Here is a 72089-nt window from a genome sequence, read left to right as displayed (position 1 = left end):
TTAAACAATCCAGAGAGTCAGTTCCACTTCAGTTTTGTGCTTTTCATCCCCTTTCTCCTAACTCTATTGTCAACCTTGAATGATGTCTTGTGATCCTGAGTTAAGCAGATTTCCTAGCAATGTTATCAAAAGAAAGATTCACAGAATTTTTAAATGATATACTAGACTTAACAAAAAATTTTAAATTCTAGTCCTCAAAAGATACAAGAGAGGGGTTGGGGATTTAGGTCAGTGATAGAGCACTTACCTAGCAAGCACAAGGCCCTGGGTTTGGTCCTCAGCTCTGGGGAGCAGGGGGGAAGACACATAAGAGAATGAAAGTTGAGTCACAAACTGGAAAGAATTATTCATATTGTACAAAAAAATAATTGATTGATACTCTATTTAAAACACCACTTAAATGACAGCAAAATATTTTAACAGATACATCACCAAAGAATGGAAGAAAATGTGAAAAAAGTTTAGCATCATAATTTTCTTGTTAAATGCAAATTAAACATGGAATAATCATACAATGAAATATTAGTCAGTATTAAAAAGGAATGAAGTTCTGATTCAGCATAGAGGAATTTAGAAAATATGCTAAACAGAATGAAATAACTCACAAAAGATCAAATACTAAATAATTTTTTCTATGAAAAAATACTTAGTAGGCACTAGTAGAAATACAAAGTTTAGTGGTTACAAGACTTGGGATTTGGGAAGAATAGGAAGTGACAGCTAATAAGTCCATGGATTCTTTTGAGGATGATTACAGTGTTATTATTTTAAATTATAGGAACATAAGTCTTCACATATTCTAAAGACTAAATTATACATTCTAAGTCCTAAATTGTATATTACAGAAATTTCCTAAATATTTTTTAAATATCCCCAAGGGAAAAATTATAAGAATCATTCTTTACAAGTTCTTCTATACTAAGTACAACTCTCAACCCTACAAATAAGTGATAAATTGAATGACAGCATTGGAAGATGGCAAAGGATGTACCAAATTTGGACTCCCCCCATCATGACTAGAATAACAACACAGAAACAGAATATCTATGAGCTCCCATTCAACAGAAGTCTGTGTAATCCAAGCCTTCCATTTCTTAGCTAGAAGCTTAGCAATAGAAAGTGGCCCACCATAGCCTTATTACTCCTCTAGAATACGTGTGCCACATAGAGTGGATGGGACAGACAGTACTACAAATCCCTAGGAGCAAGATCAGAAAAATCATGAATGCTGAGAAAATACTTGCAAACTTAAGTAAGCACCTAAACAAGCCATGGGTCAGTGAAAATGTCTCAGAGGTAATAAAAAGGTATCAACAGAATAAAAATGAATGAACAACAAATCAAAAGCTAATAAAATGAAGCTAAGAAAAATTTTGTAAATTCTTCTACTTGGAAAAAAACTCATACTTTGCAAACCAACAAACTAAATAAAATGAAATGGATCATATGAATAGTTCTATCATCATTAACTTAATTAGATTCCTAATTTCAAGATGCCCCCCAAAGAAGACTATACTTTCAGGTGGTTTCACTGGAGAATTTTACAAAATGTATAAAGAATGAAAATTAACTCTGTAAAGGAGGAATTAAGAAAGCCAAACTTATTTTATGAGACCAACATTATCTTGATAACAAAATCAGATAGTAGCAAAATAAAGTGCACAACTCAGATTCATATCAACACATGCACAATATCTCTTAAAATTAGCATTGTAAATCTACCAATGTTAAAAGTAACCTTCAGTGCCATAATCAAGTATACTTTATTCCATAAAAAAGCCAGATAAAAATGTATAAATCAAGCAGTGTAATCTATAATATGACCATATCAACAATAACATTTAATGCACTTGAAAAAAATCGGTCTTTCATAATAAAAATATTCTGAGCATTAAGAAACAAGATAATGATTTCAGTATAATAAAATATGTATACAAACCCATCTAACATCACAATTAATTGAAAATACTAAATATTTTTTCTTCCAAGACTTAAAAAATGTAAGTGTGTTTTTTCTCAGGATTCATACTCAACATAATATGTAATTGGAATTTTCTTTGGTCACCAATCAGCTCCCAAATAAAGACACTGAGACTTATTATTAGTTGTGAATGATGGGCCTTTTCTTAAGCTTATCCCATTAGCTCTTTAACTTAATTTAACCTGTTTCTGTTCATCTACACTTAGCACTGGAGCTTTTAGCCTTTCTTTCATTCTGTATGTTCTACTTTCTTGCTTCCTCTGAGTCTAGCCAGCTGGCCTCTGGTGTCTCCATAGAGTCTCCCTAGTAACTCTTTTGCTTTCTTCCTCTGGGCTGAAATTCCTCCTCCTACTTACTCTCTCTGCCTGGAAGTCCCACCTATACCTCCTCCCTTGCTATTGGCTATTTAGCTTTTTATTAGACCAATCAGGTACATTACACAGGCAAGATAAACAGTAACACATCTTTACATAAACAAATGCAACACTTCTTTATATAGTTAAACAAATATTCTGCAACATAAACAAATGCTACACATCTTTACATAGTTAAATGCAGCACATCTTTGCATACTTAAATAAATATTCTGCAACATTTCCCCTTTATGTCTAAATAAAAAAATGTTTCAACTTTAGCATAGTAAGACTATATACAATAAGAGCAATTATCAAGTAAGAATTACATTTACAAAATCTAGTCCATTTTTATTTGACAAATTCAGAGAAAACATTCCATTATCTATCCTAATTTGATGAGTCCAAAATATTTTCTTGGATTAACAATTTAAGCTTTTGTTTCTCAACCTTATAAACTCTACATCTCTTATGTAAGTTTCTTTTCTGAATTTGGTGACAAGGAAAACTGTAATTATAACTATCTTGTTTTCAAATCCATCAGAGACCTGGGAAGAATATAACATTACTTGAATAAAAAGAAAGTGAGAGCAAGCAACTTCCAAAACTATGGAAATGACAAAGACATCCTGCTGCCTGGACAGTCACCCAAGGTTCCTCTGCAATGTTGGAGCATTCATCTTTGGCCTACAGGCCTAGGTTATCTGAGAGACTTTTCTATGAAACAGGAATTTTGAAGAACTTTTCTACCTTGTCTTGGCAAAGTTTGGCAGTCACTTTCTTTTGTGTCCTGCTTGGTCAGTTTGTACAGTATACTTTCAGCAGTCAAGGCAAGGACAGTTTCTTGATCAAATGGCTAGCTTTGCCAAAATGAAAGCAAACTCCACATGGAGGTTCTTTGATGCCCACCATCCAATTATATCTATTTATGACGTAGATTGGTGCTGTTAGGAGCAGACATGTCTCACTGTCATGAAAAACCTTAGGTTATTAAACATCTTAAATGACATATTCTGTAAGTCTCTAAAGCATTTGATGATCACCTATCAATCTGTTTAATTTTGAAAATTTACCTAACACAATTACAAGTTTGATTGATGATATAGATAATATAGATATCATATAGATGATAACTATTAAGCTACATTTTTTAATTATCCTAAACAGTTTGTAATAATAACTTTCAAGGACTAGAACTTCATATTAAATTTTTCAATGAGCTGCATGGGAGTAATACCTTAAACAAAAGAAGAAACATACATATGGTATAACAAAATAACCTTAAATTTGTATAAATATACAAAAATCTATATCAATATAAAATACTTGAGATGAATAGTTATCATTTTTTATATTCCTACTAAATGATGACAAATGTCCATAACCCACTGAACCACCAAAAACCACCCACTTCACCTTTTGGGAATGTGGGTGTTATATTCTCTAGACTGCTCCCTGTTGTCTGAGGACAACAGCACCCCCAGGGGACCCTGAGAGAATAGAGATAATGGTGAAGTCCTAAGAAAACTAGCTATAACATTTGTTGTCCAGTCTCTGTGTGATGGGAAAGTGCAAGGCTTATCTGAAGTCCTGGCTAGAAGAGTTTATGAGGCTGGACCATCTCAGGTAGCAGCCTTGAAGTTGTTCTAAATGCAGAACTCTGAAGAAACTGCAACAGAGGCACTCTGAAAGGCTGGATCAACTGGGCCACCTATTTTCATTGATGTTTGGTCCACTTGCTCCGAAAACACATAAACTTTCAAAGGTAACATATATATCTGCATTAACATAAGTATGGACTACATTGTACACAAGTCAAGCAACTATGATTTTTTTTTGTATTGTGTTTGAGCAGGTAAAAGACATTTGCCAACTTTATAAGTTTGTTTGTGCTATATAACCAAACCTCTATCCATGCCATATGAAAGGATAACATGCAATAATAAGTTGTGAGGACTGTGTAACCACCAAGATTTATCATGTCTCATCTAGTATCAGAGCTAAACAAAAGCATAATCTCTCCCCCAAAGCAATATATTTTTTGAATTCCATCTTAAGTTCAGGAGCTACACGTGGCCCAAATCTCCACCCCACCTGGGCCAGAATTCCTACCCCACCATCTAAGTTTTTGTTACAGGCTCTTTGCAGCAAACTCCATAGGTTATTGGGCTCCAAAAACCACAGGAGTTAGCCTCTTTTGCACATTTTTTCTGTTCAAGACAGGTGGAAACCCAAGATCAGCCTCAGGCACAAGTACAAGCCCAGGCCTAGGCTCAGGCTCCAAACATGCCAGAATTAGCTGCTTTTGTATGTTCCCCTGTGCAGACAGCTGGATCTTTCTTTTCTTTCCTCTCCCAGTGGATTTTGGCTTCTTCTGGGTCCCCTCCTCAAGTTGCTGCCACACCATCATCTGGATCATCATTATCAGCAGATTTGGTGAATCAATTAATATTTCTTAAAGGGAGAAATTAGTTAAATGTGAGTTTTTCCCCCCACATTAAAAAAATGGGAAACACTATTACAATTGAAGGAGTTTAGTCTCTGTTTGACTATATGCTACATGGTTTGAAAATGGAACAATTAAATGAGAGGACAATTAACTCAGATGGAATTAATGTTATATCAATTATCAGTTTGATCATTCTGATTTTATCCCTAAAAATGTTGTTTTATATGAGTGCCAAGTTGGTTAATATGAGTACCAAGATACCAAGTCTTGGAAAAACTTATTAAAATAGATCATAGAGATATTCAGACCCAAACAGAAGAATTTAAGGGAGAAACAAATTCATCATTGTGTTTTAAAGTTACAGAGAAACAGCCTAAGACTTTTATACAGCCAACCTTAATTTATCCAGTAACCTTACAGGAACTTCCAAATAATAGATATCCCTAAGACTGGTTTGTAGTTAGAGTGGGTGCCATTTGTAGTTAGAGTTTTCCTGCCTGGCCCAGTTAGGATAAATCTCTCTTACCCGCCAGTCCCACAGTTGCTCAGATCCAACCAAGTAAATATATAGAAACTTATATTGTTTACAAACTGTATGGTCATGGCAGGCTTTTTGTTATCTACTTTTTTATCTTAAATTAACCCATTTCTGTTAGTCTATACTTTGCCACATGGCTTGTGGCTTACCAGTGTCTTTACATGTTGTTTCTCATGGCAGCAGCTGGCAGTGTCTGGCCCAGTCTTTTTGTTCCCAGCCTTCTCATCTTCCTTGTCCCGCCTACCTTATCCTTCCTGCCTGACTACTGGACAATCAGCACTTTATTTATACAGCGTGATATCCACAGCACTGGTTAGAGCTGAATGGAATACTGTGCAAATGTTAGATTTGAGGAAATTCTAAGAAGCAGTAGTCTCATATGTCATGCACTCACCATTTGTGAAGCAGATGTTAAACTTGTGTTCAAATTGTGATAGAATTATCCCTCAAGACTGAAGAGATTTGTTTACCACAGTCTTAGAGGCTGGTCCCAAATTACAATGGAGGACCTGGTGGAAAGATAAGGCTAAGACCATTGAACAACGAAGTAGGCCTAGAGGTATTAAAATATCTCAAGATCAACTTCTTGGGAGGGGCGATTATGTTGATGTACAAAGACAATCTTTATATGATGACCATACTCTTGCTTTATGCATCACAGCAGCCTTGAATACACTAGACAGAATTGAAGAAGTAGGAAAGAAAATTGAGGCATTTACAATAGTTATGCGGTGCCCAAAAGAAAGCTTCATTGATTTCATACAAAGATTGGCTTCAGCAGTAAAAAGAATGATACCAAATTCAGAAGCTAGACAAATAATAATTGAATCTGTCTTTTGAAAATGCTAATGCACAATGCAAAAGGGTAACTAGGCCATTAAAAGCAAGATCAGCACCCTTGGAAGAATGGATCTGAGAAACAATCAATATTGAATCTCATGACCATGATGATGCTTGCACACAATAGGTGATTTCCAGAGGTTTGAAAAAATTGTAATGTCAACTGTTTCAATTGCAGTTAACAAGGACACTTAAAAAGGGGCTGTAAACACTGGGTGGTGGTGGTGCATGCCTTTAATCCCAGCTCTTATGAGGCAGAGGCAGGTGGATCTTTGTGAGTTCAAGGCCAGCCTGGTCAACAGAGCGACATCCAAGAAAGACGCAAAGCTACACAGAGAAACCCTGTCTCAAAAAACCAAAGGGGGGGGGGGGTACTGTAAACAGGGCATTCCTAGAAACAATGTTTTATCAAGGAATAATTCCAACAGAATGCCTCTCCCTTTTTGATTATGCAGGTGTGGCAAAGGCAGAGATTGGGCTAATGAATGCAGCTCAACAAGGGACAAAGTAATCTCTTGCCTTTGCCATCAGGAAACACCCTGAGGGACTTCTCCCAGGCCCTCACGTCAAACTTGGTTCAGTTGTTTCCTCTCATCTTGGAAGAAACTCCTTCTCAGAGCAATTAAAGAACCTAATGCCTGTTGTAAAAAGAAAAAATACAGCTCTGGATGATAAAACAGCTATTGAAAAGAGAACACATAATTAAGGAAAAAGTACAAATCAAAATTGATAAAGATTATATTTGGAACCTCCCAAAGTTAGGGCTGGGGAAGGGTTTTGTTTTTGTCTTTAAGAAGAATGAAGGCATACCGCTAAGGAATCTGAAGATCACTAGACAAATGAGACATCTGAAGAAAAAGGATGGATCATCTAGAAAACTTGTCCCAAGAAAAAGATTTTCTACAGCGAACCATGACCACGCCTAATAGTGACCTTTGAAGTCTTAAAAAAGATGATGGGACCCCACAACAATGATTTCACATGGATTATGATAATGTCCTTAAGCAGACAAACACTCCCAAAAGGTTAGCTTTGGACTACAAACTGCTCAGGACAATATCAAGATGGCTACCTGAGATGATCCAGCCTTACAGACTGCTCTAGCCAGGACTTCACTTTCCCATTATGCAGAGACTGGACAACAAATGATACAGCTACCTCTCCCAGGACTTGACAATTAACCCAAAATTTTTCTTTACATGATCCCCTAAAGATGCCTTTGCCCCTAGACAGCAGGAAGCAATTTATGAACATCATGCCCACATTCCCAAGAGGTGGGGTGGATGGTTTTTGGTCATTCAATGGCTTATGGATAATTGTTATTGTTTAAGGTATTTGATTACAAGTTGTTACTGGTAATAGTCAAGAAAAAAAGTGAAACAAAGGAGATTTGATTCAGGGTTCTTGTTTGAAAAAAAAAAGAGGATATAGATATGGTAAGATAAAAGGTAGATCATTGAATCTACTCTGAAAAAAGAGATAAAAAATGATAGGATTAAAAGGAAGATTATTGAATCTACTCTGAAAAGAAAAAAGGGAGAATATGGATATGATAAGACTAAAAGGGTAAATTATTGACTATTTTTAAAAAGCAACTACTAGTTTTAAATATTTTACATTAGATTGAATTTTTATATACTGTACACAAATTTTGTATATTGATACAAAGTTGAGATTATTTTTGTTGGAACATACTGTACATACACTTCTACTCTTGTTCAAAGTATTGCACCTATACAGCTCATTTAACAGTGTAATGCAAATTGCTAGTCCTTGAAAGTTCATATTACAAACTATTATAAAGAAATGAAAGTTAGTAACAGTCATTACAATTGAACTTGTAGTCAGATTAAGTATGTTTTCAAGGTCAAACAGAGATATATTTTAAATAGACAGGTCATCTTCAAACCCTTCAGATATCTATAGAATATGTCATTTAAGATGTTTTAATAACACAGATTCTTTTTTATGACAATAAGACATGTCTGCTCCTGGCAGCACCAATATACTTCAGAGAAGATGATGGGCATCAAAGAAACCCCTTTCTTTGTGGCAAAAGTTAGCCACTGGACAACAAAATGCCTTTGCCTTGACTGCTGACAATATGCTGTTCAAATGGAAAATCAGGACACAAAAGAAAGGACTATAAAACCTTGCAAAGACAAGGTAATACGGTCTTTTAGAAAATCCTGCTTCACAGATGAGTCTGTCAGATATGCTAAGCCTATAGGTCAAAGATGGATGCCCCAACATTCCAGAGGAACCTTGGGTGACTGTCCAGGGAGCCAGCTATTTCTGTCATTTCTCACATTTTTTAGAAGTCACTTGTTTACATTTCTTGCTTACTCAGTTATTATTTCCTGCTTATTTATAAGTGGCTGAAGGACCACAGGGCTGGGTGGAACCAGAGAAACACTGGACCATTTAACTTAGCAGGAATGCAGAAACATGAGACTGTGGGGCCAGGTGGAACCTGAGAAACTTTCAGCTATAATCAATGTAATTCTTGACTGTATATATTGTATGTAGTTATCATACTTATTAGAAACAGTTTTTCTTATATTAGCTATAACCTTTTATTACTTTAGACAAAAGGGGGGAATGTGTTGATAATTTGTTTTACTTTAATAAAGCTTGCCTAAAGATCAGAGGACAGAACTAGCCACAGAATTATCCATAGAGGTCAGGCAGTGGTGATACACACCTTTAATCCTAGCTCTCAGGAGGCAGAGATCCATCTGAATCTCTGTGAGTTCAAGGCTAACCTAGACTACATGAGATTAATCCAATTAAAAAAAACTACAACCAGGCAATGTTGTTTAAATCATAGGCAGTCTTTTAATAAAAAAAAAAATCCAGAGCCAGATATCAGGGTGAAAACTGAAAGATCAGAGAAGCAGAACAGACAGCCACTAGTTCTTACTTCTACCAAATCTTCAGCCTAAAGAGAATGAGTTCCTGTTTCCTAACACCTTATGTATCTTTCTCTGCCCTGCCATATTACTTCCTAGGATTAAAGGCATGTATGATTCCCAAGCAAAGGCATGAGATCTCAAGTGCTGGGATTAAAGGTGTGTGCCACCACTGCCTGACCTCTATGTCTAATCTAGTGGCTGGCTCTGTCCTTGGATCCTCAGGCAAGTTTATTAGAATACACAATATATTACCACAAGGCAGTGAGTGGTGACACACACCTTTAATCCCAGCACTTGAGATCTCATGCCTTTGCTACCAGTATTTTGGAAACACACACACCATTAATCCCAGCACTAGGAAGCATGAGACGGGAATTGATATGACTGGGTGGAGAAAGGCATACAAGACATGAGGAGTCAGGAACTCAAGGCCCTTTTGGCTGAGGACTCAGAGGCATTCAGTCAGAGGATTTGTGGAGTAGGTGAGGTGAGAAAGGGCTGTGGCTTGTTCTTTTGTCTCTCTGATCTTTCAGCATTTATCCCAATATTTGGCTCTGGGTTTTTATTATGAGACCAATTAAGATTCGTGCAATGTGGTTCAGTTCAACAGTTCCTTTTACAATCCCATGTGTCTTGGGTGTTTTTTTTCTTTTTTTTTTTTAGCTTCTTTCATTCTGTTTGTCCTAATTTCCTGCTTCATCCCTGTCTGTCTGTCTGGCACCTGACATCTCCCTGGCATCCCTTTTTCTTTCTTCCCCCAAGACTAAATTCCTCTTCCTACTTACTATCCCTGCCCAAAAGTCCCACCTTTACCCTTTCCCTTGCTTTTGGACATTAAGCTTTTTATTAGACCAATCAGGTACCTTAGACAGGCAAGGTAAAAAAGGCAATACATCTTTACATAATTAACTAATACATCATAAAGAAATGTAACACATCTTTACATAAAGTAATATTTTGCAACATAAACAAATGCAATACATCTTTTCATAGTTAAAGAATGCAACACATCCTTGCATAGTTAATCAAATATTCCACAATAATATTGGTAAATTTAGTAACTGTACCTAAGTAAGAATAATAAATAAAATGCACACAAAGTGAAAAGCTTATCTAAAACTGTAACTATTACAGATGACATGATTATCTACATGGAAAAATATAAGGTAATGCATAAAAATTACCTTCTTTGAAATAAGTTAAACAATGACATAGCAATATGGTTGCTGTCTTCATCAGTGTTCTATTGCTGTGAAGAGACACCATAGCCATGGTAACTCTTTTAAGGAAAATATTTAATTGGTACTGGCTGACAGTTTCAGAGGTTTAGAACATCATCATCATGGCGGGAAACATGGTGGCAGTCAGACAGACATGGTGCTAGAGAAGTAGCTGATAAATCTATATCTGGACCCACAGGCAGCAGGAAGAGAGCGCCACTGGGCCTGGCTGGTGCTTTTGAGACTTCAAATCCAATCCTCAGTGACACACTTCCTCCAACAAAGCTACACCTCCTAATCCTTCCCCAAATAATGCTTCTCTGTGATGACTAAGCACTCAAATATATAAGCACATGAGAACCACTCTTATTCAAATTCCACAATTGCACATACAAAATTACAGTATTTGTGACATCGTGCAAAAGAGCAAGTACAAACCAGATCAAATCTCAGCATGGATTTGAGTTAGGAATGAAATACTGTGTTTACCATGGGGTTATTTGCAATTTTTTATCTTTTGGGAGGGTAAAACGCAATTTTCTCTAAGATCACACATTCAAAAATATTTGGGCCACAAAACGTGGTCTTGATGGGTTAAAGGAAAAAAGACACAAAAAAAGTGGGTAGGGAATAGTGTGACTATGGGAAGAGTTGGGTGGAATGAATATCGTCAAAGTACACACAAACCTCTCAGAACTAATAAAAATAAAGTGAAATGGAAAGTAAGGATAGACAGATATGGTTTCACGGGGAATGGAGAAACGAGTAGAGGAGGAACAACAAAAAATACCATAATGAAGTCTTTTATTTTATATTCTCATTAGGAATTAAAAAAATGTTGGATAAAGGGAACAACTTTTCCTGGATTCATCAGCTATCCAATGTTCTAGTAGAAACTACTACAACTGGGGAAAGAGACACATCTAAAGCATATAGCAACTGCAATCTGCTTTACTAGTGGAGAAACCACTGGGGCCATAGGTTGTAGGAACATTGAAATGGTAATTTTGGAACATTTATGAGTGTGGATTAGAACAAGAATGAGGAACTAGGAGGAGCCACAGCTTAGGAAGTGGCCAGATTTTTATACACTTTCTTTCTTAATTACATTCCATTGTTATGAAGAGACACCTTGACCAAAGCAACTTATGAAAGAAAGCATTTAATTGGGGCCTTGCTTATAATTTCAGAGGGTGAGTTCAGAGGGCAACAGGCAGATGCTAAGAAGTTAGATCCTAATCCACAAATTGGAGGCACAGAAGATAAGATTGGGCCAAGTGTGGGATTTTGAAACCTGAAATCCTATCTCTAATGACTTATCTTCTCCCCACCTAACCCTTCCCCCAAACAATCTCACCAACTAGGAACTAAGAATTCAAATACATGAGCTTATGGAGGCCATTTTCATTTAAATAACACTTTCCCCCTAGGAATCTTACCAGGGTTTCACAAAGAGGTCCCAGAATCCAAAGAAAAATCTGATGACTTTGGAAAAAAGTCTAGAAAAGTCACCATTCTGAAATGTATTTAAAACATTCTGCACAATAAATCTACTTCTCCAGGTTTCTTAGAACCATTAACAGTAATTCTGAAACTTTATCCAGCACTCTGCAAATTTCCAGCACCCTCTAAACTTCCTGTCTTACATAAAGAAATAGTCCTCAAAAAAGACAAAGTTTTGTTTTTGTTATTTTAGAGATTTTACTGTTGTTGTTAAGACAGAATCTTAGTCTATAGCCCAGGCTGACCTCTTTTGTAACCTACAGTAAACCTGAATTCCCAGAAAACCTCCTACCTCCATCTTCAAAGTACCGGTCTTATAGCTATGATCCACCCATTACACCTGGCTGAAGAGTGAGAATTTTAAAGAAATTGATCAGAAACATTTTCAGCCAAGGAAAGGAATAGGGGACAGAATAGGAAAACCTCTCACTATAAAAACTTTTTGAAAAAAATCACATCTCAGAGGCACAGGCCCATTAAAAATAGATTTAATCAGAAGATTATAAATTGTCTCCTGTAAGGATGAGAGGGAGCAATAAGGGGTGAATAAGAATAAAGTATGTTATACACATGCACAAAAATGTCACGACGAAACTCAATCTTTTATGTGATTAAGATAGGCTAATTAAAATTTTGAGCCCCCCTTCACACCTTATTACCACACCAGGCTTCAATATAATAATATTAGTGGATTGCAACTGAAAGAGCTGCAAAATATAGACTATCTTTCACAGGACAACCTAGCAAAGCACAATGTCAACTGGGGAATACAAATAAGACCACTAGAAAAACTGGAAGGTCGAGGCACCTATAATTATGGAAGGGATTAAATACAACCCAATTCCTGGTGAGATGAACATGAATTATCAACTAGAGGCTTGGTTACCTTAATTCCTAATACCAAATATATACTGAGTTTTCAACAAAAATTACAAAATACACCAAAAGGCAAAAAAAAAAAAAAATCACAGTCTGAAGAAACAATATAAGCATCAGAACAAGACTCCTATGTACTATTGATTTGGGACTTTTCAGAGATGAATTTTAAATTAACTATATTACAGGATTTAATGTAGGTGTAGATGAGCAATATAATCAGAGTGACGGGAATTCAGAGTAAGAATGGTTTAAATGCTCTTTAAAATGAAAAACACTAAAGAGAAAATGAAGAATACTTTCAATGGGTTCATTAGTGGAACCAACGAAACTCAGGAACTGATAAAGTGATCTTAGTGGTAGGTCCATAGACATTCCCCAAACCTTAGTGCAAAGAGGGAAAAAAGAAAAACAAAGAACATCAAAAACTGTGAGAAAAAGCCACATGACGGAGTATATATAAATGATTACCAAAAAGATAAATAAGAAAGAATGAAGAAGAAATATTGAAAATACTCATTGCAGGTAACTTTTAAAAATCAATGTTAGACACTGAGCCATGAATCTAGAAATCTCAGAATAGAGTAAGCAAAATCAAATATTCAAAATATTATATAATACAAAGAAATGAAATTTGGCAGATGGATGTGTTTCATTTTGCAGAATTAGGAAGATTAAAGTATGTACACCATACCATTGACACCTATTCAGGATGTCAGTGGGCAACTCCTATGAGTTCTGTAAAAGCTAATTCTGTGATTACACACCTATTAGAAGTTATGACCATCATGGGAATACCTGTACAAATTAAGACAGACAATGCTCCAGCATATGTCTCCAATAAAATGAGACAGTTCTTTGCTTATTACAATATAAAGCATGTTACAGGTATGCCACACAATCCCACAGGCCAAGCAGTCATAGAAAGACCCAATCAAACTTTAAAGAATATGCTAATTAAACAGCACAGGTAACAATGACTCCTAGAAATAGATTGCATAGTGCTTTATTAACCTTGAATTTTCTCAATGCTGATGAGAAAGGAACAACAGCTGTGGGAGGACATTGGATGACAGACAAAACTCCTGAGCTAAACCAACCGGTTTATTTCAAAGATATATTATAGTCAAGTGCAGAAAAGCAAAGATAATGATAGAGTTTTTGAAGAAGCCAGGAGCACTTTGCCTGTAAAAGAACACAAACAGGAATCACAGTTGTGAAATGGAGGGGAGGCAAGACCTGCCAACATTGAACTCAATACTTAATAAAATAAAATTAGCTTTCCAAAGGAAAGGGATAAGAAGAGTTCCTAGGATGAAGATAAGAAGGATTTTGGTCCAGGAGTACCTTTCTACAAGAAATATTCAAAGATTTTCTAAGGTTGAAGAAAAATAATACAGTCAGAAATGCAACATCCTCCTATTTTAAAAGAATATTGGGCTAGTTTTATTATCCTGGGATTATCTAAAATTTAACTTATTTTTATCTGGGAATTTCATACTCAAATATCCTGTGTTTTGATCATACCTGCCATCAGGACACCTTCCCTCACAATGTCAAATCCTCTAACTTTTTAAAAGGATTTCTTTTTCTCTTATGTGTATGAGTATTTAGCCTGCATGCTTATATGTGTAAAACATGTAAGCCTAGTGCCCACACTAGTCAGAAAAGAACATAGGAACCTCTGGAGTTTCAGAAGGTTGTGAACCATCATGCAGGTGTTGGGAACTAAACCCAGGCTCTCTGCAAATACAGCAAGTGTGCTTTACCACTGAGCCATCACTTCAGTTCCTATGCCTTTTAAATTTTTTATTAAAGTATGAATAGTGCCCAGTTTCCAGCCATTTGGCGGGCCCTTCAGGAAGGCTCCCCTTTTCCAAGACCGCAGGCAGACCCTGCAATCCACACACTCTGCCCCCATACTCATCTGCCCAAGACACCAACCACTTCCTGAGACTAAGAAACCAGCCCCCATTTCCCATCCGCCCCAGAAATCCTATCTGGACCAGAGATACCCCAGCCACTTCTGGAGACTTAGAAACCAGCCACCAGCTTCCATCCTGCCCTGAAACTCCCATCTGGACCAGAGTATAGTGATATTTTATTTGTATTGAAATGTGATTTTATTTGTATGTCAATAAAGTTGCCTTGAGGTCAGAGCAAGCCAGAGCAGAAGCCGAGCAGTAGTGGGGCACGCCTTTAATCCCAGCACTTGGGAGGCAGAGCTAGGCGGATCTCTGTGTGTTCAAGGACACAGCCAGCATGGCAGACACACGCCTTTAATCTCAGTACCAACCATAGACGACCTGGAGGTCTGTACAAACAGGCAGTGACAAGGAGGTCATGTGGCTGGGTTTACAACCAATGAGAAAACAGAACATAAAGTCTTTAAATCGACAGGACTCACAGAAGTAGGTCTCTTGCAGAGAGGAAGAACCACAGAAGCAGTGAAGGGTAAGGTTTTCCACTTTTGCTCTGACCTCGTGGTTTTTAACTCTGCAATCAGTTCTGTGTTTCTTATTTAACAAGCCAGATACATCTACACCAGAGCTTCCATCCTGCCCCGGGACTCCCATGTGGACAAGAGGAGCTCCCATCTGGACAAGATAAGAAGATCCCAGGCAATTCCTGAGACTCAGAGTCCAGCCCCCAGCTCCCATCTGGCCAGCACTCTCATCTGGACCAGAGCTCCCATCTGGTTCAGAGCTACCTTCTGGATAAGAGAGAGGCTCCCTAAATCCACAAACTCTGCCTGGACCAAGTGTACTGATAAGACCAAGAACAAATCCACAAGGAGATGGGCAGACGTCAAGGCAGAAGTACATACAACAAAATAAAGAGCAATACAGCATCACCAGAACCTAGCCCTTCTCCAAAAGCTAGACGTGAACATCACAGAATGGAAGAAGCAGAAGAAAACAACCTTATAAGTAATATCATGAAGAGGCTAGAGCCTTATATAGAAGAATAAAAAATAAAGTGGAAGAACAGACAAACAAAAAATGGGAAGAACACTATAAAAAAAAAACTAGAGAAAAGGACAAATAAAGCAGAAGAAAACAATAAGTCCCTGAAAGGAAATCATGAAAAAGCAATGAAATAGATGAGGGAAACAGTCCAAGACCTGAAGAGAGAAATAGAAAAAAAATGAAGAAGACACTAGCAGAAGGAATGCTGGAAATAGAAAATCTGAGAAAAGGAACAGGAACTTCAGATGCAAGTATAACCAACAGAATGCAAGAGATGGAAGAGAGGATCTATGGTGTTGAAGATACAGTAGAAAAAATAGATTCATCAGTCAAAGAAAACACTAAAACCAACAAAGTCATGACCCAAAATGTCCAAGAAATTTGGGACACCATGAAAAGACCAAACCTACGAATAATAGGGATAGAAGAAGGAGAAGAATACCAACTCAAAGGCACAGAAAAGATATTTAACAAGATCATAGAATAAAACTTTCCCAACTTAAAGAAGGAAGTACCTATGAAGATACAAGAAGCCTATAGAACACCAAACAGAATAGACCCCCCAAAAAAGTCCCCTAGCCACATAATAATTAAACAACTAAATGTACAGAATAACAAAAGAATATTAAGGGCAGCAAAGGAAAAAGGCCAAGTGACTTATAAAGCCAAACCCATCAGAATAACACCCGATTTCTCAATGGAGACTTTGAAAGCCAGAAGGACCTGGACAGATATAATGCAGACTCTAAGAGACCATAGACTAATATACCCAGCAAAACTTTCAATCATCATAGATGGAGTGAACAAGACCTTTCAAGACAAAGCCAGATTTAAACAATACTTATACACAAACCCAGCCCTACAGAGAGCACTAGAAGGAAAATTCCAACCTAAGGAAGTCAGATACACCCTTGAAAACACAAGCAATAGATAACACCACAGCAGTAAACCCCAAAGAAGAGAAGTGCACACACACTACCACCAAAAAATAAAAATAATAACAGGAACGAACAATCACTGGTCATTAATATCAATGGACTTAATTCACCTATAAAAAGACACAGACTAACAGAATGGATACAAAAGCAGGACCCATCTTTCTGCTGCATACAAGAAACACACCTCAAATTCAAAGATAGACACCTCCTAAGAATAAAAGGCTTGGAAAAGACTTTCCAATCAAATGGTCTTAAGAAGCAAGCTGGTATAGTCATCCTAATATCCAGCAAAATAGACTTCAAACTAAAATTAATCAAAAGAGATGATGAAGGACATTACATACTCATCGCAGGAAAGATCCACCAAGATGAAGTTTCAATTCTTAACATTTATGCCCCAATTACAAGTGTAGTGGGTAGCCATTCCAGCCTTGGCCTGGAAGTTCCAACCCCCATTGAAGCTTCAGTAATGGTCACGCCTATAAGGCGGGACAGAGAGAGGATGCTGAAGACCCAGGATCAAGAGGAGAGGCTTCTCTTGGTTCCAGGACCCTGGACGCTGGAGGTAGACCAAGCAGAGTTCTCCAGAGAACACTGCCAGATAGCACCATACCTTTCCTGGACCCTGCAACCTATCCCTTCATTTTTAAGTTACCCCACAAAATAAATCTCACGTTTAACTACATGGAGTGGCCTTAATAATTTCACCAATATCTGGTACTCATGTGGGGCAAATTCCAAAGGCCTGGGCTGCTCCCACCTTCATCCTCCTCCCTGGCTGGCGGGTAACTAAACCTGCCTGCAAAGTTCCATTTAAGCAGGGAACGCCTACATGGTTCCATTCCCCAAAAAGGGAGCAGCTAGTCCAGTCTCAGTTCCCTAGCTTAGCCTCCAGACCAGCGAAAACCACTGTGAGCGAGGCATTCCCACTCCTCCCTGAGTGCCACTGGCTCCCCGCCATCTTGGCTCCTGCCTTCAGCTGAGGCCAGCCAAGGTCGCCAGCAGGCCTGCTTTGGAGCTATACCAATGCCTCCTGCTGGCTCAAAAGTGGTACTGCACCCCCCCAAAAACCTTGGAAAGTTAAGCTTATTTCGAGTAAAAGTACTTGATAATATTACACCTTAAAACTGACTAACAAATTTTGAGTAATTCTTGTAATATGGCTGACAACATTACCTCACAAGAATTTAAAAACCTTTTTGCCTGTATGATGAATGACATTTTCCTGGAAATATACGACCTTCCTAAGGCATATCTGGCCTGCACCATTTTGGCATTCCTTGTAATAATTCACACAGTGTTCAAATGCTGGTTTAATAATAAGAACAAAGATGAGTCATTATTGGGACTGATACATGCTTTAAAATATTGCAATGAAGGCTTACAGAAAAAGATTCTCTTTCTAGAATCTGCTAACCAGGATTTACAAAAGAGGCCTGTACCCAAAATTGATTTTATTGATAATAAATATGAATATTTAATGGATAGAACACTAACTCTCCAGAGTGAAGTTGTAGCTACTAAGACACTATGTAAGGAAGAAAAATTATCATTAATTGATAAGATAAAATCCATGGAATCATGTGTCTCAGAAGAACATAAAAACTTCCATGATTCCATGAGAAATCTGGAATCCCTTACAAGAGAGGAGGTTTACACCCTGGAACAGACCCTAGGTGTTGGTTTACAATCCCTGGAGGAAACTCTCAATAAACATGAAAAGGGACCTAATAAGCAGAAGGGCAAGACCATACAGGTTGTAACATCTCCAAATGGCTCTTATACAATGGCTTATCCTGTTATCATCCATGAGAAGCCAGCAGATGACACACACCCTGAGCCATATACGACATATACATTAAAACCAATTTCAACAAGGCACTTTAAAAATATAAAGGAAGCAGTAGTTACATATGGGATGCACTCCACATACATAAAACAGATGTTAAATTCGTGGTCTATCTCACATAGAATCATTCCAGATGACTGGCATCAGTTAATTTAAGCTGTTCTACAATATAGCCAGCAGTTACAATGGAAAAGCTGGTTGAGAGAAGAGGCAAGAAATTTAGAACAACAAGGTAAACTCAGAGGTTTTGTGATCTCCCAAGATCAAATACTTGAGGGATGTTTCGCTGACAGGAATGTACAAGCCACTTATGATGAGCATACAATATCCCTATGCCGTACAGCAGCTCTAAATACTTGGGAAAAATTTCCAGAACCTGGAAAAGCAACTGAGGTATACACAAAGATATTTCATTGATTTTTTACAAAGGCTGAACATAGCTATCACAAAAGCTGTGTCAGATAAAGGAATAAGAAAAGTATTAACTGAGTTGAGTCCTTGGCATTTGACAATGCTAATGCAGAATATAAAAAGAATACTTACACCATTAAAGATCAGATCAGCTCTGTTGGAAGAATGGATTCAGTATACTAATGGTGTTGAGTCTCTTAACTACAGTAATGAGGCTTGGATAGGACAGACAAATCCCAGAGGTGAAAGAAGGCCCTGTGGTACCAAATGTTTTAAATGTGGTATACCAGGTCATATAAGGAAAAACTGTACATGGGGTAATCCTAGAAGTAATACTCCTTCTAGGAATAGCCTAAACAGGAGACCCCCAACCATCCCCTGGATTATGTTGAAGATGTGGCAAAGGCTGACATTGGACCAGTGAGTGCAGATCAAAAATAGATATACAAGGCAACCCTTTACTGGTGGGAAATGCATCAGGGGGCCTCTTACAGGCCCCCAAATCAACTGTGGTAAGAACATTCCCAGCCACTGTGGAAGAAATTCCTCTCCAGGACAACTGAATAAACCAATTCCTAATGTAAAAACTGATACTGCAATGGATGACAAAAAAAGCTGTGATAGATGAATCACAGGTTACAAAGAACATAATAAAATAAATATTTTGGCAGACTTCCATAAATGAACAAAGACCAAAGCTTAGAATTCAAATTAATGGCTTGGTTCTGGAGGGCCTGGTAGACACAAGTGCAAATGTGACCATAATTACACCAAAATCATGGCATCCAAATTGGCGTCTTCAAGAAGTAGATGTCCAACTTTTAGGAATTGGCACTCTATCTCAGATAAAACAGAGTTTGAGATGGGTTGAATGCATAGGGCCAGAAGGACAGAGAGGAAGGCTGAAGCCATACATAGCAAGCGTAGCAGTAAATCTTTGGGGCCGAGATCTGTCACAACAGTGGAATACCCAGATTAAAATTCCTGCACTCTCAGAAAAGGAATACAGGCCAACACATGTTTCTAGGAATAATATCATAACATGCTATAAAAAACAGTCACCAACCATTCAGGCTGTACATGAAAAGAGCACAACTGCTGTTGAACTCTCAGAAGTAACAACTGCCTTACCTAAATGACTAACTAATAAATCTGTCTGTGTTGGACAGTGGCCTTTGACAAAAGAGAAGCTACAAGCTTTAGAACAGCTGGTTCAAGAGAAGTTAAATGCTCAATACATTAAAGAATCTACCAGCCCTTGGAATTCTCCTGTATTTGTTATTTGAAAAAGTCTGGTAATTGGAGAATGCTGACAGATATGAGAACTATTAATAAAGTAATTCAGCCGATGGGCTCCCTACAGACTGGGATGCCCTTGCCCTCTCTGCTACCCAAAGAATGGCCTATAATAGTTATTGACTTAAAAGACTGTTTCTTTACCATACCCTTACAAGAAAATGATAGAGAAAAATTTGCCTTCACAGTTCCTAATTACAACAACTCCCAGCCAGTCAAGAGATATCAATGGAAGGTCCTCCCACAGGTAATGTTAAACAGCCCTACCTTATGCCAATACTTTGTGCAAAAACAATTGGAGATAATTCTTGTAAAGTTTCCACAATCCATAACTATATGGATAATATCCTATTAGCTGATCCAAAGTTAGACACATTAGAAAGCATGTTTGAAGAAGTAAAAAAAGTTTTGCCTTGCTGGGGACTGCAAATTGCTCCTAAAAAAATACAAAGAGGAGATTCTATTAAGTACTTAGGATATAAGAGAGAGCTACAAAAAATTAAACCTCAAAAGATACAACTGAGGGGAGATCAATTGAAGACTCTTAATGATTTTCAAAAGTTGTTAGGAAGCATTTCCTACTTATTGAGTATCATGGGAATACCCAAAGATGGACTACAAAATTTGGCTAATACTCTAGAAGGGGACAAAGAATTAAATAGTCCAAGAGAATTATCAGCCGAAGCTGAGAAGGAATTGGCTCTAGTAGAAAAGACAATTCAAGAAGCACATGTGTATCATGTGGATCCAGAACTTAAATGTATTCTTATCATATTCCCCTCCAGACATTCCCCCACAGGTATTTTGATGTAGAGGGAAGATATTATATTGGAATGGATATTCCTACCATGTAAACCAAATAAGAAATTAAAGACTAATATAGAAAAGATCTCTGATTTGATTCAAAGGGGTAAATTAAGACTTCGCCAGTGGATAGGAATGGACCCAGCAGAAATTGTAGTACCTTTAACTAATGAGGAAATTTCATCACTATGGAAAGATAATGAATACTGGCAGAGAGCCTGCAGTAACTTTTTGGGAGAGATTAACAACCATTATCCCAAAAGCAAGAGAATAGAATTCATAAAGAAGACTGAATGGGTCCTTTCTCACATTGTATGACATAAGCCTATTTCTAGAGTCCTCACATTCTATACTGACGCAAATAAATCAGGGAAAGCAGGATACAAATCAGGAGACTTAAGTAAAGTGGTACAAAGTCCATACAGCTCTGTACAAAAGGCAGAACGGTATACTGTTCTTATGATACCGATGGACTTCACAGAACCCCTCAATATAGTCACTGACTCTCAATATGCAGAGAGAGTTGTTTTACATATTGATACTGCTGAATTTATTCCTGATAATACAGAATTAACTTCATTATTAATACACTTGCAGGAAATCATCAGAAAAAGTTAACATCCTATATATATAACACATATCAGATCCCATACAGGTTTGCTAGGACTGCTAGCACAAGGTAATGATGTGATTGATCAGTTACTAATAGATAATGTGCTAGAAGCCTCAGAACTTCATAAGAAACACCATGTAAATAGTAAAGGTTTGAAGAAGGATTTCTCCATTACTTGGCAACAAGCTAAGGATATTATAAAAAAATAATGTCCTACTTGTTCTTTCTATAACCAAACTCCATTACCTACAGGGAGCAATCCAAAAGGTATACAAAGAAATGAAATTTGGCAGATGGATGTGTTTCATTTTGCAGAATTAGGAAGATTAAAGTATGTACACCATACCATTGACACCTATTCAGGATGTCAGTGGGCAACTCCTATGAGTTCTGTAAAAGCTAATTCTGTGATTACACACCTATTAGAAGTTATGACCATCATGGGAATACCTGTACAAATTAAGACAGACAATGCTCCAGCATATGTCTCCAATAAAATGAGACAGTTCTTTGCTTATTACAATATAAAGCATGTTACAGGTATGCCACACAATCCCACAGGCCAAGCAGTCATAGAAAGACCCAATCAAACTTTAAAGAATATGCTAATTAAACAGCAACAGGTAACAATGACTCCTAGAAATAGATTGCATAGTGCTTTATTAACCTTGAATTTTCTCAATGCTGATGAGAAAGGAACAACAGCTGTGGAGAGACATTGGATGACAGACAAAACTCCTGAGCTAAACCAACCGGTTTATTTCAAAGATATGTTGACCTCAGAATGGAAACCTGGATATGTCCTACGTTGGGGAAGGGGTTTTGCTTTTGAATCTACAGGAGAAGAAAAGTTATGGATACCAACAAAATTAATAAAAATTCTATTCGAACAGAAGAAAACCCTTGATGAGGAGAAGTAAAAGATCATCCACCAATGTGACATCTCTTCAAGTTGTAAGAAAAATTTAACAATCAAAGGTTAGGGCAGGGTTCTGTTTTTGGCTTTCCAGGATAATGTAAATACCCATCTTCTGAAATCATAAGGCCTTGGATATCTGGATGTTTACAGCAGAAAGAAAGAATCTATTGGTACCAGTCTACACAGGGTAAAGTATCACTGTTTAACATCTATATCTCTATCAATCTAGAATAGTTGTGGATCCAATTCAATTATAAACCAAGCTGGCTTGGGAGATGGAATTGGCTTACTTCTTCTCTAAACCCAAGCATATTGATAAAAGAAAAGGTTGAGAGATTCTTCAGTCCCATATCAGAAGAGCTCTCTGATGTGAGACAGAAGGAAATCAATTATAAGGGACCATTGTCTTCATAATTCTAATTCTCTCCATGCTTACTCTTGATTTCTTGGAATCCTTTCTTACATGTCATGTTATCTTTAAATCCAAACCTTCCATTCTGATAAAAAATAAGTTTTTTCAATAGCAATCTCTGAAGTCTCCAGAAGGAAGATGGGGCCCCCAAAACAACAACTCTACCAAATCAGGAATGATGCCATGGTAATCATCATCATATCTGAGCTTCCTCACAATACCCAACAGAGATACCATCGCCCCCTAAACAACAGGAAGCAATTCTAAGAAAACGATGCCGCTTCTCCCTAAGGTTTCATATTTTTCAGGGTTATGGATGATGATTCTAGGGTTGGGGGGGAAGAAACTGTTAAACTCAGTACTCTGCTTAAGGAAAGAAAATATGTCTCAAAAAAAGGGAAAAGAAGAAATGGAATGGATAGGTATAAGATATTATGGTAGACTATCACATACATTAGTAAACAAATTTAGTAAAATAGCAGCCTTAGATAATTTGCACTGTAATTTGCACTGTTATGAATTCTTATATGTTGATACAAATATAAACTTTTTATATTCCTATTTAAGATCATTTGTATATAGATACAAATACAGAACTACATTTGGTATAATCTACACATATTTCTACTCTTATTTGAAATATTTGTATATTGATATAAATGTAAATTTATATCTGTCATACTGTATGTATGTTCTATTTCTGTTTAAGATATTCTGTATACTGATATATATTTAGGATTATTATCATATTGCACATTGCACTATACATTCCTACCTCTGTTAAAGATATTTTGTGTATTGTCACAATTTAAAGTCATTGTCCTTTTACTGTACATTTGCTTACAGACTGTTTGCCTTATTTATAAGAAGCTTAGTCCTTAGGTTGTTTAGGTAGATAAGACTTATAGATTTATTGTCACCTATGCTTGTCATCTCTATCATTATGTTAGTTAGGTTATCCAGATTTATAAATACATAAGTGAGATGGACAAGTAATCTTCAGACACTTCATGGACCTAGAGAATATGGCATTTAAATAACTTAGAATTCTGTTGACATGAGACACAATTGCTCATAGCAGCACAAAATTGATTCTTAGAGGACGTTGGGCTTCTAAGACATTTGATTTAGAAGTTTGTCTTCTTGGCACAAAATGGCCAACTGCTGACAGTACAAATGCTGTCATTTCTGGACAAGCAGGGCACAAGGAAAGCAACCACTGTACTTTGCCAAGACAGGGTAAGATGATCTTTCAGATTTCCTGCTTCTGAAAATGGTCTGTCAGATACTCTAGGCCTGTAGCCAATTTGAATGCACCAATGATGCTGAGAAACATTAGGTGACAGTCCAGGCTGCCAGCTGTCTCTGTCTACTCTTGCAAGACTCCCGAAAGTTGCTTGCATCCTTCTCCCACTTCTCAGGTATTACTATAATCCTTCTCAGGTCTTTGATGAGGTTGAAGACTAGCATTTACAATTACAACTTAGTATATATACATGTATAATATCTTAGATAGAATATATTAAGTATTAGACTCAGGTTCTTTAGATTAAGACAGATTTTGGAATGATATTTGTACCATACCACCTCCCCACACTCTAGACTTCCCTGGATTTTAGTATGTGTTTTTTGCAGGATATTGTTTGCATTGATTGTAATTCCAACTTATCTACATCACTATCCCTCATTACTCCTGAACAATATGTGATAACCATTTCTTTGTATATAGTCTTGCATTAGGTTAGAACCTTCTTATTTAGACAAAAGGGGGAGATGTCATGGGGAGCCATTCCAGCATTGGCCTGGAAGTTCCAACCCCCATTGAGGCATTGGTAATGGTCACACCTACAAGGTGGGGCAGAGAGAGGATGCTGAAGACCCAGGATCAAGAGGAGAGGCTTCTCTTGGTTCCAGGATCCTGGATGTTGGAGGTAGACTGAGCAGAGTTCTCCAGAGAACACTGCCAGAGAGCACCATACTTTTCCCAGACCCTGCAACCTATCCCTTCATTTTTAAGTTACCCCACAAAATAAACCTCACTTTTAACTATGTGGAGTGGCCTTAACAATTTCACCAATACACAAGGGCACACACATGTGTAAAAGAAACATTACTAAAGCGTAAATCCTATATAAAACCACACACACTAATAGTGGGAGATTTCAACACCCCACTTTCAACTCTGGACAGATCTGCCAAATTGAAAATTAACAGAGAAATAATGGACATAACTGATGTTATGATTCAAATGGAATTAATCAATATCTACAGAACATTCCACCCAAAGAAAAAAGAATATACCTTCTTCTCAGCACCCCATGAAACCTTCTCTAAAATGAATCACATACTTGGCCACACAGCAAATCTCAACAGATACAAAACAATTGGAAAAACCTCCTGTGTTCTATCAGACTACAATAGTTTAAAGTTAGATTTCAACAACAACAACAACAAAAAAAAGCGACAGAAAACCTACAAACTTATGGAAACCAAATAATGCTCAACTGAACCACCAATGGGTTAAGGAAGAAAAGAAAGAAAGAACTTAAAGACTTCCTACAGATCAATGAAAATGAATAAACCACATAATCAAACTTATGAGAAATTATTAAAGCAGTGTTAAGAGGGAAATTCATAGCACTAAATGCCCACATAAAGAAGTTGGAGAAATCTCACAGTAGTGACTTAACAGCACACCTGAAGGCTCTAGAACAAGAAGAAGCAAAGTCTCACAGGAGGAAAAGACACGACGAAATTATCAAACTGAGAGCTGAAATCAATGAAATAGAAATAAAGAGAATACAAAAATTAATGAAAAAAATTGGTTCTTTGAGAAAAACAACAAGATAGACAAGCCCTTATCCAAACTAACCAAACGACAGAGAGAGAGAGCATCCAAATTAGCAAAATCAGAAATGAAAAGGGGGACATAACAACAGACAATGAGGAAATCCAGAGAATCATCAGGTCATACTTCAAAAACCTCTACTCCACAAAACTGGAAAATCTAACAGAAATGGATAATTTTCTGGATAGGTACCACATACCTAAGTTAAATCAAGACCAGATAAACCATTTAAATAGTCCAATAACCCCTAAGGAAATAGAATCAGTCATTAAAAGTCTCCCAACCAAAAAAAGCCTAGGACCAAATGGTTTCAGTGCAGAATTCTACCAGATCTTCAAAGAAGACTTAATACCAATACTCTTTAAAATGTTCCACACAATAGAAGCAGAAGGAATATTTCCAAACCCCTTCTATGAAGCTTCAATTACCCTGATTCCTAAACCAAACAAAGATGCAACAAAGAAAGAGAACTACAGACCGATCTCCCTCATGAACATTGATGCAAAAATACTCAATAAAATACTGGGAAACAGATTCCAAGAACACATCAAAACAATTATCCACCATGATCAAGTAGGCTTCATCCCAGGGATGCAAGGGTGGTTCAACATACGAAAGTCTGTCAATGTAACAAACCATATAAAAAAACTCAAAGAAAAAACCCACATGATCATCTCACTAGATGCAGAAAAGGCATTTGACAAAATCCAACACCCCTTCATGATAAAGGTCTTGGAGTGATCAGGAATACAAGGAACATACCTAAACATAATAAAGGCAATCTACAGCAAGCCAACAGCCAACAGCAAATTAAAAGGAGAGAAACTCAAAGCAATACCACTAAAATCAGGAACAAGGCAAGGCTGTCCCCTCTCCCCATACTTATTCAATATAGTACTTGAAGTTCTAGCCAGAGCTATAAGACAACGTAAGGAGATTAAGGGGATACAAATTGGAAAGGAAGAAGTCAAGCTTTCCCTATCTGCAGATGACAGAATAGTATACATCAGTGACCACAAAAATTCAACCAAGGAACTGATACAGCCTATAAACACCTTCAGCAACATAGCAGAATACAAGATCAACTCAAAAAAATCAGTACCTCTCCTATATACAATAGACAAACAGGCTGAGAAGGAAATCAGAGATACATCACCCTTTACAATAGCCACAAATGATATAAAATACCTTGGGGTTACTCTAACTAAGCAAGTGAAGGACCTATATGACAAGAACTTTAAGTCCCTGAAAAAAGAAATTGAAGATGTCAGAAAATGGAAAGATCTCCCATGCTCATGGGTAGGCAGGATTAAATAGTAAAAATGGCGATCTTACCAAAGCAATCTACAGATTCAGTGCAATCCCCATCAAATTACCAACACAATTCTTCACAGACCTGGAAAGAATAATACTCAACTTCATATGGAAAAACAAAAATCCCAGGATAGCCAAAAGAATCCTGTACAATAAAACAACCTCTGGAGGCATCACAATCCCCAACCTCAAGTTCTACTATAGAGCTACAGTAATAAAAACAGCTTGGTACTGGCATAGAAACCGACATGTGGACCGATGGAATCGAATTGAAGGCCCTGACATTAACCCGCACACCTACGAACATATAATTTTTGATAAAGAAGCTGAAACTGTACAATGGAAAAAAAGAAAGCATCTTCAACAAATGGTGCTGGCATAACTGGATGTCAATGTGTAGAAGGCTGCAAATAGATCCATATCTGTCACCGTGCACAAAACTTAAGTCCAAGTGGATCAAAGACCTCAACATAAATCCAGTTACTATGAACCTGATAGAAGAGAAAGTAGGAAGTAGTCTTGGATGCATTGGCCCTGGAGATCACTTTCTAAATATAACACCAGTACACAGACAATGTGAGAAAGAGTCAATCAATGTGACCTGTTGAAACTGAGAAGCTTTTGGAGAGCAAAGGACAAGGTCAACAAGACAAAGCGACAGCCTACAGAATGGGAAAAGGTCTTCACCAACCCCACAACTGACAGAGGGCAGATATCCAGAATATATAAAGAACTCAAGAAATTAGACATCAAAATGCACAACAGTCAAATTAAGAAATGGGCTATAGAACTAAACAGAGAATTCTCAACAGAGGAAGCTCAAATTGCTGAAAGACATTTAAGGAATTGCTCAACATCCCTAATTATCCAGGAAATGCAAATCAAAATGACTCTGAGACACCACCTTACACCTGTCAGAATGGCTAAGATCAAAAGCACTGAAGAAAGTTTATGCTGGAGAGGATGTGGAGCAAGGGGAACTCTCCACTGCTGCTGGGAATGCCAGCTTTTACAGCCACTTTGGAAATCAATATGGCGCTTCCTTAGAAAATTGGGAATCCATCTCCCCCAAGACCTAGCTATAGCACTCTTGGGCATATACCCTAGGAATGCTCAATCATACCACAAGGGCATTTGCTCATCTGTGTTCATATCAGCATTGTTTGTAATAGCCAGAACCTGGAAACAACCTAGATGCCCTTCAACTGAAGAATGGATAAAGAAAATATGGTACTTACACACAATGGAGTACTACTCAGCAGAGAAAAACAATAACATCATGAGGTTAGCAGGCAAATGGATGGATCTAGAAAAAATCATCCTGAGTGAGGTAACCCAGACTCAGAAAGACAAACATCGTATGTATTCACTCATAGGAGGATTCTAGATGTAAAACAAAGATGACTAGACTGCTACACAACTCCAGGGAGGCTACCTAGACAACGGGACCCTAGGAAAGACACAGGGATCGCCCAATGACACAGAAATGGATGAGATCTACATGAACAACCTGGACAATAGTGGGAGTAATGAAGGGCAAGGTTCGAGGGAAAGAGAGCTTAGGGGTGCAGGAGATCCCAGGTGGATCAAGAACAGAAAGGGGGAATAAGGAATAATAGACCATGATAAATGAAGACCACATGAGAACAGAAAGAAGCAAAGTGCTCGAGAGGTCCCCAGAAATCCACAATGATACATCCTCTGTAGATTCCTGGCAATTGTTGAGAGAAAGCCTGATCTGACCTAGTCTGGTGATCAGATGGCCAAACACCCTAATGGTCGTGCTGGAACTCTCATCCAATAAGTGATGGAAGTGGATGCAGAGATCCTCCGCCAGGCCCCTGGTGGAGCTCCAGGAGTCCAATTGTCAAGGAAGTGGGGGGACTGTAAGAGTGTGAATTGTTGGAACCAAGATTGGAAAAGCACAGGGACAAATAGCCAAACTAATGGAAACACATGAATTATGAACCAAAAGTTGTGGAGCCCCCAACTGGATAAATGAGACAATTGAATAGCTTGAACTGTTTGGGAGGCACCCAGGCAGTGGGTCCCAGACTTATCCTTATTGCATCAGCTAGCTGTTTGGGACCTTGGGATTACACAGGGACACTTTGCTCAGCCTGGTAGGAGGGGACTGGACCTGCCTGTACTGAATCCACCTGGTTGAATTGAATCCCCAGGGGAGTCTTGGCCCTGGTGGAGATGGGAATGGAGGGGAGGGGTTTTTGTGAAGGTGGGTGCAGGGGCAGAAAGGAGGAGGACAGGGGAACCCATGGCTGATGTGTAAAATGAAAACACAAATATAATAAAGAAAAAAAAGAGAAAAAAAAGTAAAAAATAAAGAAATTCCAGTTTTTCCTTGATAAAAATATATAGGAGAGTGGTAAATTGCTATATGTTGACATTCTTTTTTGTATATTTCAAGTATTGGTTTATTCATTGATAAGCAAAATAGCGGGGATCTTGTTTGACTTGTTTGGGATAGCATTGAATGGGTAGAAAAATTTGGGAAGAATTGGTATCATTTACAATATTGAATTTATAAACACATTTATTTATATGTTCTTATATTCTTTGGTGTCTTTTATGAGTGTTTTCAATTTCTTCTGTACATACACACACACACATTTATAAATGTCTTTCATTTTTTACTGCTATTAGAAGTGGCATTGCTATTTAAAATTTCCAATTTTTCATTGAGATTATACAGGAAAGCAGTGGATTCCTGTATATTGACAGTCTATGATGTACATTTGAAATATTAGTTTGTTCAAGGAGTCTTTTCTTTCATTTCTTCTCTCTCTTTCATTTTTGAATTCTTCTCTTTTTGTTAGATTTCTTGGACTTTTCTATATGACAATGATTATTTTAGGGGTAAATCATGTAGTTTAACACTTTTAAATATGATACTGGATGGAGTTTTTCTTCATGATTGTTTTTATTTTGAATGACTTTCTTCTCTACTCCTAGTCTCTGGATTTGACCATGAGTAGGTGTAGCTGGAGTTTTCTCCAGTCCTGCCTGGCTTACAGTCAGGACAAATCTCTCTCATCTGCCAGTCTTGCAGCTGCTCAGACCTAACCAAGTAAACACACAGAGCCTTATATTCCATACAAACTGTATGGCCATGGCAGGCTTCTTGCTAACTGTTCTTATATCTTAACCCATTTATATTAATCTGTATTTTGCCACGTAGCTCGTGGCTTACTGATATCTTAATATCTGCTTCTCATCATGGAAGCTGGCAGTGTCTCTCTGCTTCAGCCTTCCTATTCCCAGAATTCTCTTCTCTTCTTGTTCCTCCTATACTTCCTGCCTGGCTACTGGCCAATCGGTGTTTTATTTATTAACCAATCAGAACAACACATTTAACACACAGAACATCCCACAGCAAGTAGAAGTTTAGTTTTCTCAAGAGACTTTTTGTTTATGTAACTATATAATTTTTCTGCTTTAGCTTTTAATGTGAAGGATTATAATAGCCAATTTTCAAGTATTGAACCATCCTTGCTAATGTGAGGTTAATCCCATTTGTTATTGGTGTCTGATTATTTTTATACATTCCTATATTTTGATTTTGTTGCCAAATTCAAAGTTCATTTTCATTAAATTTTTTTCTGCAGTTTCATTTCTTATAAAATTCTACTCTAATTTTGGTGTGAAGGTAATTCTAGCCTGAAAGAATAGTGTTCTCTCTGCTGCTGTTTTCTGGGAAATGATTATGGCAAGTTGATATTTATCATTCTTTAAATATTTGAAAGAACTCATAGGTGAAACTAAGAGAGACCAATATATCCTTTGTAGAAGATTTTAAAAGATCTATTTAACACATATAAGAATATTTGGGCTATCTGCTTCTATTCAAGAATATTCTTTTCCCTTATGTTTTAGTAATTGACCTCTTTCATTTTAACCAAAGTTGTAAAATGTTCAAGTATACGTTTTATTTATTATTTTTATTTTGTTTTATTCTTTTCTACATGTGTGAATCAGCAACGATAACTTTTATTTCATTTCTGACATTGGAAATTTGTGCATATAATATAATCTTACTGTTGGTGAGCTTAGTTATGGAGTTTTTAATATTACTTGTCTTCAAAGATTTGGAGGAGGATGGAATGAATGGGGAAAATGGGGAAGACTTTACCTGGAAATGGGAGAGGAAGGGTAATACAGAGGGAAAGAGAGAAAGGACTGTAAATAACACTAAGGATGTTTGAGAAAGCCAGAGGAAAGCATATTATTTTATAAGCTTATTTTTATAATGGAATTATGTGTTATGCCACATGGGGTGATCATCTCTCCCTAAGAGACGGACTATCTAAAACACCCCAGTGCCAGACATGGGAAATATCCTTTTTTTGTTTTGTTTTGTTTTTCTTTTTTTGTTATTTATTATATTTGTGTTTTAATTTTACACATCAGCCATGGGTTCCCCTGTCCTCCCCCCTCCTGCCCCTGCCCCCAGCTTTCCCCCAGGCTCTCCCCTCCATTCCCATTTAAACTCTGGCTGCCTTGTTTCTTTCAGTTTCACAGGAAACAAAAGCATGCTCTGGTAGTAGACCCTGACCACATGAGAACAGGAATAGGCAGAGTGCTGGAGAGGTCCACAGAAATCCACCATGATACATCCTCTGTAGTCTGCTGGCAATGGTAGAGAGAAAGCCTGATCTGACCTAGTCTGGTGATCAGATGGCCAAACACCCTAATGGTCGTGCTGGAACTCTCATCCAATAACTGATGGAAGTGGATGCAGAGATCCTCAGCCAGGCCCCAGGTGGAGCTCCAGGAGTCCAATTGTCGAGAAAGAGGAGGGAAATATTCTTTTAAGTTGTTGTTTGTTGGCTGCAAGAGGCTCCCTAAACAGTATAAGCTATTAATGTTGCCTTTAGTGCATCCTAGCACTTGAAGGAATGACTCTGCTGCTGACAATACCACAAACCTCACATGGACACAGGACTTGTAAGAATAGGGATGATACTGACCTGGAAGGCTCTTCTCAGAGGACTAGCTCTTATACTATGCAAGCTGCCAAGAGAGAAAAGCAGTCAAAAGCCCCATCAAGCTGTAAATCCTACAAACCACAGCAATGAGCAGCCTGGTAAGATATGTCTAATTACTCATTACTGACATTTTTATCTTGGGAGTAAGCAACAGCTATCTAATTGGACTTATGGTCTTCTAAATAGGAGGGAATTCATGCTTGGTACTGTAAACCTAACCAAGTACTCATGACCAGAGTGATGATATACTCTAGAGGAGACCCTACTGTTCCTGTTTTCCAGATGATTATAATTTCTTACTGCATTATAAATACTTAAATTTATACTCACCAACATGTGTAGCTCTCACTCTTCATCAAGAAGCTTCTTTCTGCAGCAGAGACCATTACAGAAATCCACAGCTGCTCAAACTGCAGAGAACAATTGACCATGGATGAAGGCAAGCAGCCCCAACTGATACATATACAATGTAACCCCTAAACCTAAGGTTCAGAAAAAATAATGGAAGAGGCATGAGAAAGTTTGTAAGAGCCAGAAGGCCAAGATGTCTCCTACTAGATAGTGTCTTCTAGACATTTTTGCAGAGATGCAGCAACCATGAAATCTCAGCAATATGGTTGCAGAAACAAGACCAGGATAATGACAACATCAGTTGACAAGCCAGTGTAGATAGAAGAAATTTCACAAGGCCTCACCCCTAGATAAAGAGCTATAATAATCAGTGGCTTCTAAATGAGGAAGAATAATATTTTCTGGGGACAGAAACCCTGATAGGCAATCAACCTTAAACAATCAGCCCTAAATACAAGTATGCAAAGCTATGTTGTTTGTAGGAAATGATCGTAAGTGAATTAGGCCAACCTCTGAAAGGTAAGTATGAATTTTCTCTCATTTGTGGTTCCTAGATTTTGTATCTACATTAAATCATGTATGCATATATGACATAAAAGTAGAAGCAAACTTTCTAGGGAAACAAAGGGGACTAATGAGAGAGAGAATTGAAAAGAGTATGATCAATGTACAATACATACTTGAATGAAAATGTGCTTATGTAACACAGAACCATTCACATTGAATGTACACAATGAAAAAAGAAAGTAATTGGAGATCGGAGAGGAGCGCTATGAAACACTGTGTTCCAGGCATCACATTGCTGTTCCAACCACAAACACACAGCAACTTTGGCTACCTGCACCAAACTTCTATAACAGCAGCAATAATGGAAAGAGGCATGGGAATAGGAGTAGGGCTAGTCAGGAAGAAGAAAGGAGTAATGAACAACTAAAGCAGATGAGGGAGAATAGTGGGAGATACATATGATCACAATACGCTCCATATTCTAATAAAACTTGCAAAATAAAAATAAAGATAATGAAAAAGAATTGTCTTTGTTTTAATTAATTGTTCTCTAAACTGTCAGTTTGGGATGAATTATTAAAATTAATTTAAGTTAGAATGCAAAGTAATGGGTTTCATTCTGACATTTTGAAATACCTATATCTCTGTACTTTGTTCTTATTGATTTCCCTTCACTACTCTCCCCCAACCACTCCTTTCCCCTTCTTCTTGGTCCCCTTTCTTCCCTCAAATAGGACCCCCTTTATTGGTGAAATTATTAAGGCCACTCCACGTAGTTAAAAGGGAGGTTTATTTTGTGGGGTAACTTACAAATGAAGGGGTAGGTTGCAGGGTCTGGCAAAGGTATAGTGCAGTCCGGCGGTGTTCTCTGGAGAACTCTGCTCGGTCTACCTCCAGTGTGCAGGGTCCCGGAACCAAGAGAGAGCCCTCCTCTTGATCCTCGGTCTTCCACTCCCTCCTCTGCCCCGCCTTGTGGGCGTGATCATTACCGAAGCCTCAATGGGGGTTGGAACTTCCAGGTCAACGCTGGGATGGCTATCCACTACACCCCTTTTCATGTCATGTGACCTTATTCTATTCCTCCTATTCTTCTCTCCTATACCCTTTAAACTCCTTAGATCCCTCTCATTTGATTTTTGAAATTATTTAATTTCATCTGATTGCTTTAGTTGTTCAGTTTAATTTCCTAAGTTGGAAGCTTGCACTGTTCATGTTAGAACAACATAGTTGTCTAGAGTATGTATTTAATGCTGTCTGTTTTCCTTTTAGCTTGCTTTTGTTGTTTGCCACAAACTTTTATAAACAGAATTTTCTTTTTGCTTAATTAAAACTATTTTAAAATTATCTTTAGATGTGTTTATTGGCCCATAGTTGTGTAAAAGTAAATTTTCAATTTCCGAATACTTGAGATTTTAAGCTATCTTCTTATTATGGGTTTCTAGTTCAATTTCATCACCATCTAAGAATATGTTTGGCGTCACTTCAATTATTTTAAATTTTAAGGTGTTTTTTAATTAAAAAAATTTTAATATCACTCATAAGTTCATAGCAAAATTGAAATGAAGTTACAGGTATTTCTGTAAATATGTACATGTGTGCAGAACCTTTCCCATTATCAATATTTCCTACCACGGTGGTATATTTATAGTAAGTGATGAACTTATGTGGACCCATCACTACCACTCAAAGACTATTCTTTACATTAGTGCTTATTTTTGGTATTATACCTTTTGTGAGTCTGGACTAGTATTTAACGAATATTATGTATCCTTCATGATGGTGTTATCTAGGGTATATTCACAGCCTCAAACTTGCTTTGTATTCTGCCTTTTGGTTCTTCCATTTGTTAATCACCACTAATGCTTCTCTTTGTATCGTCTTCATAGTTTGTCAGAAAACCATATTGTTGAAAACATAAAGTATATCTATCAGGTCTTTTCATGGCTTGATGTCTCATTTCCTTTTAACACTGAATCATATTCTTCTGTCTAGATGTACCACAAGTTATTTATTCATCTATAGAAGTATATCTTTGTTTTATGCACCAAATATCATTTATCTTGATGTTCCATGTGTATTTGAGAAGAATGTGAATTCTGCTGTGGGGTTAGATATTTAATAAATGTCTAATAGGCCAATTTAACTAATAGTGTTGTTGAGATAATCTTTATCCTTACTGATTTTCTGTCTGCTTAATCTATCTTTTTTTGATAATGATTTTCCCTGTTCCAGAGTCAATCTTCTTTAACTATAACAGTGCTGGTGCTAATGTGGTATATCTTTCCCCATATTTTATCTTTTAACATACTTTTATCACTTCCAGGAGAGTTTTTCATAAACACTGGTCTATTCTTATTGGTCTTTAGTGCTGCATTTTGATCAGTGACATTTAGAATTATTTTGCTATGTTTAGATTAATATTGACCATAGTGATATTTTCTGTTTGTTGAAAGAGGTACTTTTCTGCATTCTCTAATCTTAGTTGAGCATTTTACATGATACCATGTTTAGCTCATCCATTGGAAGTACCAATTATACATACATATTTCAAAACATGAAACGTTATTGCATGTATTTTAATTACTTTAGGTCTACCTGAAAACAGGATTATTGGTTATCATTTAGTGAAGATACTTCAAAACAGTGTATTTCAAATTCCTCCCTTTGATCCACTAATGCAATATTTTTTTATTTCACTTATCCACATGTTAATATCAGGCGACGTGTTACTATTCATACTCTTTTTCCTCCTTTTTTCTGTATTATATTTGTGTTTTAATTTTACACATCAGCCATGGGTTCCCCTGTCCTCCTCCCTTCCACCCCCTCACCCACCTTCACAACAGCGCCTCCCCTCCATTCCCATCTCCTTGAGGGCCAAGACTCCCCTGGGGATTCAATTCAACCACTGTATGGTTTAGAGTTAGCATACACTGAAAGGGGTCCTAATTCAAGGGGAGTGATGATGAAACTTAAGTACAAATGGGGAAGTAAAGAGAAAAAGTCAATGCTGGGCACATGAAGAATAGTTTCTCACTGGTGGATATTAAGTACCAATATCTCAGGTGCTTTTCCTTACCCCCACAATGTTCAAGATGGGACTGATGTGGTCTTACATTTAGAGGGACCTAAAGCTGAGGCTAAATACTACAGATGTAGCATTTGGAGAACCATGGGCTAAAAATTCACTCAATGCTAAATCCACTTGCCCCAAGATCCTGATTGGATAGGAAATAAGTGAAAGATGGGACACTGGCTCCTCCCTAGGCTCCTTATTCCAGACCAAGAGCAAATGTTGAGAGACTCAAACATTGTTGGAAGATTTGGCTCTCAGAGGGAAGCTCAGCTCATTAGAGGTACATACATGCCTAGAAATGTCAAGTGACTGGGGTTTGTTGGAATGCTGAAATCTATAGATGAGAGAAGTCAGGATGTATGGGTAGTGTCTATCATGCCACTCAGGCTGAGCACCGGACTTGGAACATCAAGGAAGTCTGCATGATGGTCTTTACAATAAGACTTAGAAAAATGTCTACATTTATGCCAACTCAGCCACAGTTCCTCAGTTAGTAGTCTGATGGTGAAGAACATAAGAAACCTTCATTTTAGGGAATCTGGAAAGTGAAGGGATTGTATCAAAACAGTTTGCTTTTTCCTTAATTATCTGGGTATTTTTGATTGTTTGGTGGGGGTTTCTTTATTTGAGTGAGCAGAAATTCAAGCAAACACTTTATGGTTCTCATATCTTCACCCCCACCAAGTTGTGGAGTTGCAGTCAGAAACTCTTCTGAATCTTATTCCTAGACTTTTGGCCTTGAGCAAGACAGCCTTGGTATGGCCATTAACATAGCAGAAAGGTTGGGATAAATGGCTGTTAATAACTGTAGTATCTGAGTACAACTTCAAAAATCTGTTAGAGATAGCATATTTTTTTTGTTCAACAGCTTATTCTGTGTGGAGACCAAAGATGTGTTTGAAAAAAAAAAACCCTGAAGCTTACTCACTGAAATTGAGAACTCCAACTCCCCCTGCCCCCCCCCCCCATGTAACTGCGCCAATAGAATCTAGTATTTAAATAACCCAGTTTTGAAGGCAGGCTACTTGTCTACCAATGAGCTTTGTATTTGAGCAGGTTATTTAACTTTATTATGTTTCACTTTTATGAAAATGGCAATAGCATGTATCTTCTAGAATTAGTGTGACTATTAAGCTAAATAAATGCATTTAAAACTTGTAATGATATCAGACATTTTGGAGTAACTCCACATGTATTAACTATCATTGCAATTATTACAAAGTTATTATTATAGGAGAAACCCTTGTTAAATGCCTGCTGTCTATAAACCTCCATTAAAAGAAATAAATAACACTAAATAAACCCAGCCGATTGTATGTGAGTGTGTATAACAATAATAATTAAAGAGTACAAGACCAGCATTTTCAGAAGTAGTTGACGGGATGTGAAAGTAATTGGAGGGAGATGGAAGGGGAAATGATGTAAATGTAGTATTCATATAAGAAGTTCTCAAAAATAAAAAAAATTAAATAAACAAATAACACTCATTATTCCACTTTGTACATGGGAAATTTCTCAGTGTGTCCTAATGCCATAAGCTTTCAGGAGGGTTAGTTAGTGGTCCCCATCAATCAAGCAATAGTTTGACATTATTCTTATGCTTGTAAGTCATGTGTTTCCAACTGCTTCTACATTTTCATTTTTCAGAAAATTCAAAGAGAATGTGTCAGTTGAGGAAATCTACCATTTTCCCCATTTATGCCTCCCGCTTCCAAACTATACACTCTCCCATTAGTTTATTAATTTTTCTTACTTCTTTCTTTAGCTACTTATCTTATTAAACTCTTCAATTCTCTTTATCAGATCTTTTTTTCTTTTATTTCTTATTATTTCCCTTCATCCCATCCTATTATTTTATACCCTTATTTCCCTTTATTCTATGTTATTTCCCCTATGATTATAAGTTGTTATATCCTTATATTTCAACCAATGTTATTCTCCCAGTTATTCTATAGAACCCAGCCTCTTTTCTCTATATCAATGGGTCCTAATGCTCCAACCCTTTAAGACAGTTCCTCATGTTGTGGTTCCCTAACCATAAAATTATCTTGTTGCTACTTCTTAACTGTAATTTTGCTACTGTTATTAACAGTAATGTAGATATCTGATATGTAGGATATCTGATATGTGACTCCCAAAGGGTCATAACCCACAGGTTAAGAACCTCTCCCATATATCATACCCTTATATCTTTCCAAAATTACTCTCCCTTTGTTCTTTGTCATCTCATGTTTATATTCATGTTACCCCATCCTCTTTAACTTATACTATCCCTTATTCTTTTTCTCTCACCCTTTACTTCATATCATCTTTTTTTATTGTCTTACCATTTCACTTCATCATCCATCATCCTCTCCTATTATTCCATGTTGCCTCTTCCTTTACCCTATCACGATTCCTCTTATATCATGCCCTCCTCTTAATTCTCCATCATTCCCCTTATCTCATGTCATACATACTCTTAACTCCCTAGTACCCTTCTTTCTTATTGCTTTCCATCCCCTCTACTTTATTCTCCATCACCCTTCATTCCTATCTCATATTATCCCCTCCTTCTTATCCACTATTATCTCTCCCTTTTATCAACCCCCCCCCCCTTTTTTTTGATTTTTCGAGACAAGGTTTCTCTGTGTAGCTTTGCGTCTTTCCTGGAACTCACTTGGTAGCCCAGGCTGGCCTCGAACTCACAGAAATCCTCCTGGCTCTGCCTCCCGAGTGCTGGGATTAAAGGCATGTGCCACCACCGCCCAGCCTCCAACGCCCCTCTTTATTCATAATAATCTCCCTCTTTTTCTCACATCATACCCTTGTTTTTACTCTATATCACTTCTCCCTCTTATCCCATGTCATCTCTTCTTTATTCTCCATTATCTTTCCTCTTTATTTCATTTTATCTTTTCTTCTTTATTCTTCATTATCCTCCCTCCTTATCTCGAGTCATCTGCTCTTCTTTATTCCATCATTCTTCCCCATTATCCCACATCATCCCTTCATCTTTATCCACAACCACCCCCCCTTACCCTATGTTCCCTCCCCATTATTCTATGTCAGCTTCTCCTTTTTATTCCTTGTCATCTTTCTCTTATACCATCATCCCCTGTTCCTTATTCCTGAACACCTCCTTCCCCCATGTCATCACATCTTATTTCCCATCATCTCTGCTTCATATCATCCTGTCTTCTTTATCCACCATCATCCCTCCCCTTTATCCCATACCACCTCCCCCTTGTCCTGTATCATTCCCTCCTCTTCATACACTATTATCTATTCCCTTTACCTCATGCTATCTTCTGTTTGTTACTCCTCATCACTCCATAATCCTGTTATCCCCTCTTCTTTATTCTCCAACACCCCTCCTTCTTACTCCATATCAAGCCATTTTCTTTATCCTCCATTGTCTTCCCCCTTAATTCCATGTCACATCTTCTTTATTCTCCATCACCATTCCACCTAATCCTATATCATTCTCTCTCTTCCTACACTATTATCTTTCCTTTTATCCAACTTTTACCCTCTTTATGCCCTGTTACCCCCTCAACCCATTTCATTTCTTCCTCTTTATCAACCATCTTTTCCTTTTAACCTATGCAGTAGCTTCCCCCTTATCCTGCCATCCCCTCCCCTTTATTATTCATCTCCCTTCCATTTTATCCCCCATCATCCTTCCCTTTTGTGTTCCTCTTCTTATTCCTGATCATCCTTTATCCCATGTTATCCCATCTTCTTTGTTTTCTATCACCTTTCCTCCTTACCCCATATCATCTCCTCCTCTTTGCCCACCATTATCTTTCCCCTTTATCCCATGCCATCCCCCTCCTTTTCATTCACAATCACTCCACCCCTTATACAACATCATCCTCTCCTCTTTATTACCCATCACCCTTCCCTACTATCCCATGTCATCCCCTCCTTTCCATCCACAATCACCCGCCCCTCATACATCATCCTCTCCACTTTATTACCCATCATCCTTCCCTATTATCCCATGCTATCCCCTCCTTTTCATCCACAATCACCCTTCCTTCTTATACAACAACATCTTCTCCTCTTTATTACCCATCATCCTTTCCTATTATGCCATGTCATCCCCTCTTCTTTAGTTTTCATTTTTTCTCTTCTTTATTTTGTGCCATCTCCATTTTATTCCTCATCACCCATCTACCTTATGCCATGTCATTCCCTCCTCTTCATCCACCATCATCTTTATTTCATGTCTTTATCCCCCATCACTCTTTATCCCATGTCATCCTCTCTTCTTTATTGCCCATAACCCCTCTCCTTATCTCATATCATCCATTCCTTCTTTCTATTCTGCATCCCCTCCTTTTATATGATGCCATCTTCTCTTTTTCATTTTATATCAACCCCTCCCCTTTGTTTCTCTTCCCTATCTTATTTTCCCCTATAGAACTCCACTCAGAGCTTCCCAACTCACCCCCAAAGTTTTAAGTTAAAGAAACCACACTGTACACCATGAATATGGTGCTGTCACAATACAGATGTTTATTAATGATGAAATGCCAGAGAAGTTTTAACAATCACAAATCTTCGAGCTCTGTGGTTGTTACCCATTGTATGATCAGTTTCTATCCCTCAATACAATACATTCTTCATTCTAAGGACCTTAGCAGTTGTTACCCATAAATATCAGTTATAATTTGGATGTCATACATAACCCATACCTGTGTTTTACCAGAGCAAGTCCCGCAAATTTCTACCGTCCTGCATAGAGGAAGTACAGAGACGATAGGTAAGAAAGTTTGTAATCAGGTGATGTTAACTACTTGGAACTATGTGTCTGTGCCTAACTAGTTGTTTTACTGACAACGGGGGCATGAACACCCGCTGCCTTTAAAACAGATCCAGGACTAAAATCTAATTTTTTTCCTCTAACTTTTGACCCCAGAAAAGCTAGTTAGGCTTATACTTGAGGTTTCTCTGTTGGCACATCCTGAGCAAAACTGCACAGAATTTTGGGAGTGGCTGCTTGACGAGCCATTGGTCTAAATAATTTGAGCAGGGGAAAGAATCCTGAGGCGGTGGAGTTGCTGCGGGGACACGGCTATGAGTTGGTGTGACACACTTTAGCATTAATTGTTTGTCAGCTGTCTGTAGGCTGACCTAACGTTCTAACATGCCTCTTGAGGGCCTTTCCAGTGAGCTCTTGGGAGGAGGGTAGGAAAGTCAGGAAAAGCATGCAATCCCCTGGGGTGGGGGAGGGAAAGCACCTCGAGATTTGTGAGCTTCTCTGGGACAGATGTTTATAACAAGTGTAATATCAATTAAAGGAAGGGGCTGTAGTGAGAGAAAGCCTGGATCAGGGGTAAAAGAGAAGGCAAGGTAGCACCAGGGAGCCTGGGCATGACACAGAAACATCTCTGCTTTTATCAGCTGAAGATACCAAGCATCCCCAGTAATGGGGCTGGCAGTGTATTTGGAATTCCCATCCTGACCCGAGCATCAGGTGGAACTCCTTCTTACCCTCAGGTCTTTGACTTCAAAACTTCTGAATGTTTCCTGTGACATTCCAGGTCTACCCCCACCCTTTTCCCCTGTCTGGCGCCTTATGAGAGGGAAAAACATCTAAGGAGAGAAGCCGATGCCAGATTTGCCCTCCTTCTCTTCTTCCTCCACTTTGGGGGGGTTACCCGCTCCTTCCTCACCGTCATGGGAACCGGTAGTGCGGGGAGGCACAGTGGGCTCCTCAGAGGAACCTGGAAAATAGTAACAATATTAACTTCTTATGTTTCTAGACTTCATACTTTGCACACTATCCAAGACACTAAGACCTATTCTTTTGAAATACAATATGAGTTTCAATTACAATATGAGGCAAAGGCAGAGCAAGGAAAATCATCCCCATCTAGCATGTAAGAAAACTTCAGCCTAATATAAAAATGAGTTTTGAATCTAGGAGCATTATGCATTATGGAAGTTGGCATAAGATTTAGGAAACAGAAAGAGTGAGGCAGATGCCCTGTGCTCAAAGCGAATAGACCATACCACAACGGATAGGTGGGAAAGGGTAAACTCCTAGCTATGAACACCACCGTACAGGTAGCCTGGTTAACTTTACCAAGCAAAATGAGTGACAGAGCTGGAGCTGGAAGCTTACAACACTGTGTGGAGGGCAGAGAACAGGTGTTATTCTTCTGTGATTCTTGGAAGGACATGTAGCCCATGACTAGGCAAGACAGAGACTTGTTTTTAAGCAGAGTAGTACCTACAGGGAATATAATATCTGCCCCATCTTTTTGAAACCAAATTGCCTTTTGATTCTGAACTTCTTCCGAGTTGAGATCTTCTGGCACAGGAACTTCCACATACATGGCATCTTCAAGATTGACAACCACATCTTGTGGAGGATCTAGAATTTTACTGAGAATGGAGGTATCTTCAGTCTCTGGAACCACCATGCTAACTTCATCTTCATCGGAAGCACCTACTCTGTCTCTCTTCAAATCTGGAATCTTACTGTGAATTTGAACATATTCAGGCTCAGGTACTGCACTCATAACCAAATATCCTTCAAGATCAGGGTTTTCTTCAGAGTCCTGGTTTCCACTAACACCGAGGGCTTCTTCATGTCCTTGTATTTCTTCATCTGAGCTTCTTCATTGTTTGGGGCCCCACTCACCTCTGAGGATTCTTCCTGTTCTTGAATTTCTCCAGAATCAGAGGTATTTTCAGGACCTATGACCACATGGAGAGCTGGAACTTCTTCAGGGTTAGGGGTTTCTTCCAAGTTCATAACTCCATTAACTTCTGAAGCTTCTTCATGATCTGGGATTTCCTCAGCATCTGAGGTTTCTTCATCACTTGGGGATGCCATCAAAATCTGGTACCTCTTCAAGATTTGTATTTTCATCAGAGTCTGAGAGTCCATTAACTTCTGGGAACTCTTCATGATTTGGTATTCCATGTCCTAAGGAGGCTTCTTCAGGGCTTGGGACTACGTAAAGAGCTGGAACTTCAGCAAAATCAAGGTCTTCAGAGTCTGGAATCCCATTAATTTCTGGATAGTCTACATGGCCTGGGACCTCTTCTGCATTTGAGGATTCATCATTTGGGACTTCAGCTGCTGGGATATCTTCAAAATTGGGAACTTCTTCTGAATCTTGGGACTCATCATTATTTGGGGCATTTATATTATCTAAGATTTCATTAATGTCTGGGGCTACATCCTTACCTGGGATTTCATCAGCGTCTGAGTCAGAATCTTCGTTGTTTGGAACTACATCAAGATAGGGAACCTCTGCAAGATCCAGATGGTCCTGGTCTTCAAAATCTGATCCTTCTTCAAAGTCATAGTCCAAGTTCTCTCCAAAGTTCAAGATATCATGCACGTCTGGGGCTCCTTCAGGGTCTGCAACCACATTAAAAACAAGGTAATTCTTCAAAGTTTGGGATCTCAATGAGTTCTGGGTTTTCATCAAGTTCTATAATATCCTCAAGGGGAGGTAGATCATCAAAATTTAGGGTGTCATCACCATCCTCACCAGCACTTCCTCATCCTCACCATCATCTTCTTCATAAAGCTTTGATATGTCCTGGGTGGGTCATGAATACCAAGGTAATGTGGGATTTCAAGACCTTGAACTTTCCCCAAAACTACTCCCTTGCTGAAATATTAAAATACTAACTCTTCATTTAAAGACATATTATTCTCAGAGGATTCACCTTCTTTCCTCAAGGGGCTTATCTTCAGCAAGGGCCCTGTTCTCTGGTAGGGCCTAGCCTTCTTCAAGGGACTGACCTTCAGGAATGGCCTGACCTTTAGCAGAGATATGATCTCTAGAAGGAAACTAACCTTCATCAAAGGGCTGGCTCTGGGCCAGGACAGCAGCCTCGGCTTCAGCAGAGTTTTCCACTGGATCAGAGAGTAGAGCATCTTCTTCCATCTTTATGCGAGCGCTCCTACATGGGAAGGGATTTGAAAAGGTTAGTATGTTTGCCCCAAAAGCTGGTTAATATCTAAATGGTATGACACTGGAAGTCCTATAGGCTAAACATAAACAAGCCAGAAAGTTAAAACCACACTTACTGAATCTTCCTCAGATTCCGGCGTCTGATAAAATCCAGGGCTTCAGGGCTAGACTTCCACACACGCTTAGCAACCTGCTTCTGAATATGGGGGGGCACCTGGAGGTAAAAGTAGTATCCTTAACTGTATATCCCTTTTCAGTTTTACTTATCTTTATTAGGTATTTGGGACTGAAGACACTGTGATCAGCAAACGTGGGAGGAATTCCTAGAATAGGAGACTTGGTTATCCACATAGAACTCTCCCTTATCTTGTGAACAGAAAAGGGATGTGTCAAATAAGTACAGTAAAAAGCCCTGCTTACCTGGAAGAGGATATCCCAGTTATCAATCATGGCACGGACCACATTGACAGATGCAACATAGTGATCAATCCCCAGCTTTGTGTTCCTGGATTCCTTCTTGGCCACCTTCCCCTTCTTCAGGAGAGAAGTTCCAAACACCAAAGCCAAGTTGGTTGAAGTCATCCGGTTACCTGGAACCTAGGTGAAGAAGTGTGATCGACCTTGAGGTAGCCCTAGAATCTGTACAATAGGTGTGTATCTTTTTATTGTTGGTTTTCTCTCTTTACCCACTTTATAACCAACTTGATTTCACTACCCAACAATTTTTTACCAGCTGTCCATCAATGCCAATGGAGTCTTCGCAATTCTCAGTGATCTTATGCAGTGCCTTCAGCAGACGTTCAAGGGTATCACTGTGGCAGGGTGGCATCAGGTAGACCAGCAGCTGCAGGGCAGAAACCTGATCCTGGGGCTTCAGAGCTAGAAGAAGGAAAATGGGGCTGATTCAGGGGGCTAGTCTTGGGAGCAGCCTGATATAAAAGGAGACCCATTTCTGCCTCATGGTAGCTGGTGTTTGTGGAAAAAGTACACAGGCAACATGCTTTTGCTTCATTCCAAAATATCTGACTAGATCAGGGTCTCTGAAAACAAGAAGTTCCCTTCTCAACCTCAAAATCAAAATCAAAACTCTATAAAGCCTGGTTCTTCTTTGCCCAGAGAGGGCGAGCACATCCAACAACTTCTAGAAGCTTAAGAGAAATTTCCAAGCAATAGATTTGTAAGGGAACAGCAAGGGACAGGAAAAAAAAAAACATGGAGGTGGTTTTATTAAATTTTTATTTTCATTAACAAATAATGACTGTATATTCTGGAGATGTATGTTTCCTATTCTGATGTTCATTCTATCCTAGATTCATGAGGGTCATATAACCTAAGCTCTCTCAATATGCTCCCTAGATTTGTGTATTGCTTCTTGCACTAACAATGGAGGACAGACGACTCACTTGCAGTCAGGAGGAAGGACATGTACAGATCATCAGGCAGCAGAGAGTCCTTCATTTCACGGAAAAACTCCTTGAGGAGTTCAGCCACATCATGTACATTCACACTGTCATCCAGCACAATATCCAGACCTTTGTCAAATAACTCGCGGAGCTAAAAAGGGGAAAGAAGATGTGAAATATCTGCCTTGCCCACCATAGACACCTCAAGAAGTGACAAGCTTCAGTAAAGATAACTAGCAGTGTAGTGTATCTAGGGGTCTATAAAGATCTTACTCTCAATCATGACACTACCCCATGTCTACAAAAGAGCCCTTATTTCTCTCTTCCTTTTCTTACCTAAAGAACAAACATGTATATACAGTAAGTTTACCTGAAGCACTTTCCGCACAGAGTACTCAATGGTGAAAATCCCCACAGAGCTTAAGCCTGAAAGAAAAGATCAGTGATCTTAAGCATCTATGACCCCTATTTCCCAATCAAGTTCCCCCATTTCTCCCTTAGCAGTTGCATCCCAACTTTCGGTAGTATCAGGGGAATGCTACTCAAGCCCTCCATCCTATAGCTTCTCTCTCCCTTTCTACAACATTCTTCCTTTACCCTTCAGTTGCAGCCTTCCTTGATTGAAACGTTTGTGGCTTCCTTACCATGTTTCTCAATGAATTTGCAGCAAGTCTCAACAATCTGAGGGACCTGTTGAGCAATTGGGTTGAGGCTCATCTTCCTTTTGGATCCCAGAAGTCGCTGCCCGATAGGAAATGAAACGTTTGAGAGCTGCAGGTTCTGCATCAGCTGGGTCCCATTCTCCAGTTCAGCCATGCTATCCACAGACACTGCACCCTGTGGGAAAAAAAACCAGTGTCTTGAAATGGAGAAGAAGGAGCATCCATTGGGACCTTCCTAAGTGCTGAATGACATTCAGAACATCACCATTTCTCTGTGGTAAGATAGGCCTACCCCTTCTATTTCTGTTCTGTCCCCACACCATAAGGACACAGGCCTTAAGTCTCCACAAAGGGCCCCTGCCTGAAACCTCTAAGATTGAACTCACTCGACGACCACGGCGAGTGAACTCTCTGGGCAGGGTGGGCTCATTCCTCCTGCGACTGAAAAAGCGCCTCAAGCGTCCAAACATCCTTTGCACCACGTTTCCCCGACGACGACGGCCTGCAGCGGGACCTGAGGCATCTTCAACCTGCATGGCAGCTGTCAGTTCAAGGTGCTTGCGGCGGGTAAGCTCATTCACCAGCACCTCTTCCAAGCGGATGCCAAAGGTCTTGAAAGCTGCAGCTGGGAAAGGATGAGAAAAGTCAAAGCGGGGCAGCACTTGTATTAGGGGGGCTACATGGGCTTATAGTCCTCTTCCAAGCAATCATCAGTAATCAACCCCGCCCCCCAGGCCCGCAGCGCCCCTGTCTGTGGAATGAGACCCTGCACTAGTTAGGTAAAAAAGACTAATTTCCCTCAACTACCCCTATGTATGGCTTAAGGTCTCATTCCTACTTATGTGTTGTCAGTGCTTGACCACCATGAAGCACTAAGGGACATTTCTTCTCGGGTTGATCTGTCTGGGGTAGGTACATCAACCGGAAAGCTAAGGCAAGTCTGAGAGGATCACCCCAAGAGCCAGCAGTTATTCCTCCATTTCCTGATAAAACCCTCTGGTGGGTTTCTGGGAGGGGGAGGGAGGGGACTTCGGGGCAATAAGCACCAGCAAGAATCCAGTATCCAGGGACGCAACCAGACGGGATTTAGCCTTTGATTTATTTCCTAAGGAAAAGAAAAAAAGCCCCTTTACCCCTCTCCTGTCCTGTCAGAATCAGAAACCACTTCTCCAGGGTGTTTGGACGGTCAACGGGGAGAGCTATGAAAAACAAAAAGAAAAAAGAAAAGACATATTCATACAGGAAGTGATAAGTAACTAAAACATCGCAATGAATTGAACAATGATTGAAGCTGTTCAGCTCAAGAAAAGTATTTTTCTTTGGCCCAGCCTCAGTTTCCCCTCCTTACAACAAGATTTGTCCTACCTAGCACATGCAAGATTCCAAGAATTTGACCTAACCAGTTTAATGCGCCGGCTTCATCTTGCTATGAACCAGTAATTTCTCAGTATAACACTTAAAACATAAATTCAAAAGCTCAGAGCCGCTCAGATCATGCAACAGGCGAAAGGAGGGGCTCTGCCTGCAGCGCCACCATGGGTGAGGGTCTCCAAGTTACTGCGGAAGCGCTCACGCGCGCTGATTTGCCGTCGGCTCCTTGTGCTGCGGTGAGAGAATCGGCGACACCTGGCTGTCTCTCTGCTCCAAATCCCGCAGTGTTGACTGCCAGAGGGGTCTTCTTGCCTTTTGCTTCACCCAGCTTAGGCTGCGCCAGAGGTGCGCGCCTGGAGAACCTGGCCCCCACCCCTGCACTTCCCAGTCTTACGGGAGCGCCCCTCGAGCATGGCGAACATCTCCTACGTCTCCCACCTCCCCTATAGCCTGCAGCCAAATCTGTGCGCGTACCCCTGAGATCTCCCGGAGCGCTGGGATACGATCCCGCGCCTGGTCCCCTGGCTTCCCCACAGGCAGTAGAGCTGGGTTGCGCTCTGAGCGCACCGCCGCTAACCCCCGAGCCCGCACAGCCCTCCTGTTCTTTGCGGGGCTTGGCGCGTGTCTCTCTGCTTCTTTCCCACCGTCTCTCTCTCCAGCGTGCAGTCTCTCCCCGTCCCAAACCTCTTTGGAGTGCCTCTTTGAGCCTCGATCTCTCTTTGCCCGATTCTCCCACTACACCTGGTGAGTCCAGTTTCTTCACCTGTCCTCGGTCCTACCGGGCTTACCGTTCCCTCAAAACCCCAGGCTTCGACTCTACTCAACTAATCTTTTATCTCTTCTGAAATTCAACAAACAGTATTCAACTCCTGCTTCCTCCATTCCCGGGGCGCCAGGAGATTGGTCCGATTCCGGAGACCCCCTCTTACCCTCCAGGACTTCCAATCTGCCCCATCCCGCCCGGGGGGTCTACTCGCCCCGAAGGCGAGGACGCCACACTCCGGGTATAGCTCACCTCTGTCCAGCTTGAAATCAGGGAGGAAATGTCTGGCCACGAGTTCTTGGTAAGCAGTCTCCTGCAGCTTCAGGCGCTCCAGCTCGGAGAGGCTGTGTATGGATACCATGTCCATCTTGCTGTCCGGGTTCTGTCCTGGTGCTCCTCCTAGGACGCTCACTAAAAAAATGAAGGCAGGCAACAAGAGCAAAAAAAGCATGATTCTGGGACACTGTGTCCTTGCTGCCTTCAGAAAAGGCATGCAGCCACCCATTCTGGAATCGGATGATTATCAAGACTGCATCATCCAACTGTCACTGGACCTGGTAGAGGGAACTATGGGGGGGGAGGTAAAGAGGGAGGGAAAACTGGGAGGTGGCTTCACCCTCAAGCAGGGCTGCCTCTAGTAGCTTATTCAGAGGGAGAGGAAGAAGAAAAAAAAACAACTTGAAAAACAAAACCAGCTCTGAACAGATAGGCAGTCCAGAAAAGAGAAAAAAAACTAACAAAAAAAAAAAAATAAAGAAAACAGGGTTTGTTTTTTTTTTTTAAAAAAGCAACCTTATTTTTTAAAGCACTTTGATACAACAATAAGACATAATAGTTTCTATTAATTAATTAAAGCACTGATTTTTTTCCATGATGATGCTCTAAACTGTCTGGGTTAGGTAAAGAGAAGGTATCTATCTACCCAAGCTAGGAACACAGTAAGTTTAAATAACTCTTTCAGAAGACAAACTGGACACATGGATCTGGAGCCAAAATTTGTCCCCAGGCCTTTTGACCTAGTAATTCCCCTTCTAGGAATCTATTCTAATGAAATCTTGCTACAGACAGGAAACATCATATACAAATGAACCATCCAATAAAAAAAACTAACCCAGAAATGAGATGAGTTATACAGATTATGTAATAAATAGTACGGAAAATGATGCAACTATACATTGATGTTTATAAAGAGATTTTCTTTTTTTGAATCAGTACTTTGCTAATTCTTTCTTATAAAGAGATTTTCAACAACAAATACAAAATGTAGACATAATTATCACCTTTATTTGAAGAAAAACATGCATAAAACACTGAAACAAAGACACTTAAATTCTAACAGTTTTTAGTGGTAGTATTTTGTTTGCTTTTACTTTTTCTCATTTATTAAACCTGATTATAATTTATTTCTTGGGGGGTGTCAACTTTTATGAAAAATACTTCATCTCTAGGCCATTTCTAGTGATACTTTGGACAGAATTGGGGATCACAGTGAAGTTTCTCTTAATGTAATGGCAAAAGTGTTTTATATGGACTTCCTCCATGGCCTATCTGATACTGTGCCCAGGCTGTACATCCCTCACTGAAGACCTCCCTGGACCCCACATAGCATCTTTTATCACATCCTCTGTTATTCATTTGTTCTTTCAACCATTCATTAAAAGGAAAAAATAAATTTGTATTAATTGCCCAATTTAATACTGCTCCTTTCATAAAAGATTTAATAGTGCAGTGAAAGACATGCACAAGTTAGCAACAGTTTATAAAACCTTTTGATATGTCAGCTGGCAAAGGTATAAACCAAGTACTGTGAGAACAGAAAGGAGAAAATATCTAATCCTGCCTGGAGACAGGATCAGGGGGAGGAGGGGGGAGAAGACAGACAGAGACAGAGACAGACAGAGAGATAACAGCTTGTGCAAAGGCAAAGAGATGGAAGAAAGACTGACATCTACTTAAAGCAATATGCAGAAGCTAGAAGATACATCATGAAAACCCTATGTCATGCTAAAAAGACAGACTTCTTTTTCTAGTCCAGGCAATAGGGCCATGAAAATTATCATTTTTTTTAATAGAAAAGCCTAAAGCAGGTAGATCAGCTAAGGGGCAAAGGATTGGTTACATATGCCAGAGATCCTTCATGGAAATGATAACATTTAGGGAAAAATTAATTATACTGGAAGGAAAAGTTTAGGATAGCTTCCAAGTTTATGGTTTGTGTGGATATGTTTATGGCTAGTTTCTAGCACAGAAAGTAATTTGGGACATGGAGAACTAAGTCTTTTGACAAAAGGAAGCCACCTCATATGCATTTTTCTAAGCTTTCCTCTCATATGTTTACAAATATGTTATATATATATTATTAGGGGGGCTAAAAATTCAAAGATCAGAAAACATAGCTGTTGACAGAGAAGAGGTCAGAAAAATACTTCTCATACAGTAGTCTAAATAAATAAGCCATACATTCTAGAAAGAATATATACCTTTTGAGTTTTACCAACAAAATTCTCTTTTACCCATTTACCTTAACAGAAATGACTGCCAGATAACTGAGGTCAAGAATGAGAAAGAACAAGGGCTATTTCTGTGGCTTTTAGATGAAGCCAAGATGAAAGCCCATAGATTCTAAAGCTTCCTCAACTGCAAAGCACATACCCTGAACCCAAGGTGAACACCAAAGCTTGACCACCAAATAACCACCAAAAGTGACCATTTAAACCAAAGGCATATGCATTTAAGTGCAGCTACAGACTGAACTTCTAGCAAACCCCACCAACAATAATAGCAAGCCTAAAATCTACCAAACAAGAGTCTCATCTTGACACATAGTCTAGCTTTGCCTTCAAATTTCTAATATCCCAGTCCCCCTCCCCTTATCCCAGTCCAAACACCATTGTACCTCTCTTGGAGTTTCAGCTATTTCTTCTTGAGGCTTACCAGAACTGTTCACCCAAAGAGAAGAGCTAGTTCTTTCCCCCAAAATACAGGATGAAAATAAATCCCTCCCCTCCTCAAAAAAAAAGGTGAGAACAAACAGTGAAACCTCAAATCATCATCAGCCTGAAAATGAGAGAGAGAGAGGGAGGGAGGGAGGGAGGGAGAAGCCTTGGAGAGATGAGTCAGCCTAGATGCTTACAATTCCAAAGGAAATCAAAGGCCTTACAATAAACCGTTTGTCATTGCCTCCCTGCTTGAACATACAGGGCTGAACTTAACAACAGTCATAGGCTGCAGTACTGCCAACAAAATTGACTCCATCTTACGTACCTTCAACCCTCTCAGATCACCAGTAGGCCCCAAGACTGTAGCAGAGCTGGGAAGACCAGAATGCCCCCAAAAGAAGCAAATGAGAAACACAAGGCTTCAGCACTAAGGGACAGGCACAAAACAAGTTCTTTAGGTTTAACCAATCTACTTGTCCTCAATCCTGACTTGCCAAGCTGAACACAAAAGAAGGCTCACCACAGGAAACAAAGTGCCAAGAGACCTCTCTTGCTTCAGTGTCTTCCCCTCCCCCATTCAGCATGCCATGTTTAAATTCATAGTCACTGAAGTCAAAAAGATACCCAAGGAGGAATGTGAAAGCAAAGAATCCAAGATATTTGCAAAAATACTTTTTTTTTTTTACACAAACACCTGTAGTTAGAGCCAAAGCCAAGCCTTATTATTTCTTAGCTGTATAAGCAGAGGAAAAGCAATTGAATTCTGAGCCTTGGTGACCTGCTCTGTAAAATGGGGGATGACAGCTTCTATTTGCACAGTTACATGATAAATGAATACTGTGTGTGCAGTAAGTAGCACTAGTTTTTTGTTGTTGTTGTTGTTGTTGTTTTACTAGTTTTTAGTTTTTTGATACATGTAGTATCAAAGATTCTTTGCAGAGCACCCAAATCTTTCTGAAACTATCAGGCTGCAAAAATGATTACATAAAATAGCAATTTGTATTGATGCATCGATTAGTCTACTCTGCTCAATTTCTACTAAGTTTGAATTGAATTAGCACAGATAAAGAGATCTGGGCATCTATTAGGAAATGCTCTGTCTTCTTCACTCTTCAACCTCAAGCCTTTTACATCATCTTACAAGAGTCAAGAAAACTCACTGCATAATTAAATATTGCAAATGCTGTTGTTCTAATCAGTAAAATGCAACTATGTCCCCCAATGTATTTCTCTTTCAAACCACCCAGTTTAACAATATTACCAGCAAAAGATCATATAATACCATTTAGCTAGGTAAAGGAGTTCAGAAATTAGCAGATACCAAGCAGGAGAATATTAACAAATGGCAGAGGAACAAATCAAGTATTGAGGAGTGAGAAAGGGGGGTGCACCCTTGGGTGGCATCAAGACTGTTCTCCAGGTCCTCCTGAAATGCATGGCACAGATGGGGAAACAAATTAATGTTGGAAAGGTCAACCACTTCAACATGGAGAGGATAGAAATGTTCTCAGCTAACCATAAATCCACAGCCTTCACAATTTGGGGCCCTAATTTACTCCATTGCTCCTATCATATAGTTAGGATTGGTCTAGCTCTCACCAGTACACATGGATGAAAAAAAAAAAAAAAAAACGGGGATCACACTGACTCTGTGGTCTGAATCTCTATTAATTAGGCACCTTGTGGCATCATTAGAATTTTGCTGCAAGCCACTGAAAGCTCCTTGGAGTTTGAGAAATTGATAGTGCATGGGGCTGGGTGCCCAGAAGGTATTGCATCTACATTATTCAAATGTTCACAGGCAGTGACAATGGGTAAAGACACCCCCATTAATATATCACAACCTGCGAAAGAGATACAGAGCTCTAGCTGAACACATCTGGGTACTGATTTGGTCTGCTGACACATTACTTCATTCATCTGGAGCATTAATGAGTTAGCCTTTAAGTTGTTATCCATAACCTCCATTTCAGCAAAGGCTGCAGATGCAGTGAACAAAATGACTCATTTTAGCCTATGCAGTGATGATGCCCCAAGATAATTAAATCTGGGGATAGCGTTCTTCAGTCCATGCAGTCAGCCCATCATGCCACGACAGAAGCTCATAAACTGGAGATGGTATTGTTAAAATTTCTCAAGAAAATCACTGGGTTTAAAAATCTGTTTCAAGAATAGTGTACTATGAGGACTGGAGTAAAACTTATCTGTCACCTTGTCCAAAATCTCTTCATTTCAGAAAATTGAGACTCAGAGACTAGACATGAACCCATTTCTCAGTGTCAGGTCATTTTCTACTACCCCATCTCAAGAGCTGTAAGATTCTTGCATTGCTAGATAAAGAACTATCCAGAATGCACCCGTAATCAAAGGCTAATTCCATAAAACCAGAGGAAATCATATAGAAGGCAGGCAGCCACCAGATATTACAGCATCTTTGTACAATAAGTACAATTGTCATTCTATAGAATGAGGGATGCCCTTTTAAAATTTTATAGACTAAAGAAACAACTCCAGCTCAGGGTAGTGAAAAGCAATTTTTATGCTATAAAAATCCCAAAGGATAGTTTAAGCAAGGCACTGTGACATCAAATACAACCAGCTCTAGATTTTCTGGATATTATCTGCAGTGTGTGTCAGGGTGCGTACTATTGCTGCCGCCCCAAGCTGTGTTGTAATTTCACCCTGTTAGCTGCTATTTATGTTAAATGGTGGCAGAAGAGGCAAAAAATAAATAAGATGTTCTAGCAATGGGTGGTTAAAAAAATAATGCTTAATTTGCCTCATGCTTCTCATTTTCTCCAAAGCTTTCTATATATCCTTTATGTCTAAACTCTGGCACACAGTAGGTGTTCAGTAAATGTTCATTGGGTGAATCATGGAATTATAAAGTCTAAGTGTTTGCGAGAACATAAAGCTCTTACAATTAAAGCAGCTATCCATGATTCATGAACAAATGAATCATGCCACTTTCTTCTTACAACAACCCCTGGAAAGGAGGTGGGTTGGGATTATCCCCTCTTTACAGAAAACAACAAACTAGAGTTCTTGAGAGCTTTTGGCTTAATGCAAGTTATACATAAACCATGGGAGAAGTGGGAAGAAAGGCCCCCCTCTGTGTGTATGTGTGTGTCTCTCTCTCCATTTCTCCCACTCCCTCTCTGTCTCTCTGTTTCTGTCTGTCTGTCTTTCTCCATCTCCATGTGTGTGTGTGTGTGTGTGTGTGTGTGTGTGTGTGTGTGTGTGTATTTCTGTATGTGTGTGTCTGGCTCTTTTCCTTCCCCCTCTATCTGTCTCTCTGTCTCTGTCTATCTCCCCCTCCTGTGTGTGTGTGTGTGTGTGTGTGTGTGTGTGTGTGTGTGTGTGTAAGCCTAGATTCAAATCTCAGCCTTACACATTCAAAAACCAAGTGTATGGCTTAGAGTGAGAAGTATCTCACTTCTATGAGTCTCAAGTCTATGCCATTATAACAAACACAGTATGTGTTAGGGGTGCATATTAACCCAAAGGTAGGGTGGGATGAAAGAATCGCCTAAAGGGTACATTTGTCCAAGAGTGAGGACCCTTCCCCTCTCTCCCTCAAAAAATAAAATCCTTCAAGTCAACTTTGCAAGGACTGCTAGGCTGAAGAACTGGGATTGAGGGAGAGTCTCTCCCTGATGAAGACTACCCCTGACCCAGCTTTAAAAAATTGAAAATGAATACTCACCTACTGCCAGCAGGAAGTACACTTTTAGAAGGGAAAGGAGAGCTAGTTCTTCACTGGGTCTTCCTTGATGGGAGATGCAGTGTATGGGGAGTTTAGTTTGTGAAATGTAGGGGAAAGTAATTGGGTCACAAAAGGAATTGAATACCCACTGGCCTGCTAGAGGGAGAGAAAGGGAGAGCTATCTGCATGGAAGGCCCCAGCTCCTGCCCTTGGGATCTTATAGCCTAGTTGAAGGTCACACAAATGTCACATGACTAAAAGAGAGGGATCATCATCCTTCCATGTTTCCCTTCACTAATTTAAATCCATTTCCTCTCCTTTTTATTCCTTTAAGGACTATTAAGAATTGACTGTATCTCTAGGCCTACTTGCACTGGACAGACCCTCACTTAATTGTAGGCTTTCAGTACACACTCAGTGAATTCTAGTACATAGTTCCCGGATATTCATACTCTTCCCCCACCTATATTCTGCTTACAAACATCCATATACACATTCACATCACCACACTCTTCCACATATTTACACACTGTGTTCACTATAATAGAGAGAAATGAGAATTGATTAAAGGGAGCATCATGAACCATTTGCCTTTCCAGACCATATCTGTGGCTTCTACACAAAGCACATGAGAAAGAAAACACCAGTGGAAACAATGCCCCCGACCATCTGGACAGAGGTCATACCAAGGAAACCTGCAGAATAAAGAAATCCTCACAGCCTAGGCTCAGGGCTTCTCCTTCAGTTTTGTGCCCCTCCCCACTCATTTTCCTTCCCTTTCATCGTATCTTTCTCAACAAGTACACAATTTTCTGCCAGTTTTGTTTTTCAAAGTCCTGTCTAAATAAATGTCATTGGGAATTGGGTCTGTGGGAGATAGTTTCCCCATGTAGTTTTCATGAATAGGAATGGCATTGTAAAACTACCTTCAAATATCATATTTCTAAAATATCAGTGTCAAACTACATATTCTCCCTCTCCAAAGTAGACCACTTTCTTCAAAAAGCCTTAGACCAAGAGTCAGGAGTCCTGGGCAAGTCAGTGTGTACCTCCAAGCCCAAAACTGTCATAATTTATCATCATCTTATTTACCTAAACAGCAGTGTAGAGACAGAGCCCTCTGACTGCAGAGACCTTGATTATTCAAGAAAGGTCTAAATGAACTCCAAGACAGAGGGTCACAGTGCTGATGCCATACCTCCTACTTAAAAGAGATCCCCCCCCACCATTCCTCAGTGGATTCATGGGACCCATAGTATAGAAGGTAGGGGGATTGAATTGGTTTCCTTCTTGTCTTATGCAAGCTGGGGCCCAGCTACAGGCTCTTGACAGGGAAAGGGGTGGGGGGGAGTCAGCATAAACTGTACCTTCCAATCAAGGAATCAAGGGGTTAGCCTCAGCCCGTGGCAGCCACTGCGCAGTGAAGCAAGGCCTTCAGACTGAGTTGGGCTTCCCTGCGCGTGTCCCGCCCCTATGTAGCTCGTGGGAATACTTAATCTGCAAAGTTAAACCAAGACCCTCCCGCGCCCAAAACTACTCTCCGCTGTCCCCCTCCCCCGCCACCCACCCAGTGTGAACTGAAAAAATTCCGTGTTTCTTCCGAACTCTCCCCTGATGCCCTTACCCGAACACCCTGGCAACAGGTTCAACACTCTCTGCTCTCCTCTCCCTCCCACACGTCGGACCCTCCAGTGAGAGGACCCTCACCCTCCCTCTTTCGCCACCCCACAGAGGGCCCTTCTCGGGCCCCTGAAGTGGAGCCCCTGTTCTACCTCTTGGCGACTCTCCTGGTCCGGCCAAGGAATAAGAGGCTTGGAGACCTGCTAGTCAGCCTGGCAATGCGGCCGCGGCAAGTCCTGAGACGAGCTGCAGGCGCTGTGAGCGCTCGGCTCTGCCACTCGGATTTCCCCCACCCTGTGTACGGCTTTCCGCCGGTGGGGTAGGGGCTGATTCATAGCAATTTTCTACACAGCAGTCAGCTCCGTGCTTTAGGCATACCTGTTTGCTGAATTCCCTGGGCTACTCCCACTGTTTTTTCACGTACCTCACAATCTTTTCTCCTATTTAAAACAAACTCGTCTTTAAGATTCAGCCCTAAGGGTCCCCTGAGCTTTCCAAATTTCCCCTCTCCTGGTCATGCTTCACAGTCTCACATTACAGATGAAGGAAAGGCAGAAGTGGGGTTCAGAAGATTAAGAAATGTACCCCCAAACACTGCGCTAATTAGTTCTAGAGCCAAGGTGAGGGTCCACACCTCTTGGTTCCCAGCTTGGCACCCTGCTTGGTATAGCACATTTATTTCCTTCTAACCTGGCACCTATGAGCAAGGAACATCCTTTGTAGACTCTTGGCATGCAAGGGCTGCTTAAGGACCACCACCCACCACACCCTGACTCACTTTTTCAGTTCCATGTTTCCCACTCTTGTCCAAGGCCTCTGCTCTAAAAAGGTCAGTTTGTTCAAAGTTCAGTGAGCAAGAGAAGCAAACAGTAGCTGACTTCACAAAGTCCTCCACCCACATGGATGGCAATGATCTCAGTAACCTCCCCCACCCCATTATTATTATCTTCATTCTTTCTTATTGTTTTTGCATGTCTAGACATCTGGGGAAGCCAAATGACCATGCATCTAAAATGTCTTCCAAAACTCCCTTCTAATCTGTAGCCTACCAATCATATCTACAAATCAACATCATGTCAAGCAACAACTTATTGACAATGAGAGTGTATCTCCAATATTCTCCGCTGATGCTCCAAAAGCAATATGGTGCTATGATGCAAGCTCTCAAATGAGAGAATCTTCCAGTGTACAATTGTTTCCCCTTGCAACTGAATTGCTTGCTTTCTTGGGTTAAGTCAATGGGGAATGGAAGACTGTGGTTGTTAAAAGGCAAAAGAATAGAGAAGGTGAGAGTCCAGAATGTTAAAGACTATGTATGAGCCCAGCAAGGAAAAAGGAGAAAGAAGCAGAATCCACACAAAGGAAAGAAGGATGAAAGGAGAAAAGAATAGTTAGAGAGCAGCTGCTCATTCTGCGTATACCTGGCTACAAAGAATGTCCAGGAAGATATGTCCTTACTTCTCCAAAGACTAAGTAAGACACATGACTTTGAAGAATCCAGATTAGAAGAGAGTTCTAGAAGCTCAGTGAAAAATTCTTCAGAAAAGGGGGAAGGGAAGAGGAGGATGAGGGGAAATACAGTAGAGATGGAGGTGTGTGTGTGTGTGTGTGTGTGTGTGTGTGTGTGTGTGTGTGTAGAGAGAGAGAAGCTTCTGGGTTTGGCTGTATGTGTGATGTGTGTATTGTTTGGGGTTCAAGTACTACCATCACTACCACCAGGATAACCTTGAGCTCTCCCCCTGTTCCCCACTAAAATTAAATAAATCTTACCCCACTCAGAAGTATAATTGAAATGCTCAGGATGAGTTTGCTTTCCATTGAAGGAGAGACTGCCTTCCTCTCTTGTTGGAAATGGTCTGGGTGCCTCCCCTTTATACATTCTAGAGCACCAGGCCAAGAGATGGATAAAAGGAGGGAGGAAGTACTTGAGGCTGGTCCAATTGTCTCTGGCATATTCATCCTCATCCTTTCTCTCCCTGTTCCCCTCCTTCTGTCCCTGGCAGCACTGTCACTAGTCCTCACTGCAGCATCCTGCAGACAATCCCCTCTTCCTTGTGATAAGGGGCTGATGTTAGTATTTGCTTTGGGTGGTACTGGGGACTTCAGGGTCTTGGGCAAGCTAGGCCATTGTACAGCCACTGAGCTACACCCTAGTTATGATGCTTGTCTTTTAAGGTGGAAGTTTAGACCGGCATGACAGAGAAAGACTAGTATTTGGGGAGAAGGGTATGTTATCAGAGATGGAAAAAACACACACACACACTTAAGTAACCAGCAACATATTAGTGCCGAAAGGCAGCAGGGAGGCAAAATTTGAACCTGAATTCATAAGAAGCCAATTTAGACAGAGGACTGGCAAGTTGCTGGCATAAATTGCAATGATTGCTGTGGTAACATAAATACACAGAGGCGATCTTAGGTATTAAATAAGTCCAGCAGTGAATGTTGCTAGGCCTGGCCTCAGGTTTCTCAACTGCAAAATAGGAGAATACATATTTACCCTCAGGGTGCTTTGTAGAAAAGCAAGCAGATAGCATCTGCAAACACTGAGCACTTGCCTTAGTACTGAAGCCCTGAGAGGAAAAAGAACTTGTCCGGGATCACCAAACAAACAGTAGAATCAAATGAGAAGCCAGCTCTTCCTCACACACCCCTGGCCCTAGGAGGAGTGCTTTGCATCCTACTTTCTTCTCTAAGAAGGCTGCCATGACTACCCTTGGGGATTTCATGAGGTAGAAGTAAGAAGGCCAGTTAGGAGTTGACTCTGTGCATATAAATGTAGTCCCTCTATCATTTAGTCTCAGCCACAGGGGACTGAGGCTCAGGCTCCTGTCTGATCCCCCTTCTCATCACCATTCAGGTAATCTCTCTGTGTTATCTTGGACTGATTCATTGCCACTTCAGCACCAACTCTGCTGCCTAACTCTTAGGTGGTGACTCACCCTTTGGCTGGCTAAAGCCTCTGCCCTCCAGGAAAGAGGCTTTCTCCTTAATTGATTGCAGAAGCCTCAGCTGCATTTAAAAAAACAAAAAACAACAACAACAAAAAAAACACCCAAACACCCTTCCAGCCAGACTTAGAGATGAAGGGCTTTGAGGAGGAATAGAATAGCCCCTTGCCCAAAGTCACTAACTATCCTTTATCCCCACACTGCCTGTAGTGCCACTATTGGAGTCTCCCTTCTATGTTGTTTAGACTATTTTTGGAACCTCCATGTCTGTTTCGCATTACAGTTGGGCTGTGTTTCTAACACTGTGTTAGGCACTGGTAGAACATGAACTACTGAGTGTTCACTATAAATTTATGAACATTAATGCACCACCTTGGTAAGGGGGAGAGTATGTGAGAGGGGTAGGAAGTTCCTGTGACGGAGCAACTTCAAGAACTAGAGCTGTGACTAGGAGTTTTTTTATGGTTGGAGAGTGACATCACTAAGTCATCCATGCAGGCATTTCCCTTTACCGCAGAACACTGCTAAAGAAATTGAAAAATCAGTTGAACCCCTGTCCACTCATTGCCTTCCTGATCTGGCTTAGGGGCATCAGCTAGTGGCCAAGACCTTCAAAACTGTCCTGATTCCTGTCCCCAAGCCCATATACCCTTACATTTTTTGATAAGGGTCCCTGAAGGAAGGAGATGTCTTTTATATGTCAACGCCCCAACTACCCTGCTTCTTAAGCCAGCGACTTGCCAACGTAGTCATCTACAAAGTGGCAGCATTAGAATTCGAGCCACTGACCACTTGGAAACCCACAGGCTTTGCACATAACTTTGTGCAAACTGGCTCTCAGTAACAGGACGGAAAGACTTTGTTTTCCTTCATTTCCCTTGCCTGTGGTCCATCTCCACAGAAAAAGAATGCAAGCAAAACAAAACAGGAGCCTAAACCGTCATCTGTCCATGGAAAACTGTGAAATGACCCCAGTAGCCTGCTTACAGCAGGATGGGACATTGGGGTTTCCGATGGAGGCTAAGGTGCAAGAAATGTAAACCACCTTCAGCCACTCTGCCGCCCCCTGCTGCTGGTGGCTCCAAGTCCGAGGTCCATATGTGCAGGGAGCGCAGGGCTTGAGTGCTAAGGGAAAAAAAGAGAAGGGGGAAGAAGGGAGGAGGGAGGGAGAGGAGAGAAGGGGGAGAAAGGGGAAGAAGGGGGAGGGAAGGGGAGAAAGGGAAGGGAGAGAGGGGGAGAAGGGGAAGGGAGGGAGGGGGCAGGGGGAAAGAGTGAGAAAGAGAGAGAGAATGAGAGCGCGAGCGGTCTGTGTGAGAGCAGAAACAGGCTCGTGCTAGGCTGCAAATAGCCATGCCAGATTTGCAGCTGTAAAGGGAGGGGGTCTTTTATAGCTTCCTACTGTGTGTCCAGAGCAAAGTCAGTGTTTTCTAATTGCCACTACCTTTTATGTAGTAAATCTGTTGCTGTGCAAAATAATGAGCTCTCCATTAAGAGAAATCTTCGAGATAGAAGCTAGGGGTTTCGCAAGAAAAGCTTCTATACAAATCTCAACTCTTTACTTTTTGAAACCAATAAAGCACCACACTCCTCAGATGTCCGTTCCTAGGGATAAAAAAGAAGTTGCACACCCTGGGGGAGGGGCAGAGGTCAAATAGATGGGACAGGGGGAGGGTACTTGGAGGAGGAGCTTCCAGCGGGGTCGACCACAATCTGAGTCAGGGTCCTCGCAGAGTGCTCGCGCCTGCTGGCGAAATCCCCGGACTTTCCTGTTTTCCTGGGTTCCGACTGGACCATACCTGGACCCAACTCACTGTCTTTGCCTGGGACAGAGGGGCTTCACCCTCAGGTCAAAGGGAAAAGAGCCTCTGTGCCCGCTCCGCCTTGCAAGCCCATCCTCCCTCCTTTCTTCCCTGCCTCCACTCCTCTCCCCCTCTCTTCCGCCCTGAGAGAAGGAGGGGGCGGGCTGTATGTGTATGTATGTATGCATGTACGCATGTAAGCACGCGCGGGTACATCTGTGTATGTGTTCGCGTGTGGCCAGGCGTTATGTGTGCAAGTGGGGTGGGTTGAGATGCATGTTTTAACCCAAGTGTTTGGTGTGGTGTCTTTGCTATCTGACAGGAGGAGGCATGTGTTTGTGCTGTTTGTGTGTGCATGCTTGCAGGATGTATGATTCTGCCTGACTGTAGAGTGACTATGAGGGTGCGGTCTAGATATAGGTGTGTTCCATGTGTAATTCTGCCGGGGTCTGTGATTCTGCTGTGGTGAGTGTATGGAGGTTAACAGTGTGTGTGCCTACTGAAGCTTGTGTGCATATGTATATTTGGTGTGTGCTTACACTTAGATATAGTATATCAGTGTGGTTTTACAGGCAGTGTTTATTGTGGTGTGTAGAGTGTGCATCTGTGAGTAAGGCACCTCTATAAGTGTACTGAAATGCTTGTGTTCAAAGATTTGTGCATGTGAGGGTTTTCTGTGTATTTTAATTGATATGTTCAAGTATGTGGTTTGAATGTGTGTGTCCGTTTCTATGCTTGCACAGAGGATTGGATACGGTGTGTCTTGGAGATCATGGGAGTGTATGGTTACAGTGTGTGAAAGCACAAGATTATTTAGAAGAACCCAGGTGATCTTTTGCATGCTGTGTGTGTGTGTGTGTGTGTGTGTGTGAACAAGCACAGGATTATTTAGAAGAACCCAGGTGATCTTTTGCATGCTGTTTGTGTGTGTGTGTGTGTGTGTGTGTGTGTGTGAACATTGCACCAAGACTGGGTCAAGGAAGGAGGTATGGACTGGCTACCCCAGCAGGGGCACCAAGGGGAGTTGATCTTCTCGGTGGAGGTCAGCTCTCCCATTGCCTCGCTGTGCCTGCCAAATCTGCTGAGGCAGGGTGTGAACTTACCTGCTGCTTAAAGAATGAAGAGGAGGGCTTCCTTCGCAGGAGATTTGACCAGGTAGGGTGCCTAATGCGCGGTGCAGGGCTAGTGGGAGTAATCTGGAAAGACTGTTGGTCACTGACCCATGTCACTACCACTCCACCAGGAGGTCCCAGTTTGTCTCCAGCTGAGCACAACTATTTGTTCAAGGCCTGGCTGTTTCACACCTCTTTGACTTTGTGTGGGCAGATTCAGTTGCCTGGAAGCCCTTTCCCCCTGGGCCTAATGACAAACTCCTACCTATTTTTCTAAGACTTAACTCAAGAATCATAAAACTTTCTCTGCTTTTTTCTACCCCTCCCTCCAAGTTGAGGGCTCCCTCCTCTGGGCTATCACAATTACACTCTTCATACTTATGATGTGATCATACATAATTGCATTAATTAGACCCTCCTTTCAAATGTGGGGCTGCTACAAAGTATATAGGAGGAATGATGATAATCATCATAATACTGTTTTCATTTATTAAGCACTTCCTGTGTACCAGGCTTGGTGCTAAGTGTCATTATATGTATTATCTCCTTCAGTCCTCACAATGAGGCTGAGAAGTAGTTAGAGGTATAATTATCACTATTTTACACTTCAGAAATCAGGTTCAGAGTAGTTAAGTCCTCTTCCCAATGTCATGCAGATCATAGGAGGCAGAGCTGGTATTTGAACTCAGGTCTGCCCTGCTCCCTAAAATCATTCTGCTATAGCAGGCAGCTTCAATAAAAGTGCTCTGATTCCTGCTAGACAGTGAAGTCTTTATCAAACAGTATCATTTCCCAGGGCTTCTTTCTTTTGAGTTTACTGACAGTACCAAGAGTACTCAGCATAATTACTTTGTCTGTCTCTCTTCTCTAATTGCACCTCACCAGCTCCAGTTCTTGGAGCTCTCCTCAGGCTGGTGCTGAAAGAAAACCAAGAATGAGTGTTTTCCTCTGGTCATAGCATGGCAGTATTGAAAATGGGGAGGAATGGAGGTAAGGGATAAGGAGGGAGTATGGGACTGTTTCATAGCTCCCCCAGACCTGTTCTTATAGCAGCCCCAACAGAAGCTGCTATGCAGTGAATTCCATATCAACCTGCACATAGAAAAACAAGTAGAACCCCCCTCAAAATAATTACTGAATGGGCCCTATTTTGTGTTATTCATGCTTGGGGGGGGCACTGTGCTTGCCTAACGAGGCTCATGCTGCTCTATTGCCTTTCAATCGGCTTCATCTGAGAAATTCTAATTAAAACAATACATTGCATTTGGGAGAACACATTTATAGGGGGGTGTGGTGTCAGCCTAGTCACAGCCAAAGGATGGTTAGAAGCACTGGCTCCCAACTGAGCCCCCAGGGAACCATCCTGGACTGCTGCAAAGAGGTCAGGGGGTGGAGAGAGAGGGACAATTCAATGGTGGTGAGTCACTTTGCCACTTTTCAGGGGGGAAAGTGAGAAGCACGATTTAAATTGCCACTGTTATTATTGTGCCCTTTCAACTGGCACAAATGAGCCTCGTGTATGGATGAAAAGCAGTAGGAACATCCATAAAGCTGCCCCCCAGCTGGGCCTAGGTCAGCACCTCATCCTCAGAAGGGCGGGGCAGGAAAAGCATTGCTTAAAATATTAGGTACACAGAAAGGCTTCTTTGGGGGAAGAAAAAGACTAGAGGTGAAAGGTCTGAGATTCACAGGACAGAGACCACCTGAGACCTTTGATTTCACTACACTTACATCTGTACAAGGAGCACAGACAAAATTCATCTCTCTCAGCAGCTGGTCTTAGGCATTTAGCCTTGCACAGGTCACTCAGACACCCCCACCCTTCCCTTCTGAACACACCAGCTTCATTTCTGCTTCCTCACTGCCAACCTGCTGTGTCTTCTCTGTTCTAGAAGATTTTCTTCCTGTCCTGTGTCCCCTTCCCAACACACACACACACACACACACACACACACACACACACACACACTACATCAATTTCTTTATATCTTAAAATAGCTACCATAAGTTTCCCTTTCTTTGGAGTATGGGAAGTGTGTCCCTCCAGAATGGGGACTAAATAAAGTATCGTAAAGATGAAAGTACCTCAGTGCCTTCAGATTACTTTTCAACATAAACTGAGATTTGTTTGCCTTCATCCTAAAAACATAAGGATATACAGGCTCAAGGCAATAAAATGTGAATCTTACTGAGGAAAGAGATCTTCATTTCTCCATGAAAATAACGTCATTGAGCATCATGTCTTTTGTCTTTTCTGTGGGAGCTGAGAAAAATCACAGATAATGGATTAAGAGAGCTCTGAAGTTGTATTCCAGCTAGGTCACACTTGCTGTGTAGTCTTGGGAAAGTTACTTCATTTCTCTAAGCCTCAGTTTCCCCACCTGCAAAATGGCTGCCTTAGAATTGCTTAGAAGTCAAAAAGAGATGAACCATAGAAAGCAGCAGCCAAAAACCTGACACTCAAAACCGACGTTCAAGAAAAGGTTAGTTAACTCCCTTCTCCACACCCCCCCTTTCTCATGGAGCACAGAGTATCTCAGCCAGGAAGTTAGTGCCACTGACTAAGCTGACAATGTTTCTCATTATTAGTTTGTCTGACACTCTTGAAACACCCCCCTTCTTTTAGGATGACATCTTGGCCAGCCTAATGCAGACCCAGAAGAACTGGACCTTAAGTCAAATTCTCACTCTGCAGTTTCTCCTGGCATTCTCCTGGCCGTGTTAATGAGACCTGGGTTTGAGACATAATACTCCACAAAAGAATGTCTGAAATCTTTTACTACATGTTCAGACTTCCCTAACCCCAGCTGCAGCTCTAGCCCCAACCTTGCCTCCTAAATAGGTGCTATTGTGCTTTTAAAAAATGAGATACTATTTCTTGCCAAGATTGCCTTACGATTTTTTCGTATTTTGTCCTCATCTCTACCCTGGAAATCAAGAAATAGTTCCTAAGTTCTAGCAAACCCCAAGAGGAAGAGGAAGATGGGGAAGGAATCATGGTTCTCTGAGAGATATGACAGAATCTAAGTTAAGTCTCTATTGAGTGCTTATTTGTTCCCAGTTAAAGGAAAACTAACTCTCCCCTTTGTCAAAAATGGTGACATGGGACAAGACCCTATTCTGTACCCCTTCCTCCCTGATGCTATTGCCTCCCTCTAGAGACTAAAGCAAGTTACTACAAGCTGAAGTTAGTTACACTTGAGCCAAGAGTAAGGCTAAGTAAGAAAGGGGTTTGGGGATGGTCTGGGTAGGTATATTTCTAGAGAGGGACCAAAACTATAAAAGATGAGAAAAATACTTATATTCATGGGGACCAGAGCTCTGAGAGACCAGCTCTTTGATGTTCTTTGTCTTTGAAAGATGCTTTAAATCCCACCCTCTCCTTTACCAAAGTGTCCTACATGTTCCCATCTCTCACCAACCCTTGGCACCCACTCTGCAAGATATTATTATAGTAATAGTTCTATGTGCATCTGAGATGGTCCTGAGGCCTCTGCTTTGAGAGGAAAAGGAGAGGGATAACAAGAGTCAGCCAAACCATACAGAGAACAGTTGGAGCAGCACTTTAGGATAAGCCCATAGAGCTGCATGGGTTTCCTTATTAAGCAGAGACCTACCGGCTGCTGGGTACTGTGTGCCCATCCAAGGAAGCCGTGTGGTTTCTTAAGAGGTGTATCTGAGATGTGACAGGCTCTGCCAAGGCTCATCAAACATCCCATCTACCACTTCTGCGCATGCATGTGAGAACAAATGATACTGCCAGAAGGAAACAGAAATCGTTTCCTAGTGACTCATAGTCCCAGCTCTAAGGACACAGGTGATGTTTGCACTGCCCCTCCCCATTGAAATGTGCACTTGTTCACAGAAAGGAATCCATAAGCCATCAGATAGTTCAAACTCCAGAATTTGGAGCCTGGGCAAGGCATTGCCAATGAGATCATATTAACCACTTTGGAAATACCCGCTGTATGGCAGTAGTGTATTTAGAGTTTTTGAACTCCAATCTCTACTTTCACTCAAAGTTTTAAGTTAGACCAAAAAGGATTGTAATTTTTCCCCAGTCACTGTATAAAAATGAGCAAATTACAGAACTTTTCTGGTTTTTCTTTAAACCAGGGAGAATAATACCTTGGAGAGTTGTTCTAGAGGTAAAAAGAAGTAGTTTATGTAAAGTACATGGTTGTTGGTAAATATTTGGAGAAGAAACAAAATATATATCTTTTGATACCTAAAATATAAGTCATTTCATATAATTTCATGTGCAACAATAATGATAAGAATTATTGTCATTAATAACCCAACAATCTAGGCATGTCACTTTAAGAGAGGTGAAGTAACAGGCTTGTAACAACACTGTCGATCAGGCTTAGGAGGCCTAGGACTCCAACCAGCTGTGCTTTTTTCTCACCCAGCAATAGGGGTCATTTTGCAGTTATCAGGAAGATAATGATGAGCTGACTTGATGTAGTCATTATATTTAAACAAAAATACAAAGGGAAAATGTTTAGAATGAACTATGTATAATGGAATTTAAATTTAGTGTATAAATTGATTTCATGTCATAGCTCTTTGATTACCCTTTTTAATAACCTTTAAAGCTTAAAGAATAATTTAAGGACAAATTTTATGCAGATTTAAGAAAACAGTGCAACAAGAAAAGAACCCAAGTACTGGTTTGCTACTTTTATGGAATCTCCCAATTTACCTCCTGTGAATTTTCTTCTGGTCTTTCCCAAATGCACTTGTGACAGCTCTGATCATGCCATTTTCCATGCTGTGATGTGGTCTTCACAGACCCCAATTTTTTGGTTGAATACTATCTATCAAGTAGATATGTCATAAAGTTTATTTAGCCACTGCGCTATTGTTGGTCATTTAGGTTGTCTTACTAGCTAAGTGTGAAAACAAGGGAATGATGTTGATTTCACAATTGCCATAATCACCTTCAGGGACCTGGTGTCCTGCTCTCCCAACGTTCAATATGCTTTCGGTCATTTGATATTTAAGCTTGATGAATGTGAGCTCTACTGCTAGAGCCTGGGGTACATTTGCAAATGGATTATTTCTGCCACTTTTCATCACGCAAATTCTGCATTTCATCCTCCTGGTAACTAGAATGTGGCTGGACCTGTTAAGCTTACCTCTAGCCCTCATACTTTTTTTTCTTTATGGGGAAATGTCTTGAGGTGGAAAGAAGTCATTCACAGAGAAATTGTTGAAATCGACGTCCTTAGTGAATTGCATATTTATCTGATCCCCTGGTCAGGGGAGTGTAGTGTCTCATTGACGATTTTGCCCTTGATCTAGAAAATAATCTTACTGTATCCCACTTAGGCCTGGCCTCAGCAAGTAGATTAGGTATCATCTCTAAGAAAAGATTAAATTTGTATGTGAAGTGGACCTCAGGGTCCCTTCAGTTTCAGAGTTTTGGCTGCAATATGAAGTCCTATTGCTTAATGCCAAATCTTAAGAGTGAGCTGGGAAGAGAATTTCAAATGGGTCAATGGTGCTGTCCCTTTCCTTGAGAAAGAAGGCCTTTCTGCCACCCCCATGTCTTAGTGATATCTTCTCCAAAGGCCTTCATTTAATTATCTATTGACACCGCCAACCTCAAAAGATTGCTCTGACAAAGGAACTATTTAGAATACCCCCCACATTCTGCTCAATCTGTGGCCATCTATCTCTCACACCTCTGATGTCTACAGATTTTTAAAAGGCATTTGGAAAGAGGAGCCAAAGGCAATTATAATGTTATAGAATATCAATAGTTATTCTACTCCCAAAGTTACTCTTCATGTTGCTGTTGCAGTTTTCCCAGTGGGAGTACAATATAGTATACTCTTACCTGGTCAAAATTTGTACCCTAGCCTTTATTTTATATTTAAAATGATGGTGTGTAACTTAAGTGAGACCATGCATGTAAAGCTGAGCTCAAAGGCCCAGCATTAGGTAGCACTTTATATACACTAACTGTTATTGTGTGGGTAATAGACCTGGTGTAGGCAGTGCTGTACTATAGGATCACTTGATGGACAGAGCTCACTAGTTGGAAATGCAGCCGTAAAGAGAAAGTCTTGTGTTTAAACACTGACTAAACAGAGAATGGTCACTGTGAAAAGAACTTGTGTTTACTTAAGTTTTAAAGTAGCTTTACTTGAAAATAATTGCACTATGAATAGTCTTTCTATCAAATGTGTAGAATTTGCATAGGATGTGTGTGAGGCATGATGTTTGTTTGTTCATGCTTTGTGCAGGAGTATGCATGGATTTGGGATATGTACAAATACACATATTTATGGCTATGTACATTTGTGCTTTGGGTGCAGTGTAGGCTTCCAGAAGAGGGTAAGTCAGCCATTCAGGGCTATATTTACAGGGCACAGCTGGAAATCCTCTTTTGGTCTGGCTGTTGGCATTTATAATTTGGTGCATCTTCCAAGAGGAGCAGCTAGAGGTGGGCCCTGCCAATATCAAACCAATGAAGAAACTGGGGAGGTAGGATGGAGAAGGTTGATAGTGTTCCATTCCAGAGTCACAAGTAGAAACCCCCAGGACATAAATTACCCTTTGATTATGATAGACCTTGTCTTATGATGGGAATGGAATTTCTTGTGTGATATTGACTTCTTCCCTTAAGGAGGAGCCTTCATAACCTTGATCTTATTGGAGTCACACAACAGCCTTCAAGGGTGTTCAAGACTTAAGGCCTTAAAAGGCATAAGACTCCTTCTTCTTTTCCTCCCTCCCTCGTGACCTCCTTCCTTCCCCCTCTTTCTATTTCTTTGCCCTTCTCCCCTCCTCCCCCATCTTACTATAGCCCAGGTTGGCCTCAAATTTCCTACTTAGCCTAGGTGGACCTTGAACTCTCAATCCTCCTGCTTCAGCATTCCTAGTTCTGGCTTTAACAGGCTAACGCCACTATGCCCTGCTTCTTTCTTTCTTCTTTTCTTCCTTCCTTCTTTCCTTCCTTCCTTCCTTCCTTCCTTCCTTCCTTCCTTCCTGTTTTTCTTTTCTTTCCTTCCTTCCTTCTTTATTTTTTTCTTTCACCAGGGTCTCACACTTTAAAGACATAGAAAAGAAAAACTTTAACCTTCAGTGGCTGCACTCTCCTTTTTAAGCTCAGAGGGCTTATGACCTCTCAGAGTGTGTACTTGAACTGGCTAAGCTGTTCCAATCTCTTAGCAGGAAACTAGACTACTGGGATGGTTGTCAGAAGGTTGCTGGAGTTGGCAAGAATTAAAATCAGATCTCTGATGAATTAAGTTTCTTAGGCCTCTCCTCTTGCTGCCTCCCCTCCCTTGCCTGTGAGGGGGCAGAAGAAAGCAGAGACAACTCCAGGTTTGGTCTATGGCTGGAGACCAATGACGCATTCTCACCAATATAGATTTTGGAGTTGGAGACTATGGAAAAACAGGTGGCTGGGGGCAGGTGGCAGCATGAAGGGGGTGGGGCTTGTCAAAGGGAAGTGAAGGACAGTGTGGATTGGAGTGTGTGTGTCGGGGGGGGGGGGGGGGTTATTCCTAGGGAATCTCCAAAATAACGCACCAGCCTCCTGAAACTTTAAAAAGAAAAGTTTTCCCAATATACTTTGTAGAAGGCATTTCCAGAAGGGTGAAATGGGATTCACAACTTTCACAGGAGCCGTGAAGTTTGCATATTTATGCCCTCCATTCCGTGGGGGTAAGGAAACCAAGCACTGATCTCAGTTACCCAAGGAAAGACCCAGAATAAAGACCCCAGGCCTCTCTACAACTGAGAACTTGGGGCAATGAGCAGTTAGCAGAGCCTAAACTGTCCCAGATTGACTGCCAACTCCGTGGGTGACCTTGGGCAGGCCTTTCCCTAGTCTGGGCTTCAATGTCATCATCTCTTAAATGGAGGGGTTGAATTAGACGACTCAAATGGGCCAGGGCTGCTATACTTTAATTGAGATTGGGACAGTGGGGACAAGCTTTAAAGGCAAAAGGAAACCCCACCTCCAAGTCGAGGTCTCTGGGTTCTGGTTGCCCCTCAAGAGAAGGTCCTCCTGGGGTTGCGGGACAGCTTGCTGGCTAGGAGGCTCTGGCTGTCCGGGCCTGAGCATAGAGCCAGGGACTCCTCCCCCGCGCTCGCCCCGCGTCCCGCCGCCGAGCCATTAGTGCGATTGCTCTGAGTTCCCGGCAAAGCTGGTGATTTATGCGGGTCCTCGACGGGGCAGTCCCTCAAGCCAAGAACAATTAGCTAAAAGCCAGCAGGAAAGGAGGCAAGAGGGGGTGGGGAGCCAAGCCCTAGGGCACCCAGCCAGGGCTGCAGCCCCCGGCAGCCCCCAGCTGAGCACCCCAGCCCTGCGACAAGGTGGGCCCCACTCACCACGGCGGGGGCGGGGCTCAAAGGCCGATGCGAAAAGGCAGTCCAGCATCCACGCCATAACCAGTGCTGAGTGCCCGGCAGCCTCGCAGCTAACCTCCGTGCAGTCGCCCCGCAAGGGTTGCTCTAAGTAGCCCCCGGTGACCACGCCCTGGGCCGCACCCTGCACCCAGCTCTGAGAATCTTGGTCACCGGACACCTCAAGCTTGTCACAAAGGGGGCAGGGCCTCATGGGAGGCCCCCTCCCGCCGGAGGGGAGGGCCTCTGGCCCTGCAGCCCCTTCCCCCACGCAGAGGGAGTCCAAGACACAGCTCCTGTCCAGAGAAGCTGTGACTCTGAGGACAGTACCCTGCCCCTACCCTCTGGCAGCTCACATTTTGAAGGGTAAAGGCATCTTAGCCCTGGTGAGCTCCAAATCTGAGGAGTGAAGGTCCTTCCTGGACCCCCAGTTGCCCTAGGTGGAACACTTAAAATCAGGCTTGTTTCCAGAAGCTCTGCTTGAGGACAACATGGTGCACCTGTCCCAGGGAACCTCAGCTCTGAGGGTGAGACTATCCCAGCCCCTAGAAATCCCACATTTTAAGGAGGTCATCTCAGCTGTCAGGAGGCTCTGTCTCAGCGGAAATTAGTACTGGCCCCCTAAACCCTAAATCTAAATGAGGCCGGAATCCTTGGAAACATTACCCACTTCTGTCTACCTCTCCCCTCACCCATTTTAGGAGAATCCCCACCTCAGCTAGTGTAGCGCCAGATTCTGTATGGATTTTAAAGCACTGATTCTTTGTAGAGGACCCAGAATGTAAATAGGAGAGATGTTTTGTTTTCCCCCAGGAAGAATCAGAGAGGAATTTTATAGCCCTGGCCTTGAGATTTTCTCAGGAAAGTGAGCAATGTTCTACCTGTGAAATTTCGTTTTAAGGAGTTTGATTCCTACCTGTCCTAATGTCGAGTACCCATAAATGTGGGATGCCTTCAGTTGCTTCTAACTTACAGCCAAGGCCTATGCTTTTGCCAGAGCACTGGCACAGGAGGGGCATCAACATTTATTTTTAGAAAGAATTTGATATTTGATATTTCAGTGAGGGGTGGTACTATATTAGATTTCTTTGCACTTCTCTTAAGGCTTTGTGTTTTTAATTTGTATATGCATATGCAAGGCATGTGCTGCGGTGGCCTTAGTGTTTGTGACTCCTGGTGGAGGTAAACCAGTTCTACCTCTACCAATCCTAAGGTAGACGGAGCCACCAGAGATAGGCTATGCTGCAGAATACACTGGGCAAGAAGACTTTCTAAAGCCAGTTTCTTTTTTTTTTTCCCCTTCAAGTCCAAAGACCCACATTAATTTCTGCCCCTGTTCTTCATTGCTAGATGCGAAGATGTGACTCTGCACCCAGGTTTTTCTCCACTGGGAAAATGGTGCTCTGTCAGTCAAAATGCGGGGAGAAGGTGTAAATAAGCAAAATCCTATTCCAACAGCTAGTTTATGGACCTGAAGAGTGGGAGC

The 72089-nt window shown here is 40.6% G+C and overlaps 1 protein-coding gene across 3 annotated transcripts; it reads right to left on the bottom strand.

The window, feature by feature from the left end:
* Positions 1-40478: 40478 nt before the first annotated feature.
* Positions 40479-70679, bottom strand: Arhgap36 (Rho GTPase activating protein 36). 3 transcript variants are annotated; one of them, XM_036174850.1, is made up of 13 exons: positions 70589-70679; positions 48365-48523; positions 47112-47177; positions 46365-46603; positions 45961-46153; positions 45687-45742; positions 45317-45467; positions 44644-44792; positions 44334-44510; positions 44030-44127; positions 43796-43902; positions 43175-43351; positions 40479-41699 (listed from the first exon to the last, which is right to left on the bottom strand). In XM_036174850.1, exons 1-13 carry the CDS (start codon positions 70644-70646, stop codon positions 41569-41571), a joined length of 1761 nt encoding a protein of 586 aa, XP_036030743.1. In that variant the 5' UTR covers positions 70647-70679; the 3' UTR covers positions 40479-41568. The 3 variants fall into 3 exon arrangements, with proteins under 3 accessions (XP_036030743.1, XP_036030744.1, XP_036030742.1); XM_036174851.1 differs by lacking the exon at positions 70589-70679 and adding an exon at positions 56530-56595; XM_036174849.1 differs by lacking the exon at positions 70589-70679 and having other exon boundaries at positions 48365-48653.
* Between the last annotated feature and the right edge of the window lie 1410 nt (positions 70680-72089).

Source organism: Onychomys torridus, chromosome X, assembly GCF_903995425.1.
Source record: "Onychomys torridus chromosome X, mOncTor1.1, whole genome shotgun sequence".
Classification (NCBI taxonomy): Eukaryota; Metazoa; Chordata; class Mammalia; order Rodentia; family Cricetidae; genus Onychomys; species Onychomys torridus.
Note: the sequence above shows the minus strand (reverse complement) of the source record. Positions and strands in the feature narration are given on the sequence as shown.

Excerpts from the sequence above, each read along its gene's own strand:
- Arhgap36 (XM_036174849.1), bottom strand. The coding sequence starts at position 48,617 with ATGGGTGGCTGCATGCCTTTTCTGAAGGCAGCAAGGACACAGTGTCCC. Across the intron at positions 44,793-45,316 it reads GTCCTTCCTCCTGACTGCAA|CTCTGAAGCCCCAGGATCAG; the intron begins GTGAGTCGTCTG and ends TCCTTCTTCTAG. Across the intron at positions 44,128-44,333 it reads ACTGGGATATCCTCTTCCAG|GTGCCCCCCCATATTCAGAA; the intron begins GTAAGCAGGGCT and ends TTTTACCTCCAG.